We start from the raw sequence: 72,089 nt of genomic DNA, 5'->3' as shown, positions 1-72,089 counted from the left end.
CAATATTCTTAATAAAGAGGGATATTCTTCCTCTTTAAAGTGTGTAGACTAGGGATGGGAGGGAGGGATGGAAGGAAAGAAACACTCAGAATGAAGAAGTTGTCCTTTTAAAAATTAATCCAACTGGAGTGAAAACTGCTATTTCAGCTATTATATTTCATCAAAGCTATTATGTCTCTCTGTGTGAAATTCTACACCTATGAAAGAATCACGTTTTTCAATACTTTACCAGTAACGAATTACCTCCTTTAATTATTGAAACCATGAAGCTGGCTTTACAAATAATGCTAGGCCATATAATTAACAATAAAGATTCCTGAATGTTTACTTCTATCATCAGTTGTTGCAGATAGTTATTAAAATGATTTATTGGGCCTCCTCTTAAGTCAATTTTAATTTGTTGAATCGTAAGAGAAATCCATGGATAAGAATTTTTTGGATGTGTGTATGTAATTTAGAGAGGATAGAGGTACCTACATGGCAAATATCCTGTGGTGGTTTTGTAAGCTGGGTTATTTTGTTTATTTGTTTGTTTTTGACTTTTTGGTTTTTGTTGTTGTTCATCCTCCAAAGAGTTTACTGGTACCTATCTTAGAATTAAGAATATATATTTGAAAGATTTTCCTCACCATTTTGTTTCTATAACTGCATCCTGATGACTTAAGGTTCTACTTACTAAAACTACTCATTTTGGTAAATTATGCTTGAAAAAAACTTTTAGAACAAGCTTTACTGAGTACCACTGCTACGTGCCTCCCCCAGTAAGCAAACCATGTGGGAAAGGACCTGGGATACAACATTCATATTCATTGCAATCTGTGAATAAAACATCTTAAAACAGCTATTAACTCCAAACATGACCTGGTGGACAAAACTCCTTGCAGTTTCCAAATAACAGCAATCATTCTGCTGACAGGTGCCTCTCCTTTGGAAGGGGACAATTCCATTGTGCCTGAGGTGTGGGCCTGTTGAGGGTACTTTCAGGGAAAGAAACAATCCATTCAGGACCTTGGAAATAATGTCACATGCTGCAGCAGTTGCATTTCAGTAATCCAGCCTGGAGATAATGGAGGCATGAACAATCAAAGTCAAGTTGTTATAGGAAAGGATGGAGTACATGTTCTAGCTAGCTATAGATGGTAGACTGCATGGTTGTTGCAACCCATGTTATGTGGGTTTCCAGTATGAGTAAGGAGTCTAGGCTTTTAGAATGTGGTTCATCTTGACAAATTTAAAGAGTTCCCCTCTGCCTGCCAATATAAAATCTGATGTGCAACTGGTCAGGTTCAGTCAGCTCCTCCTGATCCATTGGGGATGTCCTTGTGGCTGCAACATGGGAATAGCTCCGCTCCGTCTGATGCCCCCTCTGTTTCTTGTTCATACTGCAACCCAGGAGTCACAGTGTTTCCTCTTTGTGAGTCAGGATGCTGCCTCTTTGTGGCTTGACCCTCCAGCCAGGTCACTATAGTTTTTCTCCTTCTGTTGTATCAAAGTCACTGAACTGGTTGACCAGGTATCGTTCCTGGCAGTCCCCCAATTCAAAGCTATGCCACTTCCCCAGTGGCTGGTAAGGGCCACCCTCTACTCCAAATTCCAGCTCAGGGACCTTCAAATCAGTGGCCAATGTCTGCACCATCCAAACCTTGCTGCCATTTCCCTGAGCCTTTTCCTGCTCCACCTTTGTCAGGCTTCTTCTCCACCACCCTTTTGAGTAAACCTTTCCTTCTACTCTCCCCCTGGGGATATGTCCATACTGAAATTAGAAACCCGCTGTTGACCCATGTCAGCTGACTCACCTCATGGGGCTAAGAGGCTGTTTAATTGCAAGGTAGACATTTGGACTCAGGCTGAAGCCTGGGCTTTGGGACACCGGGAGAGGGGATGGTCCCATAACTCAGGCTCCACCCCAAGTCTGAATGTTTACACCACAGTTAAACAGCCCCATAGCCTGAGTCCCACAGTTCATTCACTTCTCTGGATTCCTGCCACATCTCTTCAGCTGGATATCAGCACCCTTTCACTGACCATCTACAGGAATGCTGCTGAGTGCGTTGAGTATGGATAAAGAGGTGTGGACCCCTTGTCCTTATGTTTATGATCCATCCAAAGGTTTTAAAACCTTTAGGTTACAACTCTTCTTTCCCCTGTTTTCCCAGTATATGGATCAATGTTTTCCATCAGGGTATGCACACATCATACACACTGAAACCAAGCATGACACACACCAACTGACTACAGAATTTGGCACTTATTATCTCTGTGGCTACTATCCTGGCAATCTCCAATATATCAAGAAATGACAGGAAAAACATCAGAATCTTTAACGTTCATGTTTGTGTCAGATCAACATCCAAAAACGTGGTTGCTTATCTGTGCCATCTGGATCTGCCAGAGTGGGCTGAAAATCTCATAACAGCAGGTTTTCTCATGAGACTTTAAGTATTCCCACTTTTGGTAGGGATGGCAAAATTATTAGAAGAGCCTTTCTCCCAGTATTTTGACATTTCTAGCCTATCTGCAACCAGATAGGGACTGAGACAAGAAAGAGTACCACCCCAGACTTTTTAGTTCTTCCAAAAATAGCTCTATTCAGCTTCATTTGAAGTTTTGAGTGAAGATCTTAGCTGGGGTGCACTGGGGGGGATGTTATTTTATTCAGATCAGTTTGTTCATTCCTAATTGCAGTGCCAATTTTTTATGAAGATTATTTGTGTTCCTTTTTACATTTTATACCTCCATTCTAAGTTCTGAAATAGAGAATAGGATTTGTCAGATGGTTAGGTCAGGTCAATTGTTTATACGATGCTCTGAGTCCAGAACACATTCATACCACAAAGACTCTTCACTATTAGTCCCACTGACTTCTTTATCTGAAACAAAACAAAAAAAGAAGGAAAAAACTTTGATACATTGTCATGCTGTGATGGGATATGGTTTTTGATGTCTTGCATTGCTTTATCGGTCTTTATTATTTAAATGCCTGGTTTAAATTTATATGATGAACTGAAGTCTGGGGGATATACCCACACTACCTGTAATCTAGCCAGTGCTTTGGAGTTTGCTGCTACCCTTCCTTATTACTTTTTGATTTATGTGGCAAACCTCCAGGTTTGAAGTTTCATTCCAAGGGCCTGAAATTGGAGAAGGATGAGTGTTGTTATTTTCATTGTCTGGAAAACAAAAATGTACCTCTGATAATTTTTGTCTTTGATTACTGCTTCTTCAAAGGATTTAAAACAGAATGAAAGCCTTTGAAAATTTTAGAGATGAAGAGACATGAGAGTTATTCTGTATGCACCAGATAAACAGATGTCTTCGCTTTCAAACTAAACCCAGCAAATATAATCACAAGCTTCATCAGAAACAGATAACAATCGAGGTGCACAGTACTTTACATTTTACTAATGTGCAAGGAAAGAAATAATAATACTACTTCTTTCACTTGTCTAAATATTTGGTTCAGACTAACAGCTCAAAAAACATGTCGGTAACAGCAAACAAAATATGATGAATTCCTTTGAGATGAAAAATTCCTCAGCATAATGTCATTATAGGCACAAGTAAACACACTTAGAAATGTATTGATAAATAACTAAGACACTTAGAACACTTGAGTTTTTAAATTGTGAATTCCCAAATTCATAAATGTCATCAGTGCTTTTAGTGAGTCTCAACCTGTAATGGATCCACACTCAAAAGTCTCAAGAGACTTAAACAGAAGCACTACACAAATAGCAGTTGAAATATTGGGCCCAGTGTTAATATGTGGGAAATATCTATTTGAATATACATTGCAAAGCTTGGGAGCAGCTGGTGATATGAGTTACTAGACCATTCTCTGGTGCATTGTTCTTCAAAGAACTCTGAGCAGACCCATTAATACTACAACCTAAGCCAGGTTACTCTGCAGCACCCTTAGAGAAGGAACCTTACAGGAGAGAAACTAATGCTTACTTTTCCCAGCAGATTCCAGTTCTTTTGGATAATCTCCTGGCGCAGGCAAGCTGATAGTATAGGCTAGACTTGTGCTGGTGAGGAAAGCAAGTGGAAGGTGTTGTGAAATGGTAGGCTTGGCTAGGCTCAATTGGCACGCAGCCTTTGAGGGAGCTTGAAGAAATACAGATTTAGCACACAGATTCTGTTCTATATACATTTGCATATCACACTCATCACTGTAGTATCTAAGCACATTCCAGTAGAGCCATAAGTAATGTGACTACACTTCTCAGGTTTCTCATGTTGCCCTAAAAGGAAGGGAATTGGTTCCTGTTACAGAAAATCCAGTTCAAATGAGTTTCTCTACCGCTTGTTCTACAAAATTCTCACACACTAAAGCGCTCCGTTATGGAATGCGGTGAGCCAACACCTGCTGAGGGTATGTCTACACTATAGTCCAAGGTATGACTGCCAGCAGCAGCACGAGCTGCACTGACTCCCTGCGGAAGGCAGGACAGCCAGCCTGGGCAGCCAAGGCAGAGTGCTGGTCTGGAAGACGGAGTGTGGGGGAGGGGGGCAGGAGGCAGAGGAGGCTGACCTGGAGGTGGAGCATGGGCAGGGTCACACTAGGCTGTTTGGGAAGGCACAGCCTACCCCTACCTACAATACCCGCCACCCATGAATGGGGGATGTTTTCCTTCAAGCAGGGAGGCTGCTAGGGACATCTAGTGAGCTTCACTAGCAAGCTGAGCTCATTCTGAGACACTTGCTAGCCCAGGTGTGTGCAAACTTTTTCGCCCGAGGGCCACATCTGGGTGGGGAAATTGCATGCAGAGCCATGAATGTAGGGCTAGGGCAGGGGGTTGGGGTGCAGGAGGGAGTGTGCAGGCAAGGACTGCTCATGGAGCCCTCTGCCCCCACCCTCCCACAGGGGCCGCCGGGCTGTGGTGCCGGCTACTTCCTGGAGCAGTGTGGGGCCAGGGCAGGCAGGAAGCCTGCCTTAGCCCCACTGTACCATGGGGCTGACAATCCTGCGGGCCAGATTGAAAGCCCTGATAGACCGGATCCGGCCCACGGGCCGTAGTTTGCCCTCCCCGCCTTAGACTCAGGATAGGAGTCAGATATTTACATGTAGTGCACATGCAAAACTCAGTGTTAAAGACCAGGTAATACTATCCCCTTGTTACATCTTTACTATGTGCTCAATGTTGTTTATTCTGCTTTCTGTGGTTTGATGTGCTCTGGTATGCTTCTGCCTCCCTGAAGGCACTGCTGTCCAGCTCTCCTTTGATCTTAGTCTGGCCTAATGTCAGTTGAATACAAAACTGAATGCTTAAGCAAGGACTTTTCCAGCTCTAGAATGGCGAAAGTGCATTTTGAGACTGCTTCCCACCCCCAAACAAATATCCAGCCTCCATGTAGAGAGGAATGGAACCAAACAACCATGCATATAAATTCCTATTTATCGAAAATGAAACTATTATAGCAACATAAAAATCAATGTTTGTCCAATTATTTTCCACAGGCAGTACAGTACATTGCAACATAGTTTCTCATTAGATTAAATCAAAACTGTTCTTAAATACCATTTTACCAGCTGTTACTGGATAAAGGGTGAAATGAACAGTTTGTAGCAGCAAATGTGTAGCTTTTTTGGCACACATCTCTGCCAACATTACTACAGCTGTGTATAATGTTTATAAAAAACAAACACCCTCAGCGGTTATTCTTCAATTTTATTGAAATTTATCTTTTTTCCCAGAGTAATGTCCTATATTTGTGCTAGAATAAATGATCCCATTGCCAGAAAAAAACTCATCAGAAATCATAAACTAATTCATAGTTTCTTTGCATTTAATTATCCATTTGCCAGGAATATTTTCACCACATTTCACTGATAAACAGTTACATTTCCTGAACTGACATAAACTCTTAGAAGGAGATGATGATAGTTTTCTCACTTTTCACAGATAGAGACAGCATTGTATGCACACTTACATATATTGTACCTATATATATCTGCCTTCCGAGTTCTGTGAAGCCTATGGCCTTGAGTCCACTTGATTTTTCAGATGCTAGAAACTTCAAGATTAATCTCAGCATTCTCAATGCCCCTTTTCAGGCATCTACTCCTATGGACCCTGATTTTGAGGGGGCTGAGATAAAGAGAAGGTCTCCAAACCATTTTTTTGAGGGGGCTGGGGTAAAGAGAAGGTCTCCAAACCATTTTTATGGGAGGGAGGAGGGAAACTACTGAGTTGTGGGTGGGAGCATCCAAGCTGCTTCCTTTATTCTCTCCCTGTCCAGTAGTACCACACGGCCACAAAATGGGGCGGCCCCATAGCAGGAGAAACCACAATCCACTGTGCAAGGTGTCTTCTGTGTTCTAAACCTTGCTGTAAACCCTGAGGCTCCGGTCTAGTCACTTCACCTTTCTGCTTTGCTTTCCCATTTTAAAGTTGGTATATATTTAACTACCACAGAAGGGTTTTTTCACTAATTAATGTTTGTAAACCAATAGAAGTGCTAGTACTGTTATCATTAGGAAACCAGGGGGTGGTGGGGAACAGATTTGGGAAGACTCAGATAAAAGGGATGGGAGTAAGAGGGACAGAAATGGGAGAAAAGACAATGAAAAAGAAGGAGAGCAAGATGCAAGAGACCATTTAACATGAGAAAAAGCAAGGGTGTGAACAATAGATGTGGTGAATATGAAGTAGGAAGAATAAAAAGAAAAGAGATGCTGCTTCTCAAAGAAAGGAACAACATGGAATAGAAAAGGGGAAGCCATAGACAGAAGTGAGAGAAATGAAGGAAAATTATACGGAGTAGCCTAGTAAGGATTGGGCATAGGAAAATGAATAAATAAATGGGAGGAGAACAAAATAAACAAAAAAAAAGATAATTTTTATGTTAGTGAATTTATTTTACTGTATATCTCTGGCAGGCAGTCTGTAGCTGTGTGAGTTTGGGACTGGGGGGCGGAGAGGAAGAGATCCACAGCTATTTGGACCACATATTTCACATTAATATTTCACATAAAAGTAACCAGAATACACACACCACCTCTGTTGGATGGAGACCTGGTGAATTCCAGGCTTCTAGAAGTTTGATTGTGTATCTCCTTTCAGAACTACTTTGAAGGCTTTTATATGGTCCTTAACAGTAAAGTTAAAGCTACCCTTCCCTCCCCTAGAGAGAGGATGGTCTGAGATATAGCAGAAAGCAAAGTTTCATAAGTAGAAATAGCTTTGTTGTTTTATAACTTATGATCATTAATAGTGTCAAAAGAGAAATTCTTGAAATATTTTAAATGCCTATAAATGTGTTCTGACTTGTCTTAAAGTTGACAGTAACCAATAAAAATTTATAATAAATTATTCCCATAGGAAAAAAAACCTTTATATTATATTTAAAGAGTGTATTAATTACTCCATGGTTCATATCTACTGGAATTAGATATTGCCTTGTGATCAGGTCAAACATCAGACTACAGCACTGAGACTGGTCTCTGATAAGTTTACGGGTAAAATCCTGCCCCCACTGAAGTCAATGACAGAACTCTCATTGACTTCAATGGGGTTAAGATTTCACCCTATGAATTTAAGAATACTCATAGGAAAAACAGCTGGTTGAGACAAATCAGATGAATTTAGACATTCAGTAAGCAACAAGGTAAGGAGCATAATAAACAAAAATTCTGTATGAACCTCAAAATCAGCCTTGATAGGGAAGAAATTTTTATTTTAAAATTAAATTAATTTACATAGCACTAAAACAACAAGGAGCCTGGTGGCACCTTAAAGACTAACAGATTTATTTGGGCATAAGCTTTCATGCCCAAATAAATAAATAAAACACCACTTCTTCCCATGCATCTGAAGAAGCGGTGTTTTACCCATGAAAGCTTATGCCCAAATAAATCTGTTAGTCTTTAAGGTGCCACCAGACTCCTTTTTGTTTTTTGTGGATACAGACGAACATGGCTACCCCCTGATACTTTACATAGCACTGTAAATTTAGGCTGGGTTTTATAAAAATAAAAAAGCAAGTTCCCTGATCTGGAGAGATTTCAATCTAAATAAGACATGATAAACAAACAAACACAAGATGAGTTAAAACAGGTAGAGGGTTAGTAAAATAGAAGGAGCAAGGTATCTGAAAGAGAAAAAATTATAAGTGGTAGAAAGAACAGAATAATGTTTTGCTGGTATAATTTGGTAATCATATTAAGTTACAGGCAAGATCTATTTTGACCACTGCACAGAAAATCTACTTTTGGTTCTTGAACAACTTAATTTTTGAGATACAGTATTTATTAAATTTTTACTAAATCTGAACTTAATTTTACTTTTTCAAGGTAATTTTTTCTATTTCTCTCTTGACAGAATTAATTTGGTTAACTCATAGATTCGTAGAACTTGAAAGGACCTTGAGATATCTTCTTAGATTCATAGATATTAAGGTCAGAAGGGACCATTATGATCATCTAGTGTGACCTCCTACACAATGCAGGCCACAGAATATCACCCATCCACTCCTGCGATAAACCTCTCACCTGTGTCTGAGCTATTGAAATCCTCAAATCATGGTTTAAAGACTTCAGGGAGCAGAGAATCCTCCGGCAAGTGACCCGTGCCCCATGCTACAGAGGAAGGCGAAAAACCTCCAGGGCCTCTTCCAATCTGCCCTGGAGGAAAATTCCTTCCTGACCCCATATGTGGTGATCAGCTGAACCCTAAGCATATGGGCAAGATTCACCAGCCAGATACCCAGGAAAGAATTCTCTGTAGTAACTCAGATCCCACCCCATCTAACATCCCATCACAGGCCATTGGGCCTATTTAGTCCAGTCCCCTTCACTCAAGGCAGGACTAAGTATTTTGAAATGTATTTATTTTTTTTCAAAATTTGCAACAAAAGTTGAGGTATTGACTGAACAAAATGGCAGGTATTCCATCTTGAGCAATATTTACCCTTCTGGATGTAAAATCCTTACATTTATTTATATATCTCCTTGTGGCCGTAGTGCCAAATTTGGGGTCAGCTCTTCAAGTTTTTCTCCATTCCAGTCTGTCTTGAAGAAGTTTCCAAGAAATTCTGCAGCTAACCAAATCCTTTTGTATGATATCCATCCCTCTAGTTTTGGGTCTTCCAACCCTTATCTTACCCTCTACTTCTAAGTTTAAGTCCCTGTTTCATTTTTTCGACTGTCTTTACACATGCTCAAATCACCTAAGCCTGGATTCCCTCGGCTTTTCTATAACTAATATCAGCTTCAGTCTCCCCCTGATTCGTTTGTTCTGAACATCATCATTTGTAACTCCAAGCATCCATCTTAACATTTTCATTTTCATTTCCATTTCCACTGTATTCAAGTTCTGCTTCTGTCTCTTCCTCAGTGCCCACTCATACAAAAGTGCCAGCTTAATTACCACATTGTAGATCTGACTTTTCAATTTGATAGGGAGTCTCACTTCTACCCATTTAGTACATGCCTTTCCTGTTCTGCTGATAAGTTCATCATTAAGCTCACCATTATACTGTACTTGAATTTCTATACCTTTGGTACTGGCTGGCCTCTCAGACTTACAATTTCATTGGTTTCCTGCAAAGTATCATTGAATCTACTGACCACATACTCTATTTTATTTCTCCTGATTTTAGTGTGAAAAGATATCCCTGTTTTATAGGGACAGTCCCAATATTCAGGCCTTTGTCTTAAATAGGTACCTATAAACGCCTACCCCCATCCCGATTTTTCATGCTTGATATCTGGTCACCCTACTTGATTTTCATGCCATTTCTTTCAAGTAGACACCTCTAGCTCTATAAATCTTCTTCCACTTTCTCTTTGCTCTCCCCCATGAGCACATCATCATCACTTGCAAAAAGAGTATACCAGGATGTCACTTTCGGGATGGTTTATGTAAGTGCATTAAGCATCAGCATGAACAAAAAGGGGCTTAAGTGCAGAGTCCTAATGTACTCTGATTATTACTAGAACTTGTTCAGTTACTCCACATAGCCTTCTAACTGTGCTAACAGCATCCTTGTACATGTCCAGATGAGTCTGTTATAGTCTTCAAGCATCTGCTTCATTCTCACATACCACTACATGACTTCTCTCAGAAGTATTTTTCCACATGCAATCTTAATGCAAAGATAATATCCATTGTGACTTGCCTGGTATGAATCCTGGTACGATCATCACTGACCTTTACTTCTCCTAGTAGTTTCTTATCAATAACTTTTTTGCAGATCTTCATTGTGTGGCTCATGAGTTTAATGCCATGGTAGTTGCCACAGTCCTGGATATCTCCTTTTCTCTTAAATGTTGGTACTAATGTTCTCTTTCTCCAGACATCAGGCATCTTCTCAATCCTCCTGATGAATTTAAACAGTTGTGTCAATATATTCATGCCTACTTGCCCCAGCCACTTCCACAATTCTTCTAGTATGCAATTGGGGTGGAGAGCTTTCTTATTTTTCATTTATATATATATATATATATTAATTTTGTCTTGATTTTCTCAAGAAAATGTTGAGCATTGCGTCCTGTTTCAGAAAATAAGATCAATGGTCAGATTTTATAAAATGGACACAAATTTTTGCCAGTTACAGGTCAAATAAAACAGCCCTGTTGTCCGTACACACAGATAAACTAAAGCTTGAACTGACTAACCAGAAAGTTCAATTACTACTTTAAATGGTGTCTGTTTCATTTAGATGACTAAAACTGGAGCATGTGTCTGACCATTTGCGATTTCTAGAGCAGGCATTCTCTTCTTTTGAACTCTGCAACCATCACTGAAATGTGTTCCTGCCGCAGCACTGCTCAGTAATAAGATGGAATAATATGGCACAGAGCAAGATTTTTTAGGCCCATGGAGCGGGTGTAGAGAGACTGCATGGCAGTCAGAATCCCCAGAAGAATTCTGGCTGAGTCATTCTAAATACCTCTTGCATATAGCATTCTGCAGCAGCAGCTCCACCACTGTTTCAAGGATTCTGGGCCCTGTAGTTTGGTGGCTGATTAACCAGGGAGCCGCACAATTTAGGCTTTGGCCTAAACTGAAACATGGCTGCCTAAGTGCATCTAAACCTAGAACTGAAAGATGAGTGAGGATGCAGAGGAGTAACCTAGAGAATCCTGAAAATGAGACAGGTGTGGGAGGAGGAGGAATAAAATAGAAGGTTGATGGGCCTGTTGTTGTCATGGAGCTTCATTGAGCCTTAAAAATTTCGATGCGGGTTTAGTTTAGGAGAAAGATGAGGAGATTTTAGTTTTATTGAATCAGTGTGCCTATCAAGTGGAAGACAGATGAGACCTGTAGGCAAGTTTTGTAACCATGGGGGTCTGGCACAGGCATTTCCTTTCAAAACACACCTTGATTTCACTTAGCTTGCAGACTGTCTAGGTGATGAGCCTACGCACCTTCTGCTATATGTCTGTATCTCTGCCCCTTCCCCTCCCTTGCGTTTGCTGGGTTTGGGTCTCTGTGTGATTACACCTGTATTCTTCCCATGGTATGCCAAATATTTTATTTTAAAAATCACTGCACATAATGAAATACTGTTTTTAAGGAGCCGCATTAGTAACTTCAGGTATTTGTTTAATATTCACCATACATACAGTATTCCACATTTTAAAAATTTCACTGCACAGTCATGCTTCACAGATTTTTTTTTAAACATACTTGATATCTCAAAATTCTTCTCTAGCACTCAATTGCCTGAAACTTTAAGTCTCGCATTCTCAGCTCCTAAGGTGATGATGCTGTCATTTTACAATATGGCCCTTCAGTCCTACCTGCACTGGAAAATTTTCACTCTTCTGAAACAGTGTTTTAAAACTGATCTTAAAAATGACTTCATTTGAAATGGCTTTTGTCACTGCTGTGGACAGTGTATGATTTTTTTAAAAAACAAACAATTGTTTTGAAACTGTTTAAGAAGAACTAAAGGGACTGTGCAGTGCAAACTAACTTTTCTTTTAAAAAAACTTCTCAAGCCCAGTTTTCAAAACAATGTTCTAAAATTTCCCTGTCCACCCTAATAGCAAAACCTTATTAGCTTAAAATAGAAAAGGTCAGATTTAGAATCAGTTTTCAGAATTCAGTCAACTTTCCTGTTTAGACAGGGCCTGTAGGCCACATCCATAAATGGAAGGGTAGTTAATTACATCCTCTGGCTAGAAAAAAAACTTTGTATCAACAGGTTTATCCTCCCAAGGTAAATACTGTTATATGTGTATAGTGAAAAAGAACATTACACCCTGCCGCTAGTCTGCATCCTCCTACATATGCATTACACTTGGTCATTACCAAATTCTGTCTCTGCTTTCTCCCCCTCATCTGTCTGCCTTTTTCAGTCTGGTCCCTATGCTTGGAACACTCTCCTTCCTTACTGCTGTGCCATATCCTTGAAGATAGAGTAATGCTGTCAAAGGAGCTCACAAAAGCAAAAGCTATTACCAACAGGAGAGTGGGTTTGTGTGTGTGTGGGGGGGGGACCTGGATTTGTGCTGGAAATGGCCCACCTTGATTATCATACACAATGTAAGGAGAGTGATCACTTTACATAAGCTATTACCAGCTGGAGAGTGGGGTGGGGGTAGAGAAAACCTTTTGTAGTGATAAACACCCATTTTTTCATGATTTGTGTGTATAAAAACAAACATCTTCTGTATTTTCCAGAGTATGCATCTGATGAAGTGAGCTGTAGCTCACGAAAGCTTATGCTCAAATAAATTGGTTAGTCTCTAAGGTGCCACAAGTACTCCTTTTCTTTTTGCGAATACAGACTAACACGGCTGTTACTCTGAAACCTGTCACAAAAGCAAAGAAATTCAAAGTTAAGCAACACAACTCAGTTACTGGTATGTCCCACTGGATCTAGAGCAGGTATTGTAATTCTCTTAGTACACTGCAGGATCTGCAGAACTGTTGGCCCTAGGCACAATGGAGTTACACCCTTCACTGTACAGTGCTTTCTTTAATGGGTTTGTTTGAGATAGGTGATTAATACTGCAGACATGCAATACAGGCATTTGCCATTCTGGACAGCAGGATATAACATTATTAAAGGGAAAAGGATAGCACATAACTGGCAAATTCTAAGTATGTATGTATGCATACATAATAGCCTATCATGCTGACCAATATTGTCTCATGGTTTCCTGTACTCCTCCATTTGTCTGTCTGTATCCATCTGTTGTCTCTTGTCTTATACTGAGGTTTACTTTTTGTTCTGTACTTTTCAGTGCCTAGCACAATTGGGTCCTGGTCCATGACTGGGGTTCTTAGGAGCTATGATAATACAATTAAAAATAATAATATGTAACACAGTAACATGCATGTGTACATCACAGTCCTTAATTAAGCATAATCATTACCATAACTGCAGCAATCATATTGGTGTATTGCTCAGTTATTCAGCTTTCCAGCCATGGAAGAGAAGGCTGCTTCTAATATTAAGCTTCCTTTTTTTTTTTTTTTTTTTTTTTTTTGTCTGTGAGAACAACTTTTTAGCTTGTAGTCTAATTAGGCAATCCCAAAGATCAAAAATCAGAGAGTTTGCTTCATCTTTAAGCAGCTGTGCTCCCAGCTGGGTTTGTGTAATGACTTCACTAATTTCCTTTCTTTTAATGTGTTTGTTTTCTATTGGTTAGACACATTGTTTAGAGTTAGTATAAAGTTCCTTTGCAAACAGTACTGTTTCCGCTGTTTTAGTTATTCTGGAGTAGATTTTGAAGTTCTGATTTATGAGCTAAACTGTTTTATCCAAGTCTGCTTTATTATAGTCTGTGATGCTTTTTGAGGCTTTCTCGTTTTTCAGGTGTTACTAAGTTTTCAGGATTTTGAAAGTGCTCTTCCAAGATATCATTATAGGTTAGCAGAATGCTTTCATATATAATAAAGTGAACTTTAACACCTACATTAGTATCTTCTGTGTGTGTGCAAGTTGACACACCAATATTCTTATTGGAATATTTATTGTTGTTCACCTACATTATGAGTTGATTTAGGATTTTTTAAGGATTTGGAAAACATGGTGGTTTTAGCTTTCTGTGTAAATCTCACACTCCAAATGAAATATGTTGAAGATTTCCCAGAATTTCATTAGAACTGCCCTAATTTATTGTGTAGTTTTGTTCTTCCTTGTCAAACAGCTGCTGTGCTTCACCCCAGAACTGGCTGAATTTTATTGGCTGATGGAGTAGTGTGGAGTAAGTACAGTTTGAATATTAGTACTTTGGAATCCTTGGGATCAAAGATGCGGTATAATAATATTGCTTAGCACCTACACAGTGCTTTGCACATTCAAACATTGTACAAACCTTAACTAATCCTTACAATGCCTGTGAAGTGTCGTCATCCCTATTCACAGAAAGGGAAAGCAAAGAAAAGCCACACCGCAAATCAGTATCAGAGCTCGTGTTGTTCTTATTTCCAATTGTGTGTTCAGGCCACTAGACCATACTGCCCCCTTCCCGTCCCCAAATCAAATGCAGTATGTTAAAGTTCACACCTTTTCCTTCAAGGTCACTTGTACGATTAGGTCTGCTAAAAAGCTAGTTTTTTGCTTAGGGCAGAGAAGGTAGATCAGTGAGGAAACAAGGGCGTGCAGAGATCCATTATTGCTTTACACCAGTGCTTAATTTGTGCCATGGCTTTCCAGGGCTAAGACACGGCATCTCTTGGCTTGGTAGTTCATAGCCCCGGCATTGCTGGGCTTACCGTGTCAGTTATGAAAGTAAACAAATTGCTTGAGCCCTGGCATCTCTTTCATCACAAATGAAGCACAGCTTTACATGGGGTGCAAGTAAAGTGGTCCAGTTGATGATGGTTATGCTTTGATAATTCGGTGTCTGAGAACAGTCTGTATTTCATAACAACAAAAGAACTCTCCCCATTTACCTTTCAGTCCAACCCATGTAGAGGAGAAGAAATGCCATGATTTGAAACTTGAACTTTCCTAATAATTATTCTTTCTGGGGGTTTAGATTTGCCACCCCTTTGCCACTTCTGCACAAGGAGCTGGGTTCTACCTCCTTAACACAGAGATGTCCCATATCTTTGCTGTCAGGCTCCACCAGTGCCTGTTGACTTCTGGCCAGCACAGTCAAAAACAGATGTGAAAATAGTGTTACCTGGACTTTTTCAAAGGTGAAAAATTGTTCAGTTTACGTTTTGAATGGAAGTTCATCTAGGTTCTTTTTATGATCAAACCAGCTTGTTCATCCCTGCTCCAGAGTGAATGAAATACCAACCTCACTTTGAACTTCAGCTGTCCTTGTTACTTTTTCACTCACTCTCCACCATGCTGACACTCTATGTTCAATTTTGATCTGTGAAAAGCAGTTTTCACCTGCAAAAGACGTTTGACTGGCCACAAGGCAAAGCTGGGGAAAATCCCAAGACAAATAAAAAATATTTTTATCGTTTTGTGAAACTAGTACAAAGGGCAATTTTTTGTATTGCCTTAATTTACATGCTATGGACCATGGGCATTCAGAATTTCATGAGTCATGCCAGTAACTTGACTGCTTTCTCATAGTTCCTGTTTATATAATTAACCATAACATCAACTTTTTAGAGATCTCTTTCAGCAATACAACATGATATCCTGTAAAATAGTTTATCCAGGGTATTCCAAAAACCTCAGAGTAAAACAGTCAAGATCCTTAATGGACTGTACAGCTAAAACTACTTAAAATTTAGAAACATTTTTCCTATTACATAAATCAAACTGTATAATGTTATAATTGATACATAAACATAGCAGCTGTTATAAAAGGTAATTCTATGAGATACTGATGTTTTGTTTGTAATTGATTGTCTTAGATATACAGTACTAATTGCATTTTTTGTCATTTCCACTAAGAAAGCAGGGGTTGCCATTGTTTCAAGGTTTTGTGTTCTGTTTTTTTTGGGGGGGGAGGAGGGTTTTTTTTTTCAGTCAGAATGCAGCTAGTGGACTTGTCATAAATATAAAGGGAAGGATAAATACCTTTAAAATCCCTCCCGGCCAGAGGAAAAATCCTTTCACCTGTAAAGGGTTAAGAAGCTAGGATAACCTCGCTGGCACCTGACCAAAATGACCAATGAGGAGACAAGATACTTTCAAAAGCTGGGAGGAGGAGAAAAACAAAGGGTCTGTGTCTGTCTGTGTGATTCTTTTACCGGTGACAGAACAGGAATGGAGTCTTAGAATTTAGTAAGTAATCTAGCTAGATATATATTAGATTATGATTCCTTTAAATGGCTGAGAAATTAAGCTGTGCTGAATAGAATGGATATTCCTGTCTGTGTGTCTTTTTGTAACTTAAGGTTTTGCCTAGAGGGATTCTCTATGTTTTGAATCTAATTACCCTGTAAGGTATTTACCATCCTGATTTTACAGAGGTGATTCTTTTTATTGTTACTTCTTTTTTACTGTTTCTTCTATTAAAATTCTTCTTGTAAGACCTGAATGCTTTTTTCATTGTTCTTAAGATCCAAGGGTTTGGGTCTGTGGTCACCTGTGCAAATTGGTGAGGATTTTTACTAAACCTTCCCCAGGAAGTGGGGTGCAAGGGTTGGGAGGATTTGGGGGGGAAAGACGTTTCCAAACAACGCTTTCCTAGTAAAATAAACCCAGATAAACATTTGGTGGTGGCAGTGGAAGTCCAAGGGCAAAGGGTAAAATAGTTTGTACCTTGGGGAAGTTTTCACCTAAGCTGGTAAAAGTAAGCTTAGGAGGTTTTCATGCAGGACCCCACATCTGTACCCTAGAGTTCAGAGTGGGGAAGGAACCTTGACAGGACTAATGCTCCAATATAAGGCCTGATCCTGCAAACCTTTATTCACACAACTATTCCCACTGAAGTCAAAGAAACTACTTGCTTGAGTAAGGCTCATGGGGATACGACCAGAAATGGCATTTTAAGTACCAACTTGAGAAGTATCAATCATCTTATGAACCTCAAACATGTAGATAGTGCCTGACTCATTTATGAAGTACATCTTTGAATGCATTATTTCAATTTCATGCTTTGTCTCCATAGCCACTGTTTTCAATATCTCTGTCTGTTTAGACTTCCACATTTGAAAATAATGAACATTTATTTTTCAACAAAGCACATTCCCTCCCCTCTCTGCTTGCTAGGCTTTTGGCTTTGATCTGGCAAACATGAGGTCATGTGACTAGTCCACACTCATACAAATCATTACATTGACTTGAAGAAAGAGCCTGGGAAGTGCTGAACACGTTCAACTCCTCTGGGAGTCAGCAGCAGTTATGGATATTTAGAAACTCTCAAGACTTGGCTCTTTCAGAACGGTATGTAATTCATTTTTTCATTACTGCAGCTAAAATGCAATTAAGTTCTCTCCCCCTGTAAAATTCTAGAAAGGATAGGCCTGACTGCTGACCACAGTGACCAGAGACAATGGATGGATGGAGAATTCACCCCTTGTGTTGGGGGTATCTGTTCTAGCAGAGGCTGCTCTCAGAGATGGCACCATAAAGGAACTGGACAGCCAAGAATCAGGGAGTCACAACTGCCTTCCTGGGCAGGAATGGTGTCCCTAGCCTTTGTTTGCCAGAAGCTGGGATTGGTGACAGGGTGACAGGGCATGGATCATTTGATGATAACCTGTCTGTTCATTCCCTTTGGGGCACCTGCCATTGGCCACTGTCAGAGGACAGGATACTGGGCTTGATGGACCTCTGGTCCTACCCAATATGTCCAATATGTTCTTATATATGTTCCTGTGGCCACTGCTTTTCCCTACATCTGAGCACAGCTCTCACGTAGTGGAATATTGGGGCTCAATAATTTAGCACTTGTTCAGGGCCTTCAAGCCAAGGATCTCAAAGTAATATATAAACTTTAATTGGTTACACCTTCTCGCACCCTTGAGAAGTAGGTATATGTTATCTCATTTTTTCAGCTGGGGAAATGAAGACCCTGAGAGTTTAAGTGAGTTGCTCAAGGACACACATTGTGAACATAACTGTCATTTAGTGTTTTTACTGCAGCAGTGCCTAGGAGCCCATGTCATTGATCAGGGACCCATTGTAGTAGGTACTGAACAAACACAGAACAACAAAGAAAGTCCCCACCCAAAGAGCTCAGAACAAGGATTACAGTCCAGATTCCCTGGCCCTGGGTATCAAGCTCTAACCAGAGGACAGTGCTGCCACCTTAATTTTGCTATTTTGGCAAAAACAAAATCAAGATTAACAATGAAAAACAGATTGTTTTTCTTTTTTAAATCACGGACTATGTTGAATGATATTCTCAAATAATATGGCTGTCTGTAAAGCTTAAAGACTACTAAATATTTCACCTCCTAAAAGCTCCCTGGTAGCACTATATTAGGACTACATCCCCTCCTCCATGTTTTCCCACTGCAGTTCTCCCATGACGTTTCCTGTATCTGACATATTGCATTTCTAGCATAAATGATGACTGTCATCATGGCCCTGTGACTTCTCAAGGCCAGCTTGAAACTGATCTAATAATTTTTTATTATTATTTTTTGCTGCCCTGTTCTTTTCGTTGTTGCTTCTCAGACTTTCTATTAGCTTTAATAACACTTGTAGGAGACTCATGAGCCTAGTAAACTTGGATAACTTAAAAAAAAAAAGTGATCGTCTGCCAGGTTGGGTTTTCCCTGATTCCTCCAAACCTAATAATATTATCTCTTGAATATTTTAAATTTCAAAACAAAAACAGTTTATCATTAATTTTCTCACCAAGACATGCAACTATTCTGAGACAACCACACCTCAGAAGTCATTTTATTAGCACACTAAAAAAGCTATTGCAATGAAAAAGTTAGAAGAAATTAAACTGGCATTTTAGACCAGGGAACAGTTTAACAACATTTAAACTCAGCTTTGTGAGTCACACCGAATAATCTATCCTTTTAACATATTGAGTAACTAATAATAATGATCCTTAAGGGTCCGTCTACACTGAAATTACAACACTTTATAACATGGTTCCGCTATTAAACCCATCTATGGGTCAGCACCCAGAGACTCCATCAACGTTTTCTCCATCCATGACCCATCAAGATAACTGCACTCCTAAGGGACAATGCAGCACACTCAACCCAAGATGATACTTAGGAGAGCTGCAGATAAAGCAATTGTCACTGATTGGATTCAGCTGTTTGGGTTGAGCTCTATTTCCAGAAGAGGTCACAATAATCCAGAGTCTGACTGCCTTCAGGGCACAATGCAAGACCCTCCCCTTGGAGAAGGCTAACCCTCCATAACCAGATAAATGGGAGATGAAATTTTAAAAAAAAAGACAAATTATCGATATATGTATCCTAACTAGAACATCCTACAATAGGGACAGGAGTAGAGAATACAACTCCATAAAATCTACTAGGGACTTCACCTTGTAGATTTAATTTATCTGGGAAGTGTTTAGATGTTATGATAATGTGTGCTATGGAAAGCCCTTAGAATGATGAAAAACAAAGACAATGCCTAACTGTGTGCTAACCATGTCCCAGAAATATGCTAGAAGCCCTGCTCCGTCCAAGAGATGTAGGAACATGGCTAAAACATGGTCTCCTCTATGCAAGAAGACAACTGGGTTGGGGGACATGTTGGAACCAAGTCCCTAGACTTGGTGTTTTTACTGTGTAGATGAACTCTCAGTTGGGCAGTTGTATACAGGTAATTTAAATCTATTTAAATTTATTTTGATTGATTTATGAACATGCTAAAAGGTGTACCTATCAATATACTTATTGAATTTGATGATGCTACACCAATTTCCATCAGCTGAGCAGCCTATTAAGTGATTTTCCCAAGGCTACACAGTGCTTCATTAGCAGAGCCAAAACTAGACCCCTGTCTCCTGGCTCCCAATCCTATGCTTCATATACTGTCTCTCCAAATGAAATTGTAGTTACAGCCATTCTCTCTTTAAAAATACAAGTACCGTTTAAATCTAATCAATCTTGAAGGAAGTTCCAAAACATTTTACTAGTCTACTAACTAAAAGTTTACTCTAAATATCGTTCAATGTAGCTGTATAATATCTCTGAACACATGCTTTATGTTACAGCATACAGGATACAACATCTTTCACTGTTCTATGTTAAATCATGCATTCAGTTGTTTCCATTTATACTGCATCAAAGCAGTTGAAATCCAATTGAAAAGTTTCTTTAGACAGCCATTGTGCAGGAACATGATGTCAATATTAATAAAGGCTAAATTTCCCCTTGGCTCACTTCTTACAGATAAGCTTTTCAATAATACACTGCTTGCACCAAAGGTCTGATGGGACTGGGAATAGTAAAAAACACTAATAAAAGAATGTTGAATGTTTTTATATTAAATTTCCCCACAGGCAAACTGAAAGCCTACTTAGAGTACGCCAATCAACATGGCACTTATTAAATGTAACAAGAGTCCTGTTACAACAGATCTTTAAAGTCCCTAAAAATGAATTAGAAAATAAAGACAAAAGACAATTGCAAATGCATTTTTAGATGCAAACCCTCAACACCTCACCTGATACTCACTAATGTGACACTATGTTGTTTGATCTTCTAAAAGACTCCATTTTTATCAACATACAGCTGTATTTTTTGTTAAGCTTCTCTATGATAGTGGAGAATTTTATCCCTTAAAATTAACTTTTAAAAAGATTGGAAATGTATGTTGAGAAAAATAAGGTATGTATTTAGAAATAATGTGGTTTTTGAAAAAGTTGGTAAATATGATATAATACCTACATAGCTTTGGGTTGAGCAAAATAACAAAAGTGGGAATAGTTGAACAAAAGAAGTAGCTATCACAGCTGAAGTAATTAGAAACAAATATTAAGGTATTATTATAATAAAAGAGAGGTTTGGGCTCCTGAATACCATCTCTTTGTGGGGAGTACATGTGATTCACAAAAGCCCATCTCTTACACTGGAATTTAAGTAATATTTTTCACCCTGTCAAGATAGTGACAAATATATTAAATCTGTCTGTCTTCTGAGAATGCGAACCCCAATCTGAGACTTTGCCTTGGGCACAGCAATAAAAGTAAACTCAATTGTTAAACATTGGGTTTATTTCCTGAAGAGGAGCAGAAGAAGAAATTTAAAAAAGGCTGAAAGACCTACCCATATGGTAGTTTGCCTGCAAAAATTTTGCTTAGGTGAATCTTAAAGCCGGCCATGTAATTAATAATTTCCATGTAACTGAGCTCGTTATTATTATTATTGTATGAATATTTTGTATGAATGAAGATTTTTTAATTTGAAAAAACTATTTCTAAAATTACCAGAAAATGAAATTGTGGGTACCTGCCCAAAGTAACTAACTTGTTTATGTATATGCGCTAAACTTGAGTATTAATTTAGAAATGCCCTGTAACTTGTATCAATACATATAGCTTAGGGCAGTGGTTCTCAAACTATGGCCTACATGCCACTTGTTTGTGGTCCGCAAAGAGCTGACCAGTCACATGATCCTTGGTTTTCATCCTTATTTCCAGATGCAAAATTGCCTTAAAAGAAAGCTGACATTATATTAAGTACATTCCCCATATTATTTTTCTATGGTCCTGCTCTGAAATTCCTAGAAGTCTGGGAGATGGCTTTGGATTGGGCCTCTGTAAGTAACTACTCATGGTATGCAGTTATGAAAGGGAGGAGAGATGGCCTGAGAATCGATCTTTGTATTAAAAAGCAATCCATATTATGAAAACAGTTCGAGAACCCCTCGATTGGAGTATATTTCCATGCCCTAGTTCCCACATCTGTACAATGTTACATATAGGTGTTACGAGGCTTAGTACTATAATGCTGAGGCTATACATTGGATTAATGCTTGATAGACAATTTAAAGTATTTAGACTGAAGGTGATATTGTAGGGCAAAGTATTATTTTTTTTTACTTTTAATATATTATCAGATAAGAGTGCACTAGATTCATAGATTTTTAAGGCCAGAAGGGATCATTATGATCATCTAGTCTGACCTGCATAACACAAGCCATAGAACTTCACCTAGTAATTATGCAACAAGCCTATAACTTCTGCTTGATCTGTAGCACATTTTTTAGAAAGATGCCCATTCTTGATCTGAAAACTTAAAGTGATAGAGATTCCACCACACCCCTAAGTCAGTCATCTCATGGGTGATATTGTTTTCTTAAGCATCAAGCAAATCTGGTCTTTACTGGTACTTAATTTCAGAGTGACAGAAGAACAAGTTGGGTGCTACCACTTCTGATGTGCCTTCTTTAAGAACTGTTAAAATACAATATATGAACTTATTTAGAGTTTGCGATATGCTCAATATGAAAATATGAACTGAAATAAAAGTTTACCTATACGCAAATGAAGCAAGCGACATTTCCTCACTTTGTCTGCCCTGAATTTTGCCACCTTTCCCCCCTCCCCCTTTTCCCACACATATTTGTACTCTGTAAAGCTGGAAGGATGATATCAAACTTTTCAGCTAGGCAAACCAGTGTTTAGATTGACTAAACACTTTAAAGATACTTTTCTTTTTTGCTTTGTCCTAGTAGAAAAAAGGGTTAAAAATTAAGTTCAGTTTCCTGTGGGGAAGCTGATGAAATGTTCCATTATCTGCACAGGGTAGCGGAGGACTTCTAGCAAGTGTCACCTACTTAGCATGATATCCTTAAACCAAGTATCATCGCACCCAGTGAAGCCATAGGAACATATTATAAGGGAGATCTTGAAGCAAAATTAAAAAACCTGAGGTTAATTTCTAAGGGGGGGGGGCATGTTTTCCTTGCCTTATGTATACTAAGATCCCTACATGAAACAGATGGGCCTCTGTTCTAGATGAGAGAATCGTATTACCTTGTGGAATGGAATTGGGTGAATTGAATATTTTAATCTGGCAAGTGGCATAAATATTGGATCTTTTCAGCAAGCCACATGTGGACAGAACTTGTCAGCCAATAATCAAGTTATTTGGTGTCATAAATATAAAGGGAAGGGTAAACCCCTTTGAAATCCCTCCTGGCCAGGGGAAAACTCCTCTCACCTGTAAAGGGTTAAGAAGCTAAAGGTAACCTCGCTGGCACCTGACCAAAATGACCAGTGAGGAGACAAGATACTTTCAAAAGCTGGGAGGAGGGAGAGAAACAAAGGGTCTCGGTCTGTCTATATGCTGTTTTCTGCCAGGGATAGACCAGGAATGGAGTCTTAGAACTTTTAGTAAGTAATCTAGCTAGGTACGTGTTAGATTATGATTTCTTTAAATGGCTGAGAAAAGAATTGTGCTGAATAGAATAACTATTTCTGGCTGTGTATCTTTTTTGTAACTTAAGGTTTTGCCTAGAGGGGTTCTCTGTGTTTTGAATCTAATTACCCTGTAAGGTATCTACCATTCTGATTTTACAGAGGTGATTTCTTTACTTCTATTTACTTCTATTTCTATTAAAAGTCTTCTTGTAAGAAAACTGAATGCTTTTTCATTGTTCTCAGATCCAAGGGTTTGGGTCTGTAGTCACCTAGGCAAATTGGTGAGGCTTTTTACCAAACCTTGTCCAGGAAGTGGGGTGCAAGGTTTTGGGAAGTATTTTGGGAGGAAAGATGTTTCCAAACGGCTCTTCCCCAGTAACCAGTATTTGTTTGGTGGTGGTAGCGGCCAATCCAAGAGTGGAATATTTTGTATCTTGGGGAAGTTTTGACCTAAGCTGGTAAAGATAAGCTTAGGAGGTTTTTCATGCAGGTCCCCACATCTGTACCCTAGAGTTCAGAGTGAGGGAGGAAACTTGACATTTGGGTTTGGCCCAACTGATGGCATTGAAGAGGAGCTTGAGTGCTTTCTTTCCCTCCCCCAACAGCATCCCAGGACAGGGAAAGTGGCCTCTCTGAGGGTGTCAGGAGGAGAGTGTTTGTATAAGGTCCTTAGGCTACCCTCTCCACCAAAGTAGGATGCAGAGCCTGACAGTGGGGAGGAAATGGTGGGCTTCCCAATCAGGGTGTCTCTCTCATCTGCACTTCTGTTAAACTGATGGGCTCCCCAGTGAGGATCTAGTAGCAGGAGCTGAAGGATGATCTCCTATACCAGACAAAAATTAATAATTCTTTGCATTCAGATAGCACCTTTGATCAGATAATCTCAAACTTCTTCATGAACATCTGATTAAACTTCACAACACTGCCTTTTGGATAAACCCAGGGTATTATCCCAATTTTACATATGAGAAAACGGAGCAAGGAGAGGTTAAATGATTTGTCCAAAGTCAAAAGTTCCAACCTGTGGGTGAATAAGTTCTGATATTCACATTTGGAAGCCCTTAAATATTTTCTGATTTTTGAGACCTTGAATATCTACATGTTCCTCTACATCTGGCAACTAAGTGTGTTTTTAAGTGTCTTTAATCAATTTAAATATGTGCTCTCCACTATCTCTAAAGTTTATTAAAGGAGAATTAAAGGAAAATAATTGGATCTATTTTTTTCTGTGTTATGTTATGAGGCATAAATAGGACCTGAAGGTTGGTAGAGTTTTCATTGTTGTTGTTTGTATTTAAAATGTAGGCCTTGTCTAACACAGAAGATTCTATGATGCTGGAGAGCCAGGGAAATTGTGACATCACAAGAGCCAAGAAGTGAAAGTTGATAAAGAGTGGGAGTGGATGGGTCACTACAAAAACTAAAAACTAATTTACCCATGCTAATTTACCCCTATTTTTTCTCACACCTTGTCAACTATTTGAAATGGGCCACCCTGATTACCACTACAAAAGTGATTTTTCCTCCTGTTGATAATAGCCCACTTTAGTCTTTTGTCCCGTTAGAACTGACCCCCCCACACTTGGTAAGGCAACTCCCATCTTTTCATGTACTGTGTATATATAATCTTCCTACTGTATTTTCCACTCCATGCATCTGATGAAGTGCGCTTCAGCCCACGAAAGCTTATGCCCAAATAAATTTGTTAGTCCCTAAGGTGCCACACATACTCCTCATTGGTTTTTTTAGAGGCAAGAAGGGATTTTCAAATTTTTAGGCAGCCTGTTTAAAACTCTTTTTGTTTTTGTTAATGTCTGTCAAGGCTGATTCCCCACTCTGGCACTTTGAGTGCAGAAGGTGGGGGCCCACAAGGATTCTAAAAATTAATACTGGACATTCCAGGCTGGTATTAAACTTCCAAGGTTACAGCTTCTCTCTGGCCTTGGATGGGTAGATGATGCCACCACCCAAGTTCAGAAAAACCCTTTTGACCCAGGAAGGCACACTTGGGAATTCCTTCCTGGGGGTATCCTCAAGCCCTTTCACACACACACCCCCAATCCCGTGGAAGAGCTGAGAAAGAAAACAAAGGAAATCAGCTGTTGTCACCAGCTAATTAAACAACATATGAACAAACCTTTTAGGACACAAAAACCCCAATCCTGTTATTAAAAAAGGCAAATTTTATTAAAAACAAAAAGAAAGAAAATACATCTGGAACTTAGGCTATTACTAGATTTAAAAAGAGCAAATATAATAATTAAGCATCAAGAATGGTTTTCTTGTGGTCCAGCTTAATGGTTACAAGCATAACAAAAGCATTTGGGGGTTAGCACAGAGGAGTCCACCTGCCTTACAGAAATAAAAGAAATAAACCTAATCACACCTTTCTAGACATTTCCTGATTTACTTACATATCTGGGGGTTTCAAACTGAGTATTTTCTAGGTATGATCTGGTGATTTTCATACCTGGTTTACAGCTTTTTACAGCATAGCTCCAGCCCTGTCTCTGCTGTCCAGGAGAACAACCGGACAGACAGACAAAGGGAAAGGTTTTTTTCCAATTTTAAATGTTCTAGCCCTCCCACTGGCTCTTTTGGTCCTTTTACCTATGGGCTTTTCTAACCCTTTACGGGTATAGCAATTAGTGAACAGCTACTAACAGGGATTTAATAGCTAACTGGCTGGCTGAGTGTCCATAAAAGGGAGCTACCCCTCCTCACTTCATTTATCACAATATCTATCAAATTTATGTAACTAAACAACATTTTAAAGATAAGAAATCTTTGTTAAAGATTAGATATAATTTATCTTCTGAGACTGTCTTCTCAGTCCTCTGTAGCAAACCAGCAAAGACCAAAATTGTCATTCCTGATAAGGAGTATTAAGGCCAAAGTTTAAGTTTGCATTGTATAGTCTATTTTTTACTACATGCTGTTCAGGCTAAATTCAAGCTTGGGCTAAGTGGCTGCAATTCCCATGGAATCAATTTTGCTTCGTTGTCTGTAAGAACAGGCCAAGTATATCTCATTAAAAATATCTGCACTTGTTTCACCAAAGAATCTTGAAGAGTGTAAAGCATAAAGTCAGCCACATTGAAAAGTGTTGGGCTTTGTGAAACCATTCACACTTAAAATAGGATAGATTAATAGACAGATTCCAAGGCTAACTATTGTTTTTCATTTTTCAGATATTCTCAGATCTTTCTAGGACTTACGTTGGAAAAGGTTGATTTTTCAAGGCAAATTACTTGGAAGTTAATGATATTTTTTCTGATTGTATCAACTCACACAAAAGTAGTGTGATGGTGAAAAAAATACAAAAAAAGGAGATATAAAAAAACTGTATAAGGGCCACCAATAACAACCCTGAGTGACTCAATGGTCTTTAAATATGATCTAAACAGTATTTCAGTATAAATCAGGATAGGTGCAGTTTTTTGGAAACATTTAATAAAGAGTGATCGTATTCCGCATTATCATTACCAGCTGAGCCCATGCCGTGACAACAGCATGTGACATGTGTTCCAATAAAAAACATGATTTGACTAAGGTGTTTGCAACCCCTTTGATATGATTTTTTTTTGAAGATTTAAATGAAATTTAGTTTGCAATAATCACAGAAAGAAAAAGGGTGAACACTGATCCGTGTGCCAACTTCCCTCTGCCCCTGCATGGTGAATGGAGCCTACATGCAAAAAAGGGAAAGTGTGGGGGATGGGGACTAGCCAGTTGCTACAGCAACAAGGGCAGACATGGGACATCTGGCACAGGTAAGAATTTACCTTGGGTCTTGGTTAAATGTTCCCTGTCGACTCCTTTGTGTTTGCCCTGAGGCCCCGAGTAGTTCAATCCTGCTCTGGCCACACTTGTAACTCACAAGGCTCTGCATAGTTCCAGGATATCAGCAGGCAGAATTAATTTCAAATTTACAAGGACAAACTGATTTGGGAAGACCATAAAGTAGAAGCGTTCACAGAATAAGGATGATAAATTCAAGATAGATGCACCTGGCAAATCTTCCCATTCAGGGCATAGTTCCAACCATTTGCCTGGAATCACCATAACTTGTGGAGAGCCTTGGCCTGCCCTGGATCCCCATTCCTTCCAGATATTAACACCAAATCCTATTAAAGGTTCAGTAACTTACTTTTATCATCTTTTGTTGAGCTCCTTGTACAGAGGTGCTGTGTAGAGGGTGTGAAATTGAAGAACTGTGTCTTTTCTGTGGGAAATTAAAAGACCTGGGTTGGGGGGAGGGGTGAAGAAGATGTAGTGGGTAGGAAGGATGCTCTAGTAGCAATGGCACTGGACAGAGACTCAAGACCTGACTTCAATTCCTGGCTCACCCCAAACTTAGTGTGGGATGTTAAACTCATCAATTAATCTACCCTGTTCCTCATCTATAAATGGGGATAAGTCTGCTCTACTTCACAGGGGTGTTGTGAGGCTAAAATCAATTAATGACTGTGAGGTGTTCAGCTACTACAGTGATGAGAGTCACATATGCTCATAAACAGATTGTGGGCATACTGTCTTGACCATTCTTCTGGACATTCATTTGTTGCAACAGTCTTCAAACACATCTAAACTGTTCTTTAACATTCTCTGATTTCTCCCAGTGGTGAAGCACCTGGATTTTATTCCAGTGCTCTTCGCATGTTGTTTCATAAAGAAGAAATGAGGTATCACTCTGGAGATCTGGATTGCAGGTTGGCAATATAGCTGAATGGCACACAGAATCTTTATTGGCAACCCTAGTGATGGGAGCACTGTGTGTGTACCAATATCTTGGCTGCATTCTGTTCTGACCTAATCTTCACCTTTGATGTGTGGTATACACCCCATTCTGCACACACCAAAAAGAAAATGTGCATTAAGCCTGTACACTAAGTTTTTTTTGAAAATTTGGCCTTTATTGTTCTGGACTTCTCCATTCTGTAAATGGTGATGATGATACTCATGTGTGACCCTTAGATAAAAGCTGCTATATAAAGGCAAAACATTATGCATAATAAATGTACATTTATTGATACCATGGTACTTACCTGCCAAGAGAACAGTATTATCAAGGCAAATTCAATACTGATATAACATACATGTTATAGAGATCAGATTTCTTTTGCTTCTCAGGTTTCTTTTTCCTTTTAGGTTGCAGTCTCACTCAGTCTTGTAACTATGAAACTTCATTAAACATTCTAGAAGAATAAACAACCATATACATTTCTGCTATCAGTGTGATATTCCCTACTCACTACCATGATTAATCTTCTGGAAAATAAACACCTGATGTGATTTTATTTTATTTTATTTTTGCTGATACACTTACAACATTAGTGTAAGGGGACTGTTGCTCCCTTACTAACATTCAGTGGGGGTGTTTTAGTTGCTAGCTCCCAGTACTAAAAGGGGGGAAGGATCGATGGGGAATCAGGACCCTGAGACTGACAGCCCCCAGGAACAATGGGGAGAGGCCAATGCTCCAGGTCAGCCTGAATGACAGGGTGGGCAGGTTAATCAGGGAGTCAGGAGGCCAGGGTGGTCCTGTCCATGTGAGCTGGAATTGCCTGTCTCAGACAGAGTGGGGCCGAGCTGAGGAGAAAGCATGGGCCCAAGCTGAGCTAGGGAGCAGAGCTGTGCCAGATCCAGAGGGACCAGAAAAGCAGCCCAGAGAGAGCAGACTTGTTCTGGGAGCACAGCTGTAGCAACCAGAGGCAGAGGGGCCAAAGAAGCAGCCCAGGGAGCTGGAGGCAGAGCAGCGGCAGCAGCGCTGAGAGAGAGTGGTGGAGCTGGGGCAGGAGCAGTCCGGAGCTGGGAGCGGTGAGCAGCTGGGGAGAGGGGAGGGGACCCTGGGCAGCAGGCCCAGCACAGGGAGACGCCTCAGCCAGGAGACTCTGCAGCCCAGGCTTGGATAGTAACCCCGACAGGGCGGTGACAACGCTAGGAAGAAGGGTCCTACCACTTAGAGCCTGAGAGCGTGTGGCCACCAGCAGAGCAAGTGTCCAAGCCACAGCATCCCTACAGCACAGCCAAGGCCTGAGAAGGAGGCCTGAGAGACTTACAAGGAACAGACTGTGAACTGCCCTGACATTCCAGAGACACTCTTTGTGATGTTCCCAGCCACAGAGCGAGGTGATGTGTTTCCTTTAACCTTTACCATTTCTCCTTATTCTTTTTAAAATTAATTGTTGATTAAATAACTTGCATTTGCTTTAACTTGTATGTAATGGGTCAGTGGGTCAGAGAAGTGCCCAGTGCAGAGAGAGTACCCTGGAGTGGGGACACCCTAACCCCCGTCCTACGTGACCACAGCAGGGTTGCGGGTCGAGCCCCCCCAGGAATCCTGGGTCCAGCCTTGTTAGGGTTACGTGTACTCTGCCAGACAGGAGAGTGGAAGGGGAGTCCTCAAGGGCAGGGAGGCCACCGGGTAAAGGAAGTGGGAGCGAGGACTTAGATCCTTTCACTATCCCACTTCACTGGGGTAGTGCAGAAGCCAGGAAAGTTCCCCACAATAGCCGGACTATTCCCCCGCTTACATACACTAATGTTGTAAGCAATTCCACATTTAGCTGGGGGCCAGATGGACAAGAATTGAACAACAGTAAAAGAGGAGAAAGAATACACAGTTTGTCCATATTTTTTTCTTCTTTTTCATTGCAATATGACAATGGCCTGCTTGATGGTCCTCTGAGTATGTGGGTATTGAGTCTAATGCATTCCAAAGTTTACTTGAATTTTTGCCTTGTAGGATAGTGACAAAATTAAATAATAATACAAGACCTTGTTAAATTTTGGTCACATTAAAAAAAGACAAAGCAAAAAGGCAGTCACACTGTGCTTTGTGAGTAAATGTGGTCAATCAATGTGTGTTATCTATGTTATTTGAAAACAAAACTTTTGCTAGTAATACTACAGATTGCAAAATGGGGCACTTTATAAACCCTGGTCATCAGGTGCTTATACTTGTCTTGACATATTTTTTTTCTTTTGAGCTGAAACTTTCCATGTTTGGTACCATCCTGAAGAGAATTTTTTTTCTCCATTTCAGGAATTTTCAATCAGCAAAAGTAAAGGAGAAAGTAGTTTTCCATTTTAAAATATTCTAACCACAGCATCTTGTCTTTAGATGCTGCTTCAGAAAAAGGGCTACAATTCTAGAGCTCAGTTCTCAGCAGCACACAATAAATGCTGGGTGCTGCTGAAGAGAAAGATGGAAGCACTAGGACTAATTCTGCTCTATGCCAGTATGTGAGCCAGGGACTGTCAGAGCTTAGGCAACACTCGGGGATGAAAAGGGTAGTGGTGCAGGAAACAGTAATATCAACTCCCACGTCACATATGATAATGTCCAGGTGGCTAGTTACATCAGCCTTCAACTCCTTCAAAGCCCAGACTGGGATGATTTAGTTGGTGTTCATCCTGCTTTGAGCAGGGGGTTGGACTAGATGACCTCCTGAGGTCTCTTCCAACCCTAATCTTCCATGATTCTATTCCTTTCCAGGACTAGGGCTGCACATAGGAGTTGGAGTGGGGCTGAAGGGGCCTGAAAAACTATATGTTTAAGTAGCCCTTAATCAGGACTGGAAGCCTTACTAGGTTTGCTGAGGTGGGGATTGAAAGCTCACTCCTGAGCATGTTCATACTGGAGTTTTTTGGCTCCAATACTTGTATAGCCCCTTCAGGAGATAATCTTCCATGGTGTCCCTAGTTGCCAGTGCCTCATCCTCTGGGAATAGAGCTGTGTGAGGAGAGTTGTTTACTTAGGAGTGGGGAAGGAACCCTAAATTCATGCTGACAGGGTCTGTAGTAATTTGAATTGTTAATCTTTATGGGATGGGGCTTAATATCACAAAGATGGAATTTGCATTTTCAAATCATCATAACTTTATTATTTTCAGATCACTAATTTCAGACTAGTAACCACGTGCTTCTCAGTAAGGGCTATCTGTCATGTCCCAAAGTACTTTTGTCATCATCCTCCTGAAAAAAAAAGTGCTTATAACTATTTGGTTTAATGCAGAAAAATATATATGTTTACCCTGTGCTGAATCCATCATATTGTATATGAATGGCCATGCTTTCTCATTAAAACAAGAGATAACTCATCTTGTGCTTCTAATTCTGTCAGTAAATCTCTTATCTTACATGATTTGAAACTGAAATCATTTCACAGCCTGAGTCTATTCCTACCATTTTTGCATTAATCTGAAAATTCTTTTGAACTAAAAGTGTTCAGTTTAGTTTAGTTTCGAAGGAACGTAATTGCACAGATTTCTTTGATAATAAATGACTGATCATTCAGTCATTAATTCATTCACTTAATATTAAATGTTATAAGATTAATCATGATGAACTAATGTATTAATATCCACATAATATGTGCATCCATAGAAATTGCATTGCAATATGGTGATTAACTAATGTACTATTAGTTTAGTGTTAATTCTTGTAGTATCAGAAATAACCATAAGCAAAGGATCCAGGATTTTTCATTGTTACTTATTTTTTCTTTTAAAAAAGGAATTCTCTATAGTATCACAATTTGAAAAGTAAGTAAAGGTGTGGAAAAATTAAGATCCGGAACTATTTCAAATTAGCTCCCTACTTTCATATACCTCTGACATGCATTACTAATTTTAACAATTGGCAAGTTTCATAGCTTGATCTTTCTACCAATAAGTTGTTGAGCACTTGTTGAAGGTTTATGAAAATACGTACATCTCAGCTTCTTTGAACAGTGAAGAAAAAATTCAAACTAGTCTCATATAATTAATAAGACAAAGACCTATCATCTCTGTGAGCAATAACAAATACCTCAAGTAAAAAAATTTTCTTTGATTGTCTATTTTATCCTTAGCCTTTGGATAATAAACCAAAGGTTGAGTAATATGTTTTTTATACGGGACAATTTTTTTTACTCCCAGCTTAATATTATGGATCCTTTCAGGGGTTTGCATAATATATGTCCACATATAATGCATGCATGCACACATGCCCATGTATGTATGCATGCATTATAGGAGGGGATGGTAGCTCCCACTGTTGAGGATGCTTGAGAGTTGCCATTATAAGACCCTGTATTAAGTTGCTTATAAAACTTTGCCAGTATTAATCATATGGGCTGAAACTTTCCATGACAGGTGTCTACCTGAGGCTGAAAGCTTTTGGAAAATTTCAGTGAAAACAGGTCAGACATTTGAGAACAAAGTTAGAGAAAAATACATTGTTTTGCTTTAGTTAAAAATATGCTGGCAACCTTTTCTTTGAGAAGCTTTAAATGACCCCATTCTTTGGAGCTGGAACATGACATTTGGCAGGGAGATGGCCTTGGTTTTAGGGACGTGCCTTTTTGCCGGCTCTCAGAAATTTGGCCAAATTTGACCAGGTTATACAGCTTTGAAAATTGCAATTTAGCATGTGCTCAGTTGAGACTTCCCTGAGTTTTACAGCTAAATTCCCTGAAAAATCTATCTTCACTGAGTGTGCTATAAGCCCAGGCTTTCAGGGGGCAATAGCAGTTCTGGGCTGCTACATGTCAGGATAGGGCCACAGCCAGGCACCAGAAATGAGAACAGGGAGACTGACTCTCCTGTGGATATCAATTAGTCCCTCTGCTGGTACCCAGGCAGGGGAGGAGGAAGCCTCCTTATTGGAAAGCAGCAAGGATAAGAAACGGAATTGTGAGGGGGAGAGATGGTGTAGATTGGGACAAGGAGCCATATAATTAAGTGATCATGTAATTAAAGACTACATCATAATGAATCCTCACAAGGGCGCCAAATTAAGGTTGCATAGGTAACCTTAATTCTCCCATTTCCTAACTTTTGAGTGTTTGACATTGCAACCTTAATAATGTTATTTTAACCAAATATATGTGTATGTAATATGTATAGCAAAAAAATCAGTAAAGCTAATTAGCAGACACTGTTTTTCTGGAAAGCATTTTTATTTTTACATGGCTGGAAAGCACACAGAAAAAAGAAAGTTACCCGATAGTAAAATTACGTATGTCCAACTGGAATAAAATTTCAAAAGACACATGACCTACACATTCTTCTGGAAAGAAGATAGAATTTTCCTTTTAAACTGAAATGAGGACCTAAACTGAGAAGTTTGCATTCCAGGCCTACTGTATCTATAATTCAGAGGTATTTAATTGGAATTTTAACTTATGTACTGTGTTTGTTTAAAAGAAGAGATGGACCGGTTATGATCTAGCTCATCCCACTCCCTAACATTTAAGGGAATTTGAGAGCTTTAAATAATGGATTTGGTGAAAAACCCTAAAAAAATACTAGCCACCTTTCCCTAGAAGAGATGGAATGTATCAGTACAAATTGTTCTTGCTATTAATATAGGTCCTGATTCAGGAAGGCATCCCTATTCAGGTATGGTGCTGGAGCACATACTTAAATCCCATTGAAATCAGTGGGATTTAAGCATGAGCTTAAGTGCTTTGCAGAATCAAGTTAATTATTATTGCTATAATTTTAGAGTGGGAAGGGAGCCTGTACCTTTAAAACCAGCAGATTCTGTTGCAAACACTTGCAGTGAAATTGTCACAGTTTGAACCTGTCAAGGTTCCTCCCCCACTCTGAACTCTAGGGTACAGATGTGGGGACCTGCATGAAAAGCCTCCTAAGCTTATCTTTACCAGCTTAGGTCAAAACTTCCCCAAGGTACAAAATATTCCACCCTTTGTCCTTGGATTGGCTGCTACGACCACCAAACAAATACTGGTTACTGGGGAAGAGCTGTTTGGAAACGTCTTTCCCCCCAAAATACTTCCCAAAACCTTGCACCCCACTTCCTGGACAAGGTTTGGTAAAAAGCCTCACCAATTTGCCTAGGTGACTACAGACCCAAACCCTTGGATCTGAGAACAATGAAAAAACATTCAGTTTTCTTACAAGAAGACTTTTAATAGAAATAGAAGTAAATAGAAGTAAAGAAATCACCTCTGTAAAATCAGGATGGTAGATCCCTTACAGGATAATTAGATTCAAAACACAGAGAACCCCTCTAGGCAAAACCTTAAGTTACAAAAAAGATACACAGACAGAAATAGTTATTCTATTCAGCACAATTCTTTTCTCAGCCATTTAAAGAAATCAGAATCTAACACGTACCTAGCTAGATTACTTACTAAAAGTTCTAAGACTCCATTCCTGTTCCGTTCCCAGCAAAGCAGCATATAGACAGACCGAGACCCTTTGTTTCTCTCCCTCCTCCCAGCTTTTGAAAGTATCTTGTCTCCTCATTGGTCATTTTGGTCAGGTGCCAGCGAGGTTACCTTTAGCTTCTTAACCCTTTACAGGTGAGAGGAGTTTTCCCCTGGCCAGGAGGGATTTCAAAGGGGTTTACCCTTCCCTTTATATTTATGACACGCCCCCCAAATCTCAGCTAGGGTGAAACACTGGCTGGGATTTCTTCCTGGAGCTCTAGGAAAAACAGAGTTAATAAGACACATGCATCTCTAAATATACTACCAAGTACATAAAGACTAACAGTATTTTCCACATCTCAAGGACGATTTTAACCAGTTGATTCTGGGAAACTTTCACAGGAGAGTGCATCAGCCACTTTTTTAGAAGCTCCTGAGATGTGTTGGTTGTCGAAATCAAGATCTTGGAGAGCTAAACTCCACCGAAGAAGTTTTTTGCTATTTTCTTTGACGGTGTGAAGCCACTTCAGTGCAGCATGGTTGGTTTGCAGGTGGAAACGCCGTCCCCAAACATATGGGCGTAGCTTTTCCAGAGCGTAGACAATGGCGTAACATTCTTTTTCAGTGACTGACCAGTTGCTTTCCCTCTCAGACAGTTTTTTGCTGAGAAACACTACAGGGTGGAATTCTTGATCAGGTCCTTTCTGCATTAAAACTGCTCCCACCCCACGCTCGGATGCATCTGTGGTTACTAGGAAAGGTTTGTCAAAGTCTGGAGCCCTTAGTACAGGGTCAGACATGAGTGTCGCTTTAAGCTTGTTAAAGGCCTTCTGATACTTTTCGGTCCACTGAACAGCATTTGGCTGTTTCTTTTTGGTTAGGTCTGTCAGTGGGGCGGCGATTTGGCTGTACTGCGGTACAAATCGTCTGTAATAACCGGCCAAGCCTAAGAAGGATTGAACCTGTTTCTTTGACTTTGGGACAGGCCACTTTTGGATAGCATCCACTTTGGCCTGTAGGGGGCTGATAGTTCCACCTGGTGTCCAAGGTAAGTCATTCTGTTTAGGCCTATTTGACACTTCTTAGCCTTAACAGTTAGTCCTGCCTCCCTTATGCACTCAGGAACTTTTTGTAGATGTTCCAGATGGTCTGCCCAGGAATCTGAAAACATGGCCACATCTTCAAGGTAGGCGACTGCATATTCTCCTAATCTCGCTAGGAGACCATCTACAAGTCTTTGGAAGGTGGCGGGTGCATTTCGCAGCCCGAAAGGGAGTACATTAAATTCATACAGCCCGAGATGTGTGGTGAAGGCTGACCTTTCCTTGGCAGATTCATCTAGCGGTACCTGCTAGTACCCCTTGGTTAAGTCCAAGGTAGAGATGAACTGGGCCCATCCCAGTTTCTCTAATAGTTCATCTGTGCGTGGCATTGGATAGTTGTCTGGGCGAGTTACAGCATTTAGCTCACGGTAGTCCACGCAAAAACGTATTTCCCCATCTGGTTTGGGAACTAGAACCACTGGAGATACCCATGCACTTCCAGAAGGGCAGATTACACCCATCTGTAACATATCCTGGATCTCCCGTTCTATAGCAGTTTTAGCTTGAGGAGACACCCGGTAAGGTTGGACCCTAATTGGGTGAGCATTACCTGTGTCAATGGAGTGGTATGCCTGTTCAGTCAGTCCTGGGGTGGCTGAGAACGTTGGTGCGTAGCTAGTGCACAGCTCCTCGATCTGCTGTCGCTGCATACGCCCAAGGGTCATGGAGAGGTTCACCTCTTCCACACCACCAGCACATTTCCCTTCGTAGTAGACACCTTCAGGCCACTCAGCATCATCTTCTCCCTGGGCTGTAAACTGACAAACCTTTAATTCTCTGGAATAAAAGGGCTTTAGAGAATTAATATGGTACACCTTAGGCTTTCGGTTGGAGGTGGGGAATGCTATGAGATAATTAACAGCTCCCAGGCGCTCCTGGACCGTGAATGGCCCTTCCCACGATGCTTCCATTTTATGGGCCTGGAGCGCCTTTAAGACCATGACCTGGTCCCCTACTTTGAAGGAACGCTCTCTGGCATGTTTATCATACCAGGCTTTTTGCTCTTTTTGAGCATCCTGTAAGTTTTCTTTAGCAAGGGCTAAAGAGGTTCGGAGTGTGTTTTGTAGGTTGGTTACAAAGTCCAGAAGGTTAGTTCCTGGAGAAGGTGTAAATCCCTCCCATTGCTGCTTCACCAACTGCAATGGCCCCTTAACCTCACGGCCATATACAAGTTCAAATGGGGAAAACCCTAAACTGGGAAGTGGTACAGCTTCCAGTGTAGGCAAAGAGTAACTGCTGCAACACTAGGTCCCAATCATTGGAGTGCTCATTTACGAATTTACGTATCATGGCCCTCAAAGTTCCATTAAACTTCTCCTCTATGCCATTTGTTTGATGGTGGTAAGGAGTGGCAACCACGTGATTTACCCCATGAGCTTCCCAAAGGTTTTCCATAGTTCCTGCCAGGAAATTAGTCCCTGCATCTGTGAGGATGTCGGAGGGCCAACCTACCCTGGCAAAAATGTCTGCTAGTGCCTGGCACACACTTTTAGCCCTGGTGTTGCTTAGAGCTACTGCTTCCGGCCATCGGGTGGCAAAATCCATGAAAGTCAGTATGTACTGCTTTCCTCTGGGTGTCTTTTTCAGAAAAGGACCCAGAATATCCACAGCTATTCGCTGAAATGGAACTTCAATGATGGGGAGTGGCTGGAGAGGGGCTTTGACCTGGTCTTGGGGTTTTCCCACTCTTTGGCACACCTCACAAGACCGGACATAGGTAGAAACATCCTTGCCCATTTCCTCCCAGTGGAATGACCCCCCCAAATGGTCTTTGGTTCTGTTCACCCCAGCATGGCCACTAGGGTGATCGTGGGCTAAGCTCAAGAGCTTGGCCCGGTATTTAGTTGGAACTACCAACTGTCTCTGAGGATGCCAATCTTCCTGGTGTCCACCAGAAAGAGTTTCCTTGTATAAAAGTCCTCTTTCTACAATAAACCTGGATCAATTAGAAGAGCTGAGAGGCGGTGGGTTGCTCCGTGCCGCCGTCCAAGCTCTCTGGAGGCTTTCATCTGCCTCCTGTTCGGTCTGGAACTGTTCCCTTGAGGTTGGAGGCATCAGTTCCTCATGGGATTGTGGACCTAGGCTTGGTCCCTCTGGAAGCGATGTAGGGGATGGAGCTGTTTCTGTTGACTGAACCGCTCTCCGCGGGTGCACTATGTTGGGATTCAGGCTCCGGCTGAGCCTCTTGTGTAGGGTTATCGGCTGCTGCCAGTTCAGGTTCAGTGGGGCCCTCTGGTGCTGAGGTTGCAAGTACTGGATTCAGTGCTGACAATGGGTCTGGTGTTGGTTGTTCGGCTGGTTCCGGTTCTGGGATTGGTTCCGTCTGGGTCTCTGGGACTGGATCCACTACTGCTGTTGCAGACATTGGCCTGGGGTCTGGGTCCATCACCTCTGACTGGGTCCTAATAGAAGTTTCCGGAACAGAGCTAGGCCTCACGGCTTGTTTAGCTTGGCTGCGGGTGACCGTTCCCACTCTCTTGGCCTGCTTCACATGATTGGCCAAGTCTTCCCCCAACAGCATGGGGATGGGATAATCATCATAGACTGCAAAAGTCCACATTCCTGACCAGCCCTTGTACTGGACAGGCAACTTACTGTAGGCAAATTGAAAGAGTTGGACTTGAAGGGTTGAATCGTCACTTGGATCTCTGGGTTGATTAAATTGGGGTCCACTAAGGAAGCATGGATAGCTGACACTTGTGCTCCGGTGTCCCTCCACGTGGTGACCTTCTTCCCGCCCAGACTCACAGTTTCCCTCTGCTCCAAAGGTATCTGGGAGGTATCTGGGCCTGCGGACCTCCGGTGTGATTCCGGTGCAATGAACTGTAATCTGTTGGGGTTCTTGGGGCAGTTGGCCTTTACATACCCCAGCTTGTTACATTTAAAACATCGTCCAGCTGACGGGTCACTGGGGCGAGGAGGGTTGCTGGAGAACAGGGTGGTGGGACGATAAGGTGTCTGGAGGGTTCTTTGGGAGGTAGGTGGGGCTTTGGGCGGCCCCCGCTAATAGGGTGTGGTGTGGGGTTGTCCCTTCTGGTCTCCGCTCCAACTGCGACCAGTTTTCTTCTTCTCTGCCACCTCCACCCATCTGGCTCCAATCTCTCCTGCCTCGATTACAGTTTTGGGCTTCCCATCTAGGATGTATCTTTCTATTTCCTCAGGAACACCCTCTAAGAATTGTTCCATTTGCATTAGGAAGGGCAAATTTACTGGAGATTCAACACTTGCTCCTGATATCCAGGCATCCCAATGTGGTAGGCATGTCGGGTAAATGACACGTCTGGTTGCCACCTTAGGGCTCTGAACCTCCGACGAGAATGCTCGGGTGTTATCCCCACTCTGACTCTCACCTTGGATTTAAACAGTTCATACTTGTTCATGTGTTCTCTAGGCATTTCAGCTGCCACCTCAGCTAAGGGTCCACTGAGCTGCGGCCTCAGCTCTACCATGTATTGGTCAGTAGAGATGTTGTACCCAAGGCAGGCCCTTTCGAAGTTTTCTAAGAAGGCCTCAGTATCATCACCTGCCTTGTAGGTGGGGAACTTTCTGGGATGGGAAGTGGTACCTGGAGAAGAATTGCTAGGGTTTGTTGGGATATGCTGCTGAGCCTTTATCTTCTCCATCTCCTCCACGTGCTTCCTCTCTTTTTCCTTCTCCTCCAGTTCTTTGTCCCTTGCTTCCATAGCTCTCCTGTGAGCAGCCGCTTGGTGTTGTTCTGCCTCTCTCGCTGCCTCCCTTTCTTTCTCCTTTGCATCCATTGCTCTCCTGTGAGCAGCTTCTAGAGCTTTTTCAGTTTCTTTCAATGTCTCCAGTTTGGCTAACTCCAATTTGTGTAGTGCCTTGGTGCCTGACATCTTTACCTCTCTGTTTTTAACTAACTTTACACCCGAGGTTTAGAAATAAACAAACAAAACTTGGCTGTAAAATTTTGCTGTGCTGGAATAGAATACCTATTCTCTGATAGTGATTGTCAGCCTACAGAAAAAGACAATTCCCTTTGTCTCTGCTCTGGCCCCAAATCAAAGCAAAAAACCTCCAACTACTTGGAAACCTGCTTACTAGCAGCCCAAAGGAAAAAACAAGTTTCCTTTTCAAACTTGTGCTCCTTGTAAAAAATCAAAATCCAAAAAAAAAAAAAAAAAAAAAATCCCTGCCACTTTTGTCTCCAGGCAAATGGGTAGAACACCCCCCCTCACCCCCGTTTACTTTTAGGGAAAAAAAAACACTCTGGGTTGGAAGACTGTGAATTTCCCTGCAGGAGTTAAGTACCCTGCCTCCAGGCAAAGAAAACCTGCAACTCACAAAGATAATCCCCTTTTGTCTCTGCTCTTTCCCCAAACAGAGAAAAAACAAGCTGCTTTCAGTTTCAGCTGCTTTCTGGACTTCCTTTCCAGCAGCCACAAAGGAAAAAAAAAATTCCTTTTTGAAATCTGTATTTCTAGTTCAAAAAATCTCAAATTGATCTCAAAATGATTTCAGGTTAATCCCACCGCTCTGCCACCATGTCAAGGTTCCTCCCGTACTCTGAACTCTAGGGTACAGATGTGGGGACCTGCATGAAAAACCTCCTAAGCTTATCTTTACCAGCTTAGGTCAAAAACTTCACCAAGGTACAAAATATTTCCCCCGTTGTCCTTGGACTGGCCGCTACCACCACCAAACTAATACTGGTTACTGGGGAAGAGCTGTTTGGACGCGTCCTTCCCCCCAAAATACTTCCCAAAACCTTGCACCCCACTTCCTGGACAAGGTTTGGTAAAAAGCCTCACCAATTTGCCTAGCTGACTACAGACCCAGACCCTTGGATCTTAAGAACAATGAACAATCCTCCCAACACTTGCACCCCCCCTTTCCTGGGAAATGTTGGATAAAAAGCCTAACCAATTTGCATAAGTGACCACAGACCCAAACCCTTGGATCTGAGAACAATGAAAAAGCATTCAGTTTTTTACAAGAAGACTTTTAATAGAAAATAGAAGTAAATAGAAATAAAGAAATCCCCCCTGTAAAATCAGGATGGTAGATATCTTACAGGGTAATTAGATTAAAAAACATAGAGAACCCCTCTAGGCAAAACCTTAAGTTACAAAAAAGATACACAGACAGAAATAGTTATTCTATTCAGGACAATTCTTTTCTCAGCCATTTAAAGAAATCATAATCTAACACATACCTAGCTAGATTACTTACTAAAAGTTCTAAGACTCCATTCCTGGTCTATCCCTGGCAAAGACCAGCATACAGACTGACACAGACCCTTTGTTTCTCTCCCTCCTCCCAGCTTTTGAAAGTATCTTGTCTCCTCATTGGTCATTTTGGTCAGGTGCCAGCGAGGTTACCTTTAGCTTCGTAACCCTTTACAGGTGAGAGGAGCTTTCCCCTGGCCAGGAGGGATTTCAAAGGGGTTTACCCTTCCCTTTATATTTATGACACGCCCCCCAAATCTCAGCTAGGGTGAAACACTGGCTGGGATTTCTTCCTGGAGCTCTAGGAAAAACAGAGTTAATAAGACACATGCATCTCTAAATATACTACCAAGTACATAAAGACTAACAATATTTTCCACATCTCAAGGACGATTTTAACCAGTTGATTCTGGGAAACTTTCACGGGAGAGTGCCTCAGCCACTTTGTTAGAAGCTCCTGAGATGTGTTGGATGTCGAAATCAAAATCTTGGAGAGCTAAACTCCACCGAAGAAGTTTTTTGTTAGTTTCCTTGACGGTGTGAAGCCACTTTAGTGCAGCATGGTCGGTTTGCAGGTGGAAACGCCGTCCCCAAACATATGGGCGTAGCTTTTCCAGAGCGTAGACAATGGCATAACATTCTTTTTCAGTGACTGACCAGTTGCTTTCCCTCTCAGACAGTTTTTTGCTGAGAAACACTACAGGGTGGAATTCTTGATCACCTCCTTTCTGCATTAAAACTGCTCCCACCCCACGCTCGGATGCATCTGTGGTTACTAGGAACGGTTTGTCAAAGTCTGGGGCCCTTAGTACAGGGTCAGACATAAGTGTCACTTTAAGCTTGTTAAAGGCCTTCTGACACTTTCCGGTCCACTGAACAGCATTTGGCTGTTTCTTTTTGGTTAGGTCTGTCAGTGGGGCAGCGATTTGGCTGTAGTGCGGTACAAATCGTCTGTAATAACCGGCCAAGCCTAAGAAGGATTGAACCTGTTTCTTTGACTTTGGGACAGGCCACTTTTGGATAGCATCCACTTTGGCCTGTAGGGGGCTGATAGTTCCTTGACCCACCTGGTGTCCAAGGTAAGTCACTCTGTTTAGGCCTATTTGACACTTCTTAGCCTTAACAGTTAGTCCTGCCTCCCTTATGCGCTCAAGGACTTTTTGTAGATGTTCCAGGTGGTCTGCCCAGGAATCCGAAAATATGGCCACGTCGTCAAGGTAGGCGACTGCATATTCTCCTAATCCCGCTAGGAGACCATCTACAAGTCTTTGGAAAGTGGCGGGTGCATTTCGCAGCCAGAAAGGGAGTACATTAAATTCATACAGCCCGAGATGTGTGATGAAGGCTGACCTTTCCTTGGCAGATTCATCTAGCGGTACTTGCCAGTACCCCTTGGTTAAGTCCAAGGTAGAGATGAACTGGGCCCGTCCCAGTTTCTCTAATAGTTCATCTGTGCGTGGCATTGGATAGTTGTCTGGGCGAGTTACAGCATTTAGCTTACGGTAGTCCACGCAAAAACGTATTTCCCCATCTGGTTTGGGAACTAGAACCACTGGAGATGCCCATGCACTTTCAGAGGGGCGGATTACACCCATCTGTAACATATCCTGGATCTCCCGTTCTATAGCAGTTTTAGCTTGAGGAGACACCCGGTAAGGTTGGACCCTAATTGGGTGAGCATTACCTGTGTCAATGGAGTGGTATGCCCGTTCAGTCAGTCCTGGGGTGGCTGAGAACGTTGGTGCGTAGCTAGTGCACAGCTCCTGGATCTGCTGTCGCTGCATACGCCCAAGGGTCATGGAGAGGTTCACCTCTTCCACACCACCAGCACATTTCCCTTCGTAGTAGACACCTTCAGGCCACTCAGCATCATCTTCTCCCTGGGCTGTAAACTGACAAACCTTTAATTCTCTGGAATAAAAGGGCTTTAGAGAATTAATATGGTACACCTTAGGCTTTCGGTTGGAGGTGGGGAATGCTATGAGATAATTAACAGCTCCTAGGCGCTCCTGGACCATGAATGGCCCTTCCCACGATGCTTCCATTTTATGGGCCTGGAGCGCCCTTAAGACCATGACCTGGTCTCCTACTTTGAAGGAACGCTCTCTGGCATGTTTATCATACCAGGCTTTTTGCTCTTTTTGAGCATCCTGTAAGTTTTCTCTAGCAAGGGCTAAAGAGGTTCGGAGGGTGTTTTGTAGGTTGGTTACAAAGTCCAGAATGTTAGTTCCTGGAGAAGGTGTAAATCCCTCCCATTGCTGCTTTCCACCAACTGCAATGGCCCCTTAACCTCACGGCCATATACAAGTTCAAATGGGGAAAACCCTAAACTGGGATGTGGTACCGCTCTGTAGGCAAAGAGCAACTGCTGCAACACTAGGTCCCAATCATTGGAGTGCTCATTTACGAATTTACGTATCATGGCCCCCAAAGTTCCATTAAACTTCTCCACCATGCCATTTGTTTGATGGTGGTAAGGAGTGGCAACCAAGTGATTTACCCCATGAGCTTCTCAAAGGTTTTTCATAGTTCCTGCCAGGAAATTAGTCCCTGCATCTGTGAGGATGTCGGAGGGCCAACCTACCCTGGCAAAAATGTCTGCTAGTGCCTGGCACACACTTTTAGCCCTGGTGTTGCTTAGAGCTACTGCTTCCGGCCATCGGGTGGCAAAATCCATGAAAGTCAGTAGGTACTGCTTTCCTCTGGCTGTCTTTTTCGGAAAAGGACCCAGAATATCCACAGCTACTCGTTGAAATGGAACTTCAATGATGGGGAGTGGCTGGAGAGGGGCTTTGACCTGGTCTTGGGGTTTTCCCACTCTTTGGCACACCTCACAAGACTGGACATAGGTAGAAACATCCTTGCCCATTCCCTCCCAGTGGAATGACCCCCCCAAACGGTCTTTGGTCCTGTTCACCCCAGCATGGCCACTAGGGTGATCGTGGGCTAAGCTCAAGAGCTTGGCCCGGTATTTAGTTGGAACTACCAACTGTCTCTGAGGATGCCAGTCTTCCTGGTGTCCCCCAGAAAAAGTTTCCTTGTATAAAAGTCCTCTTTCTACAACAAACCTGGATCGATTAGAAGAGCTGAGAGGCGGTGGGTTGCTCCGTGCCGCCGTCCAAGCTCTCCGGAGGCTTTCATCTGCTTCCTGTTCGGTCTGGAACTGTTCCCTTGATGCTGGAGACATCAGTCCCTCATTGGATTGTGGACCTAGGCTTGGTCCCTCTGGAAGCGATATAGGGGATGGAGCTGTTTCTGTTGACTGTGAACCGCTCTCCGCTGGTGCACTATGTTGGGATTCAGGCTCCGGCTGAGCCTCTTGTGTTGGGTTATCGGCTGCTGCCAGTTCAGGTTCAGTGTGGCCCTCTGGTGTTGAGGTTGCAAGTACTGGATTCAGTGCTGACACGGGGTCTGGTGTTGGTTGTTCGGCTGGTTCCGGTTCTGGGACTGGTTCCGTCTGGGTCTCTGGGACAGGATCCACTACTGCTGTTGCAGACATTGGCCTGAGGTCCAGGTCCATCACCTCTGACCGGGTCCTGATAGCAGTTTCCGGAACAGAGCTAGGCCTCACGGCTTGTTTAGCCTGGCTGCGGGTGACCGTTCCCACCCTCTTGGCCTGCTTCACATGATTGGCCAAGTCTTCCCCCAACAGCATGGGGATGGGATAATCATCATAGACTGCAAAAGTCCACATTCCTGACCAGCCCTTGTACTGGACAGGCAACTTGGCTGTAGGCAAATTGAAAGAGTTGGACTTGAAGGGTTGAATCGTCACTTGGATCTCTGGGTTGATTAAATTGGGGTCCACTAAGGAAGCATGGATAGCTGACACTTGTGCTCCGGTGTCCCTCCACGTGGTGACCTTCTTCCCGCCCACACTCACAGTTTCCCTCCGCTCCAAGGGTATCTGGGAAGTATCTGGGCCTGTGGACCTCTGGTGTGATTCCGGTGCAATGAACTGTAATCTGTTGGGGTTCTTGGGGCAGTTGGCCTTTACATGCCCCAGCTCGTTACATTTAAAACATCTTCCAGCTGACGGGTCACTGGGGCGAGGAGGGTTGCTGGAGAACGGGGTGGCAGGACGATAAGGGATCTGGAGGGTTCTTTGGGAGGTAGGTGGGGCCTTGGGCGGCCCCCGGTAATAGGGTGTGGTCTGGGGTGGTCCCTTCTGGTCTCCGCTCCAACTGCGACCAGTTTTCTTCTTCTCTGCCACCTCCACCCATCTGGCTCCAATCTCTCCTGCCTCGATTACAGTTTTGGGCTTCCCATCTAGGATGTATCTTTCTATTTCCTCAGGAACACCCTCTAAGAATTGTTCCATTTGCATTAGGAAGGGCAAATTTACTGGAGATTCAACACTTGCTCCTGATATCCAGGCATCCCAATGTGGTAGGCATGTCGGGTAAATGACATGTCTGGTTTCCACCTTAGGGCTCTGAACCTCCGACGAGACTGCTCGGGTGTTATCCCCATTCTGACTCTCGCCTTGGATTTAAACAGTTCATACTTGTTCATGTGTTCTTTAGGCATTTCAGCTGCCACCTCAGCTAAGGGTCCACTGAGCTGCGGCCTCAGCTCTACCATGTATTGGTCAGTAGAGATGTTGTACCCAAGGCAGGCCCTTTCGAAGTTTTCTAAGAAGGCCTCAGTATCATCACCTGCCTTGTAGGTGGGGAACTTTCTGGGATGGGAAGTGGTACCTGGAGAAGGATTGCTAGGGTTTGTTGGTATATTCTGCTGGGCCTTTATCCTCTCCACCTCCTCCACATGCTTCCTCTCTTTTTCCTTCTCCTCCTCCACATGCTTCCTCTCTTTTTCCTTCTCCTCCTCCACATGCTTCCTTGCCTCCATTTCCCTCTTGTGGGCAGCCTCCTGTACCTCCTTCTCCAGCCGCATGAGTTCTATCTGTCTTTCATGTTCCCTTTGTTTTTCCTCAGCCTGAAATTTGGTTAATTCCAGCTGTAGTCGAGCTGAGGATTTGGTCATTCTAACCTCTCTGTTTTTAACTAACTTTACACCCGAGGTTTAGAAATAAACAAACAAAACTTGGCTGTAAAATTTTGCTGTGCTGGAATAGAATACCTATTCTCTGATAGTGATTGTCAGCCTACAGAAAAAGACAATTCCCTTGTCTCTGCTCTGGGCCCAAATTAAAGGAAAAAACCTCCAACTACTTGGAAACCTGCTTACCCAGCCCAAAGAAAAAGCAAATGGGTAGAACACACACCCCCTATTTACTTTTAGGAAGAAAAGAAAAAAAAACCTCTGGGTTGGAAGACTGTGAATTTCCCTGCAGGAGTTAAGTACCCTGCCTCCGGGCAAAGAAAACCTGCAATTCACAAGATAATCCCCTTTTGTCTCTGCTTGGCCACAAAGCAGAGAAAAAACAATCTACTTTCAGTTTCAACTGCTTTCTGGACTTCTTTTCCAAAGGAAAAAATAATTTCTTTTTAAAATCTGTATTTCTAGTTCAAAAAATCTCAACTGGATCTCAAAATGATTTCAGGTTAATCCCACCGCTATGCCACCATGTCAAGGTTCCTCCCCTACTCTGAACTCTAGGGTACAGATGTAGGGACCTGCATGAAAAACCTCCTAAGCTTATCTTTACCAGCTTAGGTCAAAAACTTCCCCAAGGTACAAAATATTTCCCCCGTTGTCCTTGGACTGGCCGCTACCACCACCAAACTAATACTGGTTACTGGGGAAGAGCTGTTTGGACGCGTCCTTCCCCCCAAAATACTTCCCAAAACCTTGCACCCCACTTCCTGGACAAGGTTTGGTAAAAAGCCTCACCAATTTGCCTAGCTGACTACAGACCCAGACCCTTGGATCTTAAGAACAATGAACAATCCTCCCAACACTTGCACCCCCCCTTTCCTGGGAAATGTTGGATAAAAAGCCTCACCAATTTGCATAAGTGACCACAGACCCAAACCCTTGGATCTGAGAACAATGAAAAAGCATTCAGTTTTTTACAAGAAGACTTTTAATAGAAAATAGAAGTAAATAGAAATAAAGAAATCCCCCCTGTAAAATCAGGATGGTAGATATCTTACAGGGTAATTAGATTAAAAAACATAGAGAACCCCTCTAGGCAAAACCTTAAGTTACAAAAAAGATACACAGACAGAAATAGTTATTCTATTCAGGACAATTCTTTTCTCAGCCATTTAAAGAAACCATAATCTAAGATATACCTAGCTAGATTACTTACTAAAAGTTCTAAGACTCCATTCCTGGTCTATCCCTGGCAAAGACCAGCATACAGACTGACACAGACCCTTTGTTTCTCTCCCTCCCCCCAGCTTTTGAAAGTATCTTGTCTCCTCATTGGTCATTTTGGTCAGGTGCCAGCGAGGTTACCTTTAGCTTCGTAACCCTTTACAGGTGAGAGGAGCTTTCCCCTGGCCAGGAGGGATTTCAAAGGGGTTTACCCTTCCCTTTATATTTATGACACTTACTAAAAGTTCTAAGACTCCATTCCTGTTCTGTTCCCAGCAAAGCAGCATATAGAGAGACCGAGACCCTTTGTTTCTCTCCCTCCTCCCAGCTTTTGAAAGTATCTTGTCTCCTCATTGGTCATTTTGGTCAGGTGCCAGCGAGGTTACCTTTAGCTTCTTAACCCTTTACAGGTGAGAGGAGTTTTCCCCTGGCCAGGAGGGATTTCAAAGGGGTTTACCCTTCCCTTTATATTTATGACAGAACCCATCTCTAAATTTTGCTGGTTTGAAAGATAGAGCCACTCTTGAATTCCTCTCTGAATCTCAGTAGTTTGTAGATTGGCTGTACATCCTGGATTGCTGCTCTTTGTAAGCAGAAAACAAACATTTTTTAACACTTTACTTTTGTAGAGTGATAATGGAGACCTTTAAAGTTTAAGCAGATTGGAAAAATCCATGCCGTAAATATTCCCACACACTAATATCAAACATAGTATAGCAAGCCTTGTATGAAAAGCATCCATATCAACCATCACATTATCCAATTTTTGAATGATTCCCTCCTCCCCCAAGCTGACAGTAGTGATGATACTGATCAGTAACCAAGACTGCAGGCTGTTGGCTGATGCTGAAGTTAAATGCAAATGACAGAAATAACAGCAGTGATGGATGGCTTTGGATCTGCTGAACTGACAAAATGCTGTACTGCTTAGGATGTTGGGTGTCAGTAAAAATGGGCAGCACAGGACATGGCATTTGAAGCCTTTACATGACATAATGTGAAGTGATGGTCGGCACTGAACCCTGCATACATGACATTAATGGCATTGATATGCATGTTACTCTGCCTACCACAATGGTGATACAGGGTGTTTGTTGAAATGCACTAAAGGAAGGGGATAAAATGGGGGCCAGCCAAGACCATCCCTCCTTACAGCATCTTTAGGGGAGACCCCACACACACATTTGGGGCATACTAGAACCCAGGTGGTGCCTCCCTCACGCTCTGCCATATGACCTTGGGGGAAAACTGCAGGGAGGAACCAGCCAGAGAATCCAGCTGGTAGGAGCAGTAGCAGCCACAGCTGAGATCTTGGACATTCACAGAACTTTCTAGAGTTTTGACTGGCCTTTCTCTGCCCTGTGCTGATTGGCTGTTTGCTCTAACCCCCCTCACAGGGTCTTTACCTCAGCTTTAGTCCACAGTTGCTCCCCTTAGCCTCTTCCCCCTGCACTGTCCCTATTATGCCCTTTTCCTTCAGTTTATCCCCTCCTAGCTAAACCCACCCCCCAAAAATCATAGAACTAACATGCTGTTTGCTGCAACCTCACTGTGTACTCTGCTTGTGTGTTTGACCCCTTTCCCTCACCCTGTGGTTGTCTAAATTGTCCGTTTATATTGTGAGCTCTTTTGGAGCATGGATGGTGAATGTACAGTGCTAGCAGAATGGGGCTCCATTCTTGGTTGGTCCTTAGGCACTACTGTGATCAACAAATTATTAATAAATAATGCCATTAGAAAATGTTACTTACATAGTTAATCTCTGTAATGGTGGAGCATTATTTGATAAGTCATGTCACAGTACTACTATTTTTTAGCTTTCACTATTGGCTTTTATTATAAGCCAATTTTTGTCTTATTTTAATGCCAACCTCTGCCTTGGGATATTTGCTCCAGATTTTTGACTTGGTCATTGAAATGAACAAGGAAGAGTCTGTGGGTACATCTGTACTCTTAGTTATTGGTCAGACTGTAGATCTGTATTATCTCCATACAAAGGTCCCTCAAGGATCCTCATCTGCCCTTTCCTTACGGGCAGAATACTGATTGGTGATTCAGTTGAAAGGCTCTGTAAATATTTGCCGTTTGCGTCTATTACTCTTTCTCACTGCTTCCTTGCTTCTCCACAGTTGTACCACACATTTTCTCAGGTGTGATGTCTGAACCAGTTCCTTTCTGTATGATCCCCTTTGCCTTACTTTCTAACTCTGATAATCACATGTTCGGCCTGAGCAATTGCCCTCCTTCCACTAGAAAGGAAAGCAGCTCGAACTTGATGCAAATATTAAAAGTTGTCGTTATTTAAGCAAAGGAATTTAAACACAATTTCCGCAGATGATTACCTTGGTACCTTATGTATCTAATACTCTGGGACAGTGCGACAGTGTGCTCTACTCACTACTCAGTGCGGCCTCCTCCTTTGGCCATTCTAGGGATTAGCTCCCCCAAGCCAAAATCCCTTCCTGTCTTTGCACTCTGTCACTCTTTGTTGCTCTCTCTGTCTGTCTGCAGCCCCTCTCTCACTCCAGGTGCTGCAGCTTCCTCTTTGTGACTCAGTCCTGCAGCCAAGTCACTAAGGAGTTTCTCCTTCCAAGGCAAAATCCTGCAAAGTCTGTCTGCCCAAGCAGCACTCGGCAGTCCTCATACCCACTGCCCTGATCCGGTCACTCCTGCAATAACCCGGGCAGATTTTTTGTTCAGTACCCCAAGCAGTACCACTCTTTTGGTAGGGGACCCCAGACCTGCCCTCTGCTCCGGTTCCAGTCCAGGGCCCTTTACCAGGCAGTCAAGGTCTGCAGCTTCCCTAGCCTTACTACTTTTGCCCCTGGATTACTTGCTACCTTGCTTCACTTATTCTATCAGACTCTTCTCAGGTGTACTAGGTCTCAGGAATTCAAGTTCAAATTCCTATCCCACCTTCCCTCCCCTACCACCCCACAGCCCTTTTTTCTGTTACCAGTCTCTTGGCTTTATGTAAACTATGCCTGTTCCCTCAGAGGTGATTTTGCTTCCAATTAGTTGCCTCCTCCTAGCCTAAATCTCTCCCCTGTAAATTGCTGCTTAATTGGCTGATTATGCCCACCTGGCCTAATTCAGCTCTCTCAGGGCCCGTGTGGTGAGTACACCCTATCTCAGACACTTTTTAGGATTTTTCAATTATTTATTAGCACTATTTTTCATATCCCTCCAACTATAAAGCCAATTTCCCTACATTACCACTAGAAGGCTTTGGAAAGAAAAAAGAGATAATATTTAGAGTTTTAAAATGTATTCTGCACTTGATGCTAAACATCTTATCCTATGCATCACAGTGTCACATTAAGGTTCAGTATCTTGAAAATCACCTGGGCTAAATGCAAATGCTATGTGTATGATCTGAAAATGACCCAGATAGCTCACAAGATGCTGGACTTCAGAACTCTCTCTTATGCAGGACTAAACAGCAAAGGCAATTATCAGTACGTCTTCTTCCATTATCCATATTTTTGAGGTAAGTTTCTTTAAAAAATAAAAACTGGAACCTAGTTGAAAGCTGATCAATGTTTTATAGTGTTATTTTTAATTCTATCAGGGATGTATTACTGAATGAATCCAGTGGGAATCAAAAAGGTGCAAAATAATGCAGTTCATCACTTGGTAGAGAAATAAATTAATTTATTCCATGGTTAGAATGAAGATATATGTAATATCAACTTTATACATGTGTGTACAGTTAAGTATCCTTCATATATGCACACATAATGTATTCTATCTGTATACATTTTGCATCATATTAGATTCAGATTTTCTCTCCTAAATGTGTACTGTGTTTCACTGAATAATTTTTGTTCTGCTTCAATTTCAAGTTAATCTGTTGATCTGACCCACCATCCTCTTTGTGAAAGGAGGTACTTGTATTTGTTCTGCATGTGTATATTCACTTTTCTGAAATGCTTCTACTACATCCACAAATAATTTGACATGTTTTTAGTGAATTTCATGTAAAATCTCATCCCATAGCTGCCTCACTGTGTTAAAAAATGTATAGAGACAAAGAATAGAAGCACTTCCTTATAAACTTGCCTATATTTTATCATTGCCTATATTTTAACAATGCCTATATTTTCTTCCTTTCTTATTTTCTTCCTCAGCCGTGGGATTTGTAATCATCATCCTTCTGGGTCATCCTATTACTAATAAAAATAATGCAAGAATCAATGTCCTTGCCATATTTTTGTCACAATAGAAAAGTTAGTAGCATGTAGAGGAAGAGATTTGGGTGTATGGCGAGAACAAGTCAGGGCATATACTATTAATTAGGTTCAAGAAATGGCAGCACTGATACTAACAAAGTGAAGAGATTAATTTCTAATTTTAAAACTGAGATATATAGAAAATTAAAGAAGACTAAGGTGCAGAAAAATAAAACAAGGTGAACCACAGATCACAGTGAGGTCAAGTATTAAAAAGAAGGTGGGAGGGGAATGAGGAGGGAAATGGAGGACAGTAATAGAAAAAATAATCAGAAAACAGAACCAATATATCTGCATTGATTTTTGTGGTTACTGTTTATTAAAATAATCTGGTTACAGACTATCTTTCTTTCAAATGCTCTGTATTTATTATTGCTTCATTTGTCTTGAAAGGATAACTGCAGGCACTTAAATAAAAGGATTCATAGATTGTCTAGTTTCACTGTAACATCCTTGTCTGTGATAAGTACCTGTGTTCAAATGTTATTCTGGAACTTCTTTAAGCAATACTCCTCTGTTAATCACCATTGATCTCTCTATGCCTTCTGTAGCAGTCATACCGTACTATATTTTCTTTCTTCCTCCAATGGCAGGAGCATATAATTAATGTAATAAATTTATTGAACTTTTGAAAGAAAGGGTGATTTTGTGATTAAGGCTCTGGACTAGGTCTCAAGAGATTTGGGTTGAATTCCTGACTTTGCCACAGACTTCCTGTTTGACCTTGTCCAAGTCACTTAATCTCTCTCCCATATTTTGGACGTATTTCGGTACCTAAAGATGCTGATAGGCACCTAGTGGGTTTTTCAGAAGTGCTTAGATGTCCAACTCCTACTGAGATCTATGGTAATTCACTAAGTGCCTATCTTTATCTTCAGACATCTAAATACTTTTGAAAATCTGCCCAGTCTGTGCCTCATTTCCCTGTATGGAGATGATAATATTACCCTTGTCTGTCTTGTCAATTTAGATTTTAAGTATGTCAGGGCAGGGACTGTCTCTCACAATGGGCATATATAATATCTGCCACAATGGGAATGGGATTAGGAAATGCCAAAATTAAGATTGCCCATGCAACCCTTAATTCAGAACTCTTGTGTGTAAGTATTATAATATAGTCCCCTGGATTCCAGTGCAAAACATTCAACAAAAAAGAACATGTGTTTTCTCTTCTTGCAACCCCCTGCCTTATTCACTGTCCATCCTGTGCACTGAATGAGGCAGGGATCCTGCAGAACAAATAGTGTGTGATCATGTAAGTAAAGACAACAGAATAAATCATATGCACAAAGAGGCTGAATTAAGATTATTTAGATGATCTGGCATTTCCCTACTTTTAAGTGATTGACTTTGCAATCTTCATGTTCTTTTCACATATTTTTTGTATGTAAGTTCCTAGTTTTTTGTTTTTAATGCAAAATTTTCATCATGTGGAACCATACTGATATTCTCCATGGGTTATCAGGAGAATAAGAACCCAGGACTTAAAGATCTACAACAGTAACCGCTACCACTTAAGGTACAGAAGTAACTGATAACAAGAGTATGCAGTTACCTTCTGTGTGGGGATGTTACACACACTTTGTTAAGTGAGTTACACAAATGTTTGCTAGACAACAGTGCGGTCCTGGAAATCAGGACCCCTAGGTTCTAACTGAGCTAGTGTGGAGCAAAGCAGGAACCAGAAAGTTGTATTGTTACTCTGAGTCCCAATTCTCTTCTTGGTCTTCTCCTGAGGCAGTGCAGATATGTCACCTCCTTACTCAGGGCAGATTGTAAATTTACAATACGTCCCTGTGGTGGGGAAAATACCACAGTGGCCCAAGACTGTAGCATTTAATTTCAAGAAAGGGGTACTACACAAAAATGAGGAGGTTAGTTAAACAGAAATTAAAAGGTACAGCACCAAAGGTAAAATCCCTACAAGCTGCATGGAAACTTTTTAAAGACACCATAATAGAGGCTCAACTTAAAGGTATACCCCAAATTAAAAAAAAAAAAAAGTGCCACCATGGCTAAACAACAAAGTAAGAGAAGCAGTGAGAGGGAAAAAAGTATCCTTTAAAAAGTGGAAGTTAAATCTTAATGAGGAAAATAGAAAGGAGCATAAACTCTAGCAAATTAAGTGTAAAAATATAATTAGGAAGGCCAAAAAAGAATTTGAAGAACAGCTAGCCAAAGACTCAAAAAGTAATAGCAAAAAAATGTTTAAGTACATCAGAAGCAGGAAGCCTGCTAAAGAACCAGTGGGACCACTGGACAACAGAGATGCTAAAGAAGCACTCAAGGATGATAAGGCCATTGCAAAGAAACTAAATGAATTATTTGCATTGGTCTTCACAGTTGAGGACGTGAGGAAGATTCCCAAACCTGAGTCATTGCTTTTAGATGACAAATCTGAGGAACTGTGCCAGATTGACGTGTCATTAGAGGAGGTTTTCGAGCAAATTGATAAACTAAACAGTAATAAGTCACCAGGACCAGATGGTATTCACCCAAGAGTTCTGAAGGAATTAAAATGTGAAATTGCAGGACTACTAACTGTAGTCTGTAACCTATCATTTAAATCAGCTTCTGTACCAAATGACTGGAGGATAGTTAATGTGACACCAATTTTTAAAAAGGGCTTTGGAGGTGACCCCAGCAATTACAGGCTGGTAAGCCTGACTTCAGTACTGGGCAAACTGGTTGAAACTATACTAAAGAACAAAATTGTCAGGCACATAGATTAACATAATTTGTTGGGGAAGAGTCAACATGGTTTTTGTAAAGGGAAATCATGCCTCACCAATCTACTAGAATTCTTTGGGGGGGTCAACAAGCATGTGGATAAGTAGGATCCAGTGGATATAGTGTATTTAGATTTTTCAGAAAGCTTTTGACAAGGTCCCTCATCAAAGGCTCTTAAGCAAAGTAATCTGTCATGGGATAAGAGGGAAAGTCCTCTCATGGATTTGTAACTGGTTAAAAGATAGCAAACAAAGGGAAGGAATAAATTGTCACTTTTCAGAATGGAGAGAAGTAAATAGTGGTGTCTCCCAGGGGTCTGTACTGGGCCCAGTCCTATTCAGCATATTCATAAATGATTTGGGAAAAGGGTTAAACAGTGAGGTGGCAAAATTTGCAGATGATACAAAACTACTCAAGATAGCCAAGTCCCAGGCAGACTGCAAAGAGCTACAAAAAGATCTCTCAAAACTGACTGACTGGGCAACAAAATGGCAGATGAAATTCAGTGTTGATAAATGCAAAATAATGCACATTGGAAAACATAATTCTAACTATACATATAAAATGATGGGGTCTAGATTAGCTGTTACCCGTCAAAGAAGAGATGTTCTCTGAAAACATCCATTCAATATGCAGTGGCAGTCAAAAAAGTGAACAGAATGTTGGGAATCATTAAGAAAGGGATAGATATTCAGACAAAAAATATCGTATTGCCTCTATATAAATCCATGGTATGCCCACATCTTGAATACTGCGTGCAGATGTGGTTGCCCCATCTCTAAAAAGATATACTGGAATTGGGAAAGGTTCAGAAAAGGGAAACAAAAATGATTATGGAAGAGCTTCCATATGAGGAGAGGTTAATAAGATTGGGACTTTTCAGCTTGGAAAAGAGACGACTAAGGGTGTATATGATAGAGGTCTATACAATCATGACTGGTGTGGGGAAAGTAAATAAAGAAGTGTTATTTACTCCTCATAACACAAGACCTAGGGGTCATCAAATGAAATTAATAGGCAGCAGGTTTAAAACAAATAAAAGGAAGTATGTTTTCACACAATGCAGAGTCAATCTGTGGAACTCCTTGTCAGAGGAAGTTGGGAAGGCCAAGACTATAACAGGGTTCAAAAAAGAACTAGATAAGTTCATGGAGGATAGGTCCATCAATGGCTATTAGCCAGGATAGGCAGGGATGGTGTCTGTAGCCTCTGTTTGCCAGAAGCTGGGAATGGGTGACAAGGAATGGATCACTTGATGATTACCTGTTCTTTTCATTCCCTCTGGGGCACCTGGCATTGGCCACTGTTAGAAGACAGGATACTGGGCTAGATGGACCTTTGGTCTGACCCAGTATGGCCGTTCTTATGTTCTATATTGTATTAGTTATTCACTCTCATCTTGAGAGGAGTGTTTCCTTTAAGTAGTTGTGATACACTGAATGCTGCTATTGACTAGCTACTTTCAATAGGCCAACTGCAGGTGTAAATCCCTCTAGAAAACCTAAAGTGTCAGCTTGGAAATTCCCCATTTTCTAATTACCATTTCAACATTATTATTTTTGCCAACACACACTAAAAGCAATCCTTTGTTTTTAGCAATAATCCTCTAATTGCTGAATTGTTATAACTGTATTTTTGCTATATAGAGAGCTTTGTTATTTCTAATAATTTTTGCTTATTTATTAAAGCATTCCTTTACTCTTGTAATGCTCAATGCTTTTTTTCTCCTTAATTCCCTCACACCCCAATAACTTCACATTCTTAATTCAAAAATGTAGTTAGACTACTTCTCTGAAGCTTTGAAAAGCGCTGTGGAATGCCTGATGGATATTTCAGCTGCCAAGAGTTGATATACAAATTTTAAAAAAACCACTTACAGTTATGTAATGGACACAGAGTCCGTAATTTATTTCAGTGCACACTGCTATACTTAAAGACTTTTCATGGTATCGGTGTTGTGTTCTGCTGAAGTGGTAATTTAGTAATTCATGGAGAGGACACATTCATTATTCTGTAATAGAATGAAGATACTGTAGCTTGTTTTTCTTGCTTAATCATTAAAAGTGAATAGAGATACAAGGGTGCAGCGTAGTTTGTCCTGTTCTTGTTTCTGTTAAATCGTAAGTGAAGGAATCATTAAATAAATGATACAGGAGTGTCTCCAGAGATACAGGAATGAATTGGTTAGTATTGGTGTCCAAAGCCCTCTAATGGATAGTCCTACCTGTAGACCAGTACAGACCAGCTCCTCTAGTGTGCAAAGTGGTTAGGGGGCCACAAATCAAGGTGAGGAACACTTGTCTATCTATCGGCCCCCTTATCTGCCCCTCTCTCTGCAGAGGTCCTGCTCCAGTCTGTTTCCTGCCTCTGAAGAAGAATCAGGCCTATTTGCTCCATTTTTGTGGCTGCTTGATATGCTCTTCCGCACGGTTCTTCCACAGAAATTAAGTGAACAGTTTGCAGAAACCCCTGAGGCCCTAGTGGTCTGACTCATGCTGCAAAGAGTGCGTCTTCAAATGGAACACCCCCAATGGAGCTCTGACTTCTCCCTGCTCCTCTTCCTCCCTGGTAAGCCCTCCAAAAAGGGCAAACAACTTAATTCTGTGCTGTATCTATTGCTACACATTTTAATAACACTGGAGAGTGGGAGCTGAGGGCATGTCCTAGATTAATAATACCCTTCTGTGACATAAATGTCCTTTGTTTGGACGGGGTGAGGGATAACTTTTCAGATTGCAGGGGTGGGGCTGAACTTTGTTACTTCTAGATCTAGCTACGATAGCTGAGTGTAATGGAGGCTGAAAATAGAAGATAAAAGAAATCAGAAGAATGCTACTAAAGAACATCGAGTCCAACGTTGGTATGGATTCTTATTATTTTAGTTCATCCAATTAACAGAAGTGTAACCCACACACCTCCTACGGTGGTGCTCTATCCCATGTAGTGGCACCGAGACCACCTAGAGATTAATGAGCCTGCTACAGCCTTAGCTAATAGGCATGTGGCTTTTAGCTCATACAGTAGAGACTCATGCATTTAGCTCTAGGTTCCCAGGTTCGATCCTGCCTGCCTGCCGATGACCGGGGTCTGTTGGCATGATAGAAGCACCATAATGTATCCTGTTACATTTCAGAATGAGAAATCAGCAAAATAGATTTGCTTTGAAGCGGGCACTTTTAAACAGTGGGGTTGTTGGAGAGCCATGACTTCAGACTGGGATGGTGTGTTGCTTTCATGGCATGTCTCTTAGCTTGTTGATGCCATCACAAATGTAAACATACCCAGATGTCTTGCTTCCTAAAGTAACACTTCTGAGAATGGCATCACATCATTAGACAGTGAGTCACAATTGCTGTTACCTTGTGCTCACCAGTCTGTTTGGTGTATCCTCCTGTTGTCTTATTTTATTCTCAGATTGTTAGCTCCTTACGTCAGGGACCATCTTTTTGTTGTGTGTTTATACAATACCTAATACAATTTGGACTGGCTCCATAGATGACACTGTAATATAAATAAATAAAAATAATGATTGGCTGGTAATAATCTTATTACCAGAATAACACTGATTGGGTTAGATCAGAGACAAATTGAAATTGAAAGAGTCCAAGATTAAGTACATTGAGAAACCATTTTCTCTTGTATGTGACTGACTGAGAAGAAAGAGGTAGGAATGAGGACTTGGATCAAATACAGAAATGGCAGGATTACATAAATCAGGAACATGATTGCATTAGCATATGTTATAACTGCCCATTAGTAGCCCAACACTCCCTTACACTACTCATAAGAAAAAAAAAACATGTTATGGGCAGGTTTCTTTGTATTACAACAGAGGTTTAATGAGCCTCTTCTGTTGTTCCCTTCCAGGAGGACTCCATCAAACCTGTCCAGTCCAAGTCTTTCTGCAAAGAAGAAAAAAAGGGTCAAGATAACAAAGAAATCAGTCATTGACTCAAAAGCTCATTGTATTTGTTATAGCTTTCTTCACTGGCTCTCTTCCTTTGTAATTCTAGTAAACATTGCCCTTTTCAAAATATTCCCTTGTTTACCTTTTCTGCTAGGAAAGAGAAGCTTTAACTAAAAGAAGTGCACTTTTAAAGAAAGCTTTTCCATATCTCTCTTTATCTCTTGGGATCTCCCAAGAGGCTTGGGACCCTCTTGCCGAGCTCATTTTGATTCAGCCTGCTTTCCTTCCAAGGGCATAACTACCCCTTTTGCAAACTTTTATGCAAGGTACATTAAAGTAAACACCTGACAGACTTATTCATGATGTGCACTGTAAGACAGAGCCAACAGTATGTGAACACCTGAACCTCATTTTGAAGATCTCAAAGGTCATTTAAATTAATGAATGATTGAGGTATTTTTATGAGTCTGATTATATCTCTCTTGTGTATGTTTTTGAGGACTGAAAAAGGGGGTCATAAAATACTGCTTCAGACAATAATTCTCTATCACTTGTGGCAATGTCATCACAGCATTTGCAGTGATTGGCTGACTGATGAAAAAAGATGATAGCCTCAGCCATTTGAAGCAAGATTTATTTATTTTTAAAAAGTTTATGAGCTGTGTGGTTAGTCATGAAAGCAGTACCCACCAAAATTATCCCTAAGCCAAATAAAGTCCTCTCTAACTACATATTTAGATCTTCATCACAGTTGATTCTTGATATCATCATGAAAAAGCCAAATAAATCTTTCTAAGGTTCAAAACACAATAAGTAAATGTCCCAGTGTTGCCAACTCTCACAGTTTTATTTCCAGTCTTGCCATATTTTGGTGTTTTCCTTAAAGACCAAGCATCTGGAATCCTGTAATTAGGAAAGAATCTCAAGTTTCATTTTTTCCAAAAACTAAATTTCTAGCCCTCATCATTGCAGGGAAAAGCTTGACTGTGTGATCCAAATGTACCCTGAATGCTCAAAAACAAAAGGCAAATAAAAAGAATCCCAAATATATTATTTAAAAAAAAACAAAAACAAAAAAACCCCTCATGCTTTTAAAGCTAATCTCATGATTTTGGGGGGCCTGACATAGTTTTTGAACATATGAGATTGGCAGCATTGCTTACCATTCTTCAAGGATTTTGTTTGTTTGTTTTTGTTTTAATAAACTTTTAGTAAATTCTAAGAATTAATTTTTTAAAAAACAGTCTTAATGTATCACTAATCCAAAGATCCCAGGCTACCTGTGAATTGCCCTCCAAAATGGTATGCCTACTGCTAAGAATGATCTATTCGATACTGGAGTTCAGCTTAATCAGTTTGTTTTTAAACTTCCTCCTCTTCCAGTGTTTTGTATGCCATGTTACAGTTGGTACAGAGTTTTGCATAGTATGATGACTAGAAACATACAGGGAAGAGTCTGCAGAAGAGAAGAATGTGGGGGGATTTGATATCTGCTTTCAACTACCTGGGAGGTGGTTCCAGAGAGGATGGTTCTAGACTATTCTCAGTGGTAGAAGCGGACAGGACAAGGAGTAATGGTCTCAAGTTGCAGTGGGGGAGGTTTAGGTTGGATATTAGGAAAAACTTTTTCACTACGAGGGTGGTGAAACACTGGAATGCGTTACCTTGGGAGGTGGTAGAATCTCCTTCCTTAGAAGTTTTTCAGGTCAGGCTTGACAAAGCCCTGGCTGGGATGATTTAATTGGGGATTGGTCCTGCTTTGAGCAGGGGGTTGGACTAGATGACCTCCTGAGGTCCCTTCCAACCGTGATATTCTATGATTCTATGATTCTAAGATTTTCAAAAATGAGTTTAATATTGTGAGGGAATTTTGATTTTTGTGGAGTAATATATAGATAGGTATTGAGATGGTCACTCATGCACTCGGTGGTGGTGTTATTGTCACTTTGAAAGGGTATTGACTGGCACAATCAGCAAAAAAGTAGTTCAGCAAAATTGGAGTAAGTGGCCTTTGTATAGTTGTATCAAACCTGGAACACCTATGTGTGACATTGCACTCCATATGTTTTATAAAAATATGTTTATAAATGTGACTATGATGTAACTGGAATATGCTTTATGCAAAAGGTCTCTTTTAAGGTATCATTACAAAACTTATAATCTACTGAGTAAAAAGAAAAGGAGTACTTGTGGCACCTTAGAGACTAACCAATTTATTTGAGCATAAGCTTTCGTGAGCTACAGCTCACTTCATCGCATACATACTGTGGAAACTGCAGAAGACATTATATACACAGAGACCATGAAACAATACCTCCTCCCACCCCACTCTCCTGCTGGTAATAGCTTATCTAAAGTGACCACTCTCTTTACAATGTGTATGATAATCAAGGTGGGCCATTTCCAGCACAAATCCAGGTTTTTTTTTGGGGGGGGGGTGAGAAAACCTGGATTTGTGCTGGAAATGGCCCACCTTGATTATCATACACATTGTAAAGAGAGTGGTCACTTTGGATGGGCTGTTACCAGCAGAAGAGTGAGTTTGGGGGGGGGGGGCGGAGGGTGAGAAAACTGGTTAGTCTCTAAGGTGTCACAAGTACTCCTTTTCTTTTTTTCTTTTTTCTTTTTGCGAATACAGACTAACACGGCTGTTACTCTGAAACCAATCTACTGAGTGTGTTCATCCTATTTGTATGCACGTATCATTCTTGTATCTAAAGCTAGAAATATGAAGTATTGCTCTGAAGTCCTATTGTAACAATGTAAAGTGTGGGCCATTAATGGTGGTTTAGAATCTTGATGGCTCCCATTAACGAGGACAATTGGTTGTAAATGGCTCTGTTTACTTGTAAACCTTCCTGTGTTTCTGTGAGTTAGGCCTGAAAGAATGGAGGATTGGGGTCTCACAGGACATGTGACCATGTCACCTTAAACATGGTGCTTTTCCATTTAGAAGGAGGGATGGGGACCCAGAGAGACAAAATATTCCCACCTTGTGCCAAAGCCATAGAAAGGTGTGGAACAGAACAAAGGCGGCTGCAGTCATGAGAAATCCCCTAGTTACCAACTGAGCTGGAGCTAACAAGCACTGTACCGGGGAAAGGATTGGGCCCAGACTAAGAAGGAGTCTAGTCTGTGAAAGAAGCATATTGGAACATATCTGAGGGTGAGACTTACCTGTATTCAGTTTCTTAATGTATTAGGCTTAGACTTGTGTGTTTTGTTTTATTTTGCTTGATAACTTACTTTGTTCTGTCTGTTATTACTTGAAACCACTTAAATCCTACTTTTTATACTTAATCCCTTTTGTTTATTATTAAATCCAGAATAAATGATTTATACCTGCAGGAGCAAACAGTGGTGCATATCTCTCTATCAGCATTATAGAGGGCAGACAATTTATGAGTGTACTCTGTATAAGCTTTATACAGAGTAAAACAGATTTATTTGGGGTTTGGATCCCATTGGGAGCTGGGTGTCTGGGTACTGGAGATAGAAACCTGCTGAATGGTTTTCAGTTAAAGTCTACAGCTTTGGGAGCATGGTTCAGACCCTGGGTCCGTTTTGCAGCGGTGTCTGGCTCAACAAGACAGGGTTCTGGAGTCCCAAGCTGGCAGGGAAAATGGACTTAGAGGTAAATCCAGCACATCAGGTGACAGTGCCAAGGGGGTCTTTGTGACCAAACCTGTCACACTATGCTTATTTTTATTTGTATTAAGGAAGAACCTAAAGGTTGAGGCTTTATTATATATGTACCATAGAAATCCATGGCCCTTGCCCCAAGAAGCTTACTATCTAAAAAGATATAAACAGGTAATGAGTTGGGAATTGGGATACTATTTATAAATAGAATGATGATGAGTACAAGACTTGCTAATTCCAATTTCTTTCTTTCTATATATAAATTGCCATTGGCTAGTCTAATATTCCTTTTTGTTTTTGCCTATTTTCTATTTTTAATATATTTTATTAATTGCTTTTACCTAGTTTATTTATTTAAATACATTGCCTTTGCCTGTTTTCTTGTTTCTGTTTCTCTTGTTCCTTTAATACAGTGTTTCACTGTAGAAGTAGCTAAATAGTAACCCAACATTTACAGATGCCATGTTAGAAGTGCAGCCCATCAGGAAATGTAGTTAAGGTTTCACCAGCAATTCAGTGGCCCAAACATCTATTGAAGTTTCATGTCTGGGGAGTGATTTCAAGAAGAGGGAGAGGTCATTCATTTTGATGAAGAGGCAGTATGTTTTAAATGTCACTTACCATCCCATGAAAAGTCCCTAATACTCTATACAGTCAACCCATCTGTATTGTATTCTGGGTATTATGCATTGGTGTGAAAGTAACATAAGAGATGCAATTCACCAGAACTTCAATTCTATTAATTGTAAGATTAAACTAGGATATGATCTGCTCTCTGGAATACAAGTCTCTTCCCCATTGAAGTCAATACCCTTATCTACATTTGGCCTTTTGGCCAACATTTCTTGCCATTGTTGTCACTGGTCCAGCTTCACCAGTGGTAATGTAGCAGGAGTGCTAATGTAGATAAGATGTCAACAGTGTTTCTAAAAACCATTTCATTTAGACATGCACTGGACAGACTTGAACAACATAGTTCTTAAAAGGCCAGTGGCTACCTATAGCTCTGACAACACTAAGGCCTGGTTTACCCTTAAAAGTTTGGTTGACATAGCTATGACACTTAGGGGTATGAAAAATTTGCAATAGAGCTGCCGACCTAACCTAGACATGACTAGGTTGATAGAAGAATGCTTCTGCCTGCCTTATCTACTGCCACTTGGGATTACTACAGCAACTGGGGAACTGCCATATGTCACTGTAAGAAACGTCTATACTACAGTGCTAGAGAGGCATAGCTATGGTTTTATAGCCATGCCATTGTAGTGGCCACAGTGTAGAGATGACTTTATACTCCCATTAGTAGAATTTAAGCAAGTAGGACAGTGGTAAACTTTGACAAAAAAAAGCCTAGTGTAGACACTGCTATTGAAGCTGCAGATGGAAATTCAGGGGAAGAATTTGAGACCAAACAGGTAAAACTACTATTGTTTCTTAAAGGAAATTCAATGGCTGCATTTGTCATTTTTTGTCATCTATTTTCATATGGCAAATTTTAGACAATCTATTATACCATAACCCTGGATGCTGCCAAATGAAGGGGAGGGAGGTTATTAGATTTAGTATGCCAATGAGCTCTTGTTTATTTTGTATTAGCAGTTATGCAGGAGAAACTATAAAATAGGCCTTTGACATCCTGGCATTGTAAAATTCTATGTAAGGGAAAATATTTTATTTGCCTCATACTGTAAATAATCGTTTACATATTTAAACAATAATACATTGTAGTTGCATTATTCAACAGGCTTATAAAGTTGTCTGGCAAGTCTCCACCGGTGGTGATTCATTTGTTCCAACATGTTATGGCACCACAGGGAACGACACAGATTATAGAAGACTTCAGGGAACCGGGAGGGGAGCTGAAGAAGAGGACAGTCCAAGTGATCTTCTCCAAGCTCTTTCCAGTCCCAGGAGCAAGAAAGCAGAAAACACAGGAGGCTATACAACTGGAGTGAAGCTAAAGGTGTTGGGTTTTGTGAAACATTCCAGTGGAAGAGGGGGCTGCCTGCATCTCTCAGGTAGAGGAGCTAATCTTCTCTTAGGAACAGCCAGGAGGGTATTAAACTACAATGGAAGGGGAAAATGCAAAGGAGGAAAACGTGGTTCAAACTTTTAGCATGTCATGAATAAGGCTGAGATTTTGTCACAGATATTTTTAGTAAAAGATACAAACTGGTCATGATCAATAAAGAAAAATTAATGGAAGCCGTGACCTCTGTAACTTTTACTAAAACTATGGGTGAGAAAATGGGGATCAGCCATTCCCAACACCACCTGCAGTGGGACAACTGTGCAGCAACTGGGAGCTGCGGGGCCCTCACCACTTGCAGCAGCTGGGGGCTCTGGGGTACCCCTGCTGTTTTCAGCTCCGGGGGGCTCCCACCACCCGCGAGGCCTGGGAGCTGTGGGGTTCCCCTCACCGCCCATAGTGCCAGGAGTTGTGGGGGTTCCCTGCCATCCTTAGTGGATGGGGGCTGCAGGGATTCCCCACTATCTGTGCTGGTCGGGAGCTGCAGGGGCTGCCAGAGGTGTGTGTGGGGGTACCCCACAGCTCCTGGCCCCCGCAGATGGAAGAAACCCTTCAGCTCCCAACCGCTGCTGGCTGAAGTCATGGAGGTCATTGGAAGTCATGGATTCCATGATTTCTGTGACCTCTGTGACTAAATTGTAGCCTTAGGGTATGTCTACACTACAAAATTAGGTCCAATTTATAGAAGTCGATTTTTTAGAAAGCAATTTTATACAGTTGATTGTGTGTCTCTCCACAGTAATGCACTAAGTGCATTAAGTCGGCAGAGTGCATCCACAGTATCGAGGCTAGCGTCAACTTTCGGAGCATTGCACTGTGGGTAGCTATCCCACAGTTCCCACAGTCTCTGCCGCCCATTGGAATTCTGGGTTAAACTCCCAATGCCTAAGGGGGCAAAAACATTGTCACGGGTGGTTTTGGGTACGTGTCGTTAGTCGCCCCTCCCTCCGTGAAAGCAACGGCAGACAATCGTTTTGCACCTTTTTTCTGTGCGAGCGCCATACTGCTTTCAGCAGACGGTGCAGTAGGACTGCTAACCGTTGTCGTCACCCACCGTTTCCACTGCCACTCTGCTCTCCTACTGCTATGAATCCACCTCGCAGGTCCTCTATATGACCATCGTCAACCACCGCTTCCTCTGGCACTCTGCTCTCCTGCTCTTCTGGTGGTCTCACAGGACCACTTCCGCTGCAACTCTGCTCGGTTGCTCTTGTCTCGCCATACTACGGCAAGTGTGCAGCCCACTCAGCTGTTGTGTCCTGGCAGCAGACAGTGCAGCAGGTCTGCAAAACTGGTCATCCAACCACCGCTTCCCCTGCAACTCTGCTCTCCTGCAGATGCCTTACCATGGCAAGCATGGAGCCTGCTCAGATCACCGCAGCAGTTATGAGCATTGTAAATACCTCGCACAGTATCATGCAGGATATGCTGTCATAAATATAAAGGGAGGGGTAACCACCTTTCTGTATACAGTGCTATAAAATCCCTCCTGGCCAGAGGCAAAACCCTTTCACCTGTAAAGGGCTAAGAAGCTAAGATAACCTCCCTGGCAAAATGACCAATGAGGGGACAAGATAGTTTCAAATCTGGAGTGGGGGAGTGGGGGGCGGGAAAGTGTTTGTCTGTCTGTGTGATGCTTTTGCCGGGAACAGATCAGAAATGCAGCCTTACTACTCCTGTTAAGTTAATAAGTAATCTAGCTAGAAATGCATTAGATTTCCTTTTGTTTAATGGCTGATAAAATAAGCTGTGCTGGATGGAATGTGTATTCCTGTTTTGTGTCTTTTTATAATTTAAGGTTTTGCCTAGAGGGCTTCTCTATGTTTTGAATCTGATTACCCTGTAAGGTCTTTACCATCCTGATTTTACAGAGGTGATTCTTTTACCTTTTCTTTAATTAAAATTCTTCTTTTAAGAACCTGATTGCTTTTTCATTTTTCTTAAGATCCAAGGGTTTGGGTCTGTGTTCACCTGTACAAATTGGTGAGGATTTTTACAAGCCTTCCCCAGGAAAGGGGGTGTAGGGTTTGGGGGGGATATTTTGGGGGAAGATGTCTCCAAGTGGTCTCTTTCCCTGTTCTTTGTTTAAAACGCTTGGTGGTGGCAGCATACGGTTCAAGGCCAAGGCAAAGTTTGTACCTTGGGGAAGTTTTTAACCTAAGCTGGTAAGAATAAGCTTAGGGGGTCTTTCATGCAGGTCCCCACATCTGTACCCTAGAGTTCAGAGTGGGGAAGGAACCTTGACATATGCAGAACCAGAATCTGCAAAAGCAGGTGAGGAGGCGATGGCAGCACGGTGATGAGAGTGATGAGGACATGGACACAGACTTCTCTCAAAGCACGGGCCCCAGCAATTTGGCCATCCTGGTGGCAATGGAGCAGGCTAATGCCATGGAACATCAATTCTGGGCCCATGAAACAAGCACAGACTGGTAGGACTGTATAGTGTTGCAAGTCTGGGATGATTCCCAGTGGCTGCAAAACTTTCACATGCGTAAGGGCACTTTCATGGAACTTTGTCACTTGTTTCCCCTGCCCTAAAGCTCAAGAATACCAAGATGAGAGCAGCCCTCACAGTTCACAAGTGAGTGGCGATAGGTCTCTGGAATCTTCCAATGTCAGACAGCTACCAGTCAGTTGGGAATCAATTTGGAGTGGGCAAATCTACTGTGGGGGCTGCTGTGATTCAAGTAGCCAACACAATCACTGAGCTGCTGCTATCAAGGATAGTGACTCTGGGAAATGTGCAGGTCATAGTGGATGGCTTTGCTGCAATGGGATTCCCTAACTGTGGTGGGGCAATAGATGGAACGCATATCTCTTTCTTGGGACCGGACCACCAAGGCAGCCAGTACGTAGACTTTAAGGAATACTTTTTAATGGTGCTGCAAGCACTGGTGGATCACAAGGGACGTTTCACCGACATCAACGTGGGATGGCTGGGAAAGGTGCACGGCGCTCACATTTTCAGGAACTCTGGTCTGTTTGAACAGTTGCAGGAAGGAACTTACTTCCCAGACGAGAAAATTGCTGTTGGGGATGTTGAAATGCCTATAGTTATCCTTGGGGGACCCAGCTTACTCCTTAATGCCATGACTCAAGAAGCCATACACAGGCACCCTGGACAGTAGTCAGGAGCTATTCAACTATAGGCTGAGCGAGTGCAAAATGGTGGTAGAATGTGCATTTGGACATTTAAAAGCGCGCTGGCGCAGTTTACTGGCTTGGTTAGACCTCAGCGAAACCAATATTTCCATTGTTATTACTGCTTGCTGTGTAATATCTGTGTAACAGCTCCACAATATCTGTGAGAGTAAGGGGGAGATGTTTATGGCCAGTTGAGGCAAATCGCCTGGCCACTGATTACGCGCAGCCAGACACCAGGGTGATTCGAAGAGCGCAGCAGGGCGCACTGCGCATCAGAAAAGCTTTGAAAACAAGTTTCATGGCTGATCAGGCTACGGTGTGACAATTCTGTTTGTTTCTCCTTGATGAAAACCCGTCCCCTTGGTTCACTCTACTTCCCTGTAAGCCAACTGCCCTCTCCTCCCCCTTTCGATCACTGCTTGCAGAGGCAATAAAGTAATTGTTGTTTTAAATTCATGCATTCTTTATTAATTCATCACACAAATAAGGGGATAACTGCCTAGGTAGCCCGGGAGGGGTCGGGGGAGGAGGGAAGCACTGGGTGGGGTGGGGGAGGAGGGAATGACAAGGCCACACTGCACTTCAAAACTTATTGAATGCCAGCTTTCTGTTGCTTGGGCAGTCCTCTGGGGTGGAGTGGTTGGGTGCCTGGAGCCATGCCCCCCCATGTTCTTCGGCATCTGGGTGAGGAGGCTATGGAACTTGGGGAGGAGGGCAGTTAGTTACACGGGGGCTGCAGTGCCTTTCCTGCACCTCAGCCATAAGCTGGAGCATATCAGTTTGATCCTCCAGTAGCCTCAGCATTGCATCCTGCCTCCTCTCGTCATGCTGCTGCCACCTTTTCTCTTAATACCGCCACCTCTCCTGTTGCTCCCACCACCTGTCCTTTCACGCGTCCCTCCTGTCCTCGCATTCATTTTGTGCTTTCTTGGACTCTGATATTGTCTGCCTCCATGCATTCCTCTGGGCTCTTTCAGTTTGAGTGGACTGCATGAGCTCAGAGAACATTTCATCGCAAGTGCGTTTTTTTCGCCTTCTTATCTGCACTAGCCTCTGGGACGGAGATGCTAGTGGCAGCGTTGAAACATTTGCAGCTGCGGGAGAGAAAAAAAGGGAGAGTAAAATTGAAAAAGACACATTGGCCATTTAAAAGGAGGCGCTGATGTTTTCAGGTTAACATGCAGCACAAACCCAACTAAACCCCCCCCACACACCCAATTCTCTGGGATGATCGCTTCAGCCCTCCCCCCACTGTGTACCTAACAGTGGAGATATTTCTTTTCAGCCACAGGCAAACAGTCCAGCAGGAACAGCCACCTCTGAATGTCCCCTTAATAAAATTCCCCTATTTCAACCAGATGACCATGAATGATATCACTCTCCTGAGAATAACACAGAGAAATAAAGAATGGATGTTGGATGAATGCCAGCAAACACCGGGACCACATGCTGCCATGCTTTCTTATGCAATGATTCCAGACTACGTGCTACTGGCCTGCTGTGGTAAAGTGTCCTACCATGGAGGACACAATAAGGCTGCCTTCTCCAGAAACCTTTTGCAAAAGCTTTGGGAGTACCTCCAGGGCAGCTTCATTGAGATGTCCAGTAGCTATACTGGCCATGAATGCATCCAAAGTCTTCAGGGCAAATTAATCATTAAACACGCTTGCTTTTAAACTGTGTATTATATTTACAAAGGTACACTCACAAGAGGTACCTTCTCCGTCTTCAAGGTCCGGGAGCCTGGATTGGGAGGGTACTGTCTCCAGGGCGATAAACAGTTCCTGGCTACCAGGGAGAACGGTTTCTCCGCTTGCCTGGTGTACGCTATCTTCAACCTCCCCCTCCTCATCATCTTCCTCATCCCCAAATCCTCATCCCTGTTGCCGGAGACTCCCTTGCAGGAGTCCACGTACAGGTGTGGGGTAGCTGTAGGGGCATCCCCTAGAATTGCATGCAGCTCATCATAGAAGTGGCATGTCTGAGGCTCTGACCCTGAGTGGGCGTTTGCGTCTTGGGTTTTTTGGTAGGCTTGCCTGAGTTCATTAAGTTTCACATGGCACTGCTGCGGGTCCCTTTGATAGCCTCTGTCTTTCATGCCCTTGGAGATTTTTACAAATATTTTGGCATTTCGTCTTTTGGAACGGAGTTCTGATAGCACGGATTCGTCTCCTCATACAACAATCAGATCCAGTACCTCCCATTCAATCCATGCTGGAGTTCTTTTGCGATTCTGGGTCTCCATGCTTGCCAAACAGGAAATTAAATTCAAAAGTTTGCAGGGCTTTTCCTGTCTACCTGGCCAGTGCATCCAAGTTGAGAGTGCTGTCCAGAGCGGTCACAATGGAGCACTGTGGGATAGCTCCCAGAGGCCAATACTGTTGAATTGTGTCCACATTAACCCAAATTCGACCCAGCGATGTCGATTTCAGAGCTAATCCCCTCATTGGGGAGGCGTACAGAAATCGATTTTAAGACCCATTAAGTCGACAAAAGTGGCTTTGTTGTGTGGATGGATGCAGGGTTAAATTGATCTAACGCTGCTAAATTTGACCTAAACTCATAGTGTAGACCAGGGTTTAGTCATGAACTGATGTGGCAAAGAATGCAAACAAAAAGAAACGTTTCAGTTGCTTACATACCAATGCTAGGAGTGTAGGTAACAAGCAAGTAGAATTTGATTTTTTTTTAGAATGAATTAGATACAACTGGCATTTCTGAAACTTGGTGTGAGAATTTGCACATTTGGAATGTTAAAATCATTTATTGTGGTCTGTTCAGGAAGAACAGAGTGAGTAAAAGAGGTGCACATGGGAAGTAACGCTTTACAGTAACAACACCATTACCCGCGTAACTCAGAACCAAAGGATTTTGAATGCAGCTGGATCAACGATCTAACAAAGCCCAGGAGAATGTATTGTTAACAGATCACAGAATCAAACTAGGAAACAGAGTGAGTTGTACCTTAAGCACCTGTCTAATGTGAGGAAAGAAAAATTATGCTGTTATAGGACACTTCAGTTGAGGAGACATATGCTGGAAGCGCCACACAATCAGTAGAAAAACATCATTAGAGTGTCTAAAAACTACAGATGATTTTTCTAACACAAAAAGTATTGCACACAGCAATACTGAGGTAATTCTCTATTTTGGAAGTTGTTGTAACGGGCAAAGATGAATTCATCCCTGCACAGGAAGCTGTTGGTTGCCCAGGGACCAGGGATCATGACCTGATTACTTTCAATAAGAGTAAACAGGGGACACTCCTAACCAGTAATGTATTTTACTGAATGCTTCAAAAAGGGCTAATTTCCCAGAACTGAAGGAAATACTGAACAAAATTAATTGGGAGTATGAGTCAATGTGTTGGTGCAACAGTACCCCCTCTGGCCAGGCAGGGAATGGCACCAGAACTCACTGCTTAGCAGGCTGTTAGTCTATTTCTGGTGCCCAGTCATTTGAAGACCCTCTCCACTCTTAAGTCAATTGGGGAGTGATAGGGGAAACTAGTCCCGCCCACTCCACTGGATTCCAGCTCAGGACCCTCAAGCTACATAAGCTGGATCAAGGTTCATCATCTCCAGCTGTGCCCTGAGTGCTTTCCTACCTCACCAAGGTTTCTGTAGGATCTTCAGCCTGCTGGTTTGGCTGTCTCCATCTAGGGCAGTGGTAGGCAACCTGCAGCCCATCAGGGTAATCTGCTGGCAGGCCACGAGACAGTTTGTTGACATTGACCATCTGCAGGCAGCTTCCAGTGGCCGCAGACTATAATCAATATATAACAAATGGAGAAGAAGGGAAATAAATCACACTGAATATAAAATAGAAGTTAGAAAGTGTAAAAAATGTATAAGAAAAGCTAAAGTAATCAAGGAAAAAGCTGTGGCTGTCTGGGCTAAGTGCAATGAGGAGTTAAGTATATCAGGAACAAAAGAAATCCTAATAATGGTATAGACCCAGTAATAGAGTGAAGTGGTAAAACTGTTAATAGTGAAGAAGAAAAGGCAGTAGTGCTCAATAAATATTTCTGTTCTGCATTTGGAAAGAAGCAGTACTTTTTGTACAATTAGTAACTAAAAAGGAGATTAAACAACATCTACTGAGTGTTACGACCTGGCCCTGTACCCTACTGTATGGTCATTGGTCTGTTGCCAATGGGTCTAGTGACTGGTCTCATGTACTTTCAAACCAACTGGGTCTGGATGGTCTTGTCACTGTATATACCTCTGGGTCCTTAATGATCACGCCCAGGCTCAGACTTCTTATCTGAGGGCTAGTCTACACTGGCAACGCTAAAGTGCTGCTGCGACAGCACTTTAACATGGCTTGTGTGTTCGCAGCACAGTGCTCTAAAAAAACCACCCCCACGAGGTAGCCACCAGCGGTGAGTGCGTGGCTTCCAGTGCTGATGCACCGTCTACACTGGTGCTTTACAGTGCTGAAACTTGCTGTGCTCAGGGCGTGTTTTTTCACACCCCTGAGAGACAAAGTTGCAGTGCTGTAAATTGCCAGTGTAGATAAGCCCTGCCACTCTTCCTTGGGATGTGGGATTCCTCTGTCCAGCAACTCTAGACCCTTATAAGACTCTGAGACCTCCTGAGAACCCCCCACTCACTGACCCACACTCCTCCAGAGATCCACTTAGGTTCTGGGCCTCTAGTTTAACCCCTTCAGCAACAACATGGCAGGAAAGCCAGGAACATGGGTTAAACAAAGCAATTTTTTTAACTGTAGTGACTTTACTTTTAAAGCACTTGAGAGTAACAGATCTTTGAAAATAACAGAAGATCCTGAGACAGACTGTTCCCATGTGTCCCACACTCCTTATGTGTCTAAGATTTGTCAGCATTTCAGACTAGGCAGAGTCCTTCCTGCCCTCTGTCTCCCGCAAGTCTTTCTTACATGTTGCAATGGTCAGCCCCCAAGCACAGAGAAGACTGCTGCTATTAAGTATGATTTCTCCTCTGTGCCATTTGCTCAACTGGGAAGCTTCAGCCTCCCCTTTGTCATGCTTGCCCCACTTGTGGGCCCTGGGCTAGGAAAATCGTTCTACTGGGTAGACCAGCAGTTGAGACAATCAAAGTTGATGGCCCCGGAATTCAGTCTTGATGGCTTCTCAACTATAGTCCTTTAATGAAGTGTCAGGCATCTTTCCTGGCCAGGGCAGCTATCAGGATTGCATTGTAATAAGCTGTTCTCAGGCAATTTTAGGCATGTTCAATACCTAATGCAAAACAGAGTTCATAATTTGATAGAGATGCATCCCACTCTGTCATGCTAGGGATAAACACTTTTAAATCAGCAAGCCTTGATAGCATGTATCCAAGACTCCTAAAAGAGTTGGCTGCGGAGATCTGTGGCCCTCTGATGTTAATTTTTTACAAATCTGGAAGTACCAGGGAAATTTCAGGTGACTGGAAGAGTGCTAATGTGCCAATATTCAAAAAGGGAAAGTGAGATGACCCGCGTAACTGTAGGCCAGTTAGCCTCACACCAATTAATGGGAAAACTGATACAGGACTCAATTAGTAAACAATTAAAGATCAGAAATATA

This window comes from Eretmochelys imbricata, chromosome 1 (assembly GCF_965152235.1).
Source record: "Eretmochelys imbricata isolate rEreImb1 chromosome 1, rEreImb1.hap1, whole genome shotgun sequence".
NCBI lineage: Eukaryota > Metazoa > Chordata > Testudines > Cheloniidae > Eretmochelys > Eretmochelys imbricata.
The sequence above is the reverse complement of the archived record's forward strand: the minus strand, read 5'-3'. Positions refer to the sequence as shown.